At 42.3% G+C, this 72,089-nt stretch overlaps 1 protein-coding gene and 1 long non-coding RNA gene across 4 annotated transcripts; one reads left to right on the top strand and one right to left on the bottom strand.

The window, feature by feature from the left end:
* The first annotated feature begins 29,209 nt into the window (after positions 1-29,209).
* On the top strand, positions 29,210-37,309 carry pcdh18a (protocadherin 18a). Of its 2 annotated transcripts, none has more exons than XM_030741920.1 (4): positions 29,210-32,137; positions 32,849-32,904; positions 33,532-33,704; positions 35,647-37,309. In XM_030741920.1, exons 1-4 carry the CDS (start codon positions 29,663-29,665, stop codon positions 36,486-36,488), a joined length of 3,546 nt encoding a protein of 1,181 aa, XP_030597780.1. In that variant the 5' UTR covers positions 29,210-29,662; the 3' UTR covers positions 36,489-37,309. The 2 variants fall into 2 exon arrangements, with proteins under 2 accessions (XP_030597780.1, XP_030597774.1); XM_030741914.1 differs by having other exon boundaries at positions 32,816-32,904.
* A 3,256-nt stretch (positions 37,310-40,565) lies between these two features.
* Positions 40,566-46,402, bottom strand: LOC115796246 (uncharacterized). Of its 2 annotated transcripts, none has more exons than XR_004021293.1 (5): positions 46,230-46,402; positions 44,835-44,936; positions 43,678-43,830; positions 42,851-42,952; positions 40,566-42,430 (listed from the first exon to the last, which is right to left on the bottom strand). It is a non-coding gene; the product is annotated as an uncharacterized LOC115796246 (long non-coding RNA). The 2 variants fall into 2 exon arrangements; XR_004021296.1 differs by lacking the exon at positions 46,230-46,402 and adding an exon at positions 45,771-46,210.
* Positions 46,403-72,089: the final 25,687 nt, after the last annotated feature.

Genomic DNA, 72,089 nt, shown 5'->3' with positions numbered 1-72,089 from the left:
CGTAATACATATGCTAGAGATGATTATTTTAGACAAGACACAACAACAGACATTAACTACCAAAAGTTAGCAACTCTCTCATTAATCCAGAAATGTCATATTTTACATTAGAGAGCGATTTACCAGAAAGCCTACACTCTCAACTTTTCAGGAAGTGTAATTTTTGGAGTCCTGGCATCAGCTAGCTTCCATATATCAACAATAAATGAATGATAAATACACGCGATGTGTTGGAAAACACTGTTTGGTGGCTGAATGATACATGACAGAAGTTGGAAAACACTTTGATTCTCTCGGCATCGGCGATTAAAAAACAACGCGAAACTGTAAGAAAAAGACCCACAGAAGACCAGATTTATTTGTTATTTATTTTAGCGTTTTTTTGTTTTTGAAACTATTTTTATCAGGCGCTGTAGATTAACGGGAAAGTCACAACTTTGACATGATTTTGTGGAGTCGTTTTACCGAGAAATCAATCAGAAAAGGCTGTTAGACTGTCGGATCCGCCTCTGTGGCTGCAGTGCGCGCTCCCGACACAGGGGGAACACATTTTCACGGGGGAACAGAATTTCTTACAAGACCGGCAACAGCGATTGAGGGGACTCAGGAGAAAAAAAACGTAAAATATGGCCAATTAATTAATTAACACATCCGTTTTTACTCTTTATTCATTGCTAAGTGTTGATATAATTAAGATATGTGAAAATATAGTACAAATATGTTTTTATACACAAACTATTAGAAACGCACCTGGCTGCGGCCGTTATGGGGTACAGCACTTAAAACCCACGTACCTTTTTCTGTCTCGGTGACAGCACTTCTTATTTTTAGGCGTGGAGCTGACTTGCTGGGCCTGGGACCGCGGTCAAGTGAGCCCTCATTCTCGAAGACGCGGTGGCCTGGGGGGGTTAATGTCCCATGTACTGGCTTTTTTAGCATAAGTTCCGGGTTTGGAGGAGCTTTTTCTTTCGCAGCCTCCGGATTCGTCGCTGTAAATGTCTTCTGTACTGCAGGTTTGATAATGCGGATGTGTTCAAATGTGCAGTCCCAAACCTTGAAGTCCCGGCTTAAACACAAAATCAGGCACGTTTCACTTGGTCGCACCAAGATTGATGCCGCTCCGGTGACCTCGATGGATTTGGGAACTCCAATGCTTTAATAATGTCCTTTAACTTGGATTAATCAGAGTTACCAGCGGCACAACGGTTCCACAAAATACAGGAAACATGGGACATGATGGCGGCTTTTGTGTAGGATACACGGTAATATGTCATCTGCATGCAGCGCCATTTTTATGTTTTTGTAGTAGATGATTCTGCTCACAAAAGCAAAATCGCTTGTAAAAAAAAACATAAAATGAGACAAGGATGGATCCATGTGTTCTTATCCTTTAAAGCCACAAGCTTTTTATACATCAGGATTTAATCAATTTGCATTGTATTTTTCATATGTGTTGACCTTTTCTCAAGTGTGTGTGTGTGTTTTTAAAAATATATATTTATTTTTCATCCTCACTATCAAAACTGCCCATATAAAATAGATGGATTGAAACATGCTTCATGGAAGCCATAAGATATATTTCACTACTCACTAACACATCCGGTCTGTATATCTATCAAGAGAATTAAATCAGTAAATCTAAATGCACACTATAGGCTTTGTCTAAATTTATCACAAGGATGATAAACCACCTGTCATTAGGTGTGGCAACAGTTCACAGGATCCACAGCGGCAGGTCAGGACACTTCCCATTGGCCCACAGAGAAACTCACAACAACATCAGCCTGATCCCTGAGGGTCTGGCCACCATCTGTGCACATCACCCATCTTTGTCTCTGCTTACTGCTCCATTGTAGCCCCAGCTTCCACTTCCCCCGGTTAAAAAAAAAAAAAGTGAAAACTGGGTCTCCAAGTTGGCTCCCTGGAGCTGAGAGCTACACTGAGACCCACATTTATCATCTCCAAGGCAGTGGTCAGAGTGTGTTTGCACATATGTGTGTGTCTGTTTCAGTGTTCCCTGCAGTAGAATCAGCCCTTCATATTGGAGCACAACTTAGTAAAGGATAATCTAGTCCTGTCAGCCCTCCTCTCATGCAAGCACACATTCACACACACACACATGTGCACACACACACACGCACACACACCCACACACACACATAGGGGGTAAATCTTCATTACGATCTCAAGCTGGAGAGACACCTCATTCAATTCATCACAACAGTGCAGCTTGGGATAAGAATGGACACACACACACACACACACACACACACGCAAGCAAACAGTATGCCAATACGATGAACTGGGAGCTAGAACTTCATAGCCACAGAACTACATTTCAAATATTCCAGCCTCTGATCACTGTTATAGGTGACATTGGAAACAGGAAACAAATTACATTTTCCCTTCTTAAAAATTAATGTTCTGTGGAGCAATCCATCCACCCCAACCTCTTCCCTACACTGTCACAAATTTGGGTCATAACAATCTGCTTGGAGGTCAGTTTTATCAGACTGTTCCAATATCGTAACACTGAAGGACCCCCCCCAAAAGAGAGATTTAAAACAGTAATGCTCACAATTGATGAAAAAAAGACTAAAGTACGCTGACCATAAAAGCTGAGGTCTAGATGTTCCATGACCCTGTCTTAAACACACATCTTCATGTCTCCAGTTTGTAGCACAGGCTAATGGAGGCATCAGGAAGAAGGAACGTGAGAAGCTTGAGAAATACCAAGGGCTGAGAGAAGAGCTAGAGAGGATGTGGAAGATGATGGCAACTGTGGAAATCAAAACACTCGGGGCAGTGACCCCCCAAACTGGGAGAGTTGCTCCAGCAGAATCCAGGAATGTCATCCGAGATCTCTGTCCAGAAGTGCGCAGTCCTCGGAACAGCTATGGTACTGTGCAGGACCTTCAAGCTCCCAGGCCTCTGGTAGAGAACCTGAGCTTGGAGGACAAACAAAGACCACCCATAGGGCAAGTGGGGAATTGCTAAACCATAAGTTAAACAATAATCACAAAGCAAAATCTACACATATTGATCGAATCCATCCCAATTTATTTTGACAGGCTTTTATTTTGTAGGTTTACTGCAATGACAAAATTACACACCCTATTGTGTCACACTATTTCAACCCTTCAGTGAGAAGCCTTTGAGTAGATTTTCAATGGTAATCTGACCCAATTCTGACAGTCTAACACAAGACATACTGTCACAAAACAAGCCAACGCTATGTTTTGGCACTTGCATATTTCTCCAATTGTCTGAATCAGAGTGTGTTTTCTCTGTAGAGAAAAGGAAAGTAGAGCAAGAACAACATCTGGCCCTGGTGACAGAATCACTCTGAACATGACGCTTTTTCTTCATCTTCTTCCACATTCCATGACACGTTTCTGCTCCACAATTTTTTTTTTTTTGAATAATGATATCATTATTGCTCTGGCTGACATCTGCCAGACAAGCAAGTAATACACAGGTGGTAGGTGAAATGGGTTCCACGCCCCCACATACATCATCCTGATGAGGGTTCAGCAGAAGAAAGAGGGGAAAGGACTGATGTTATAATGAGAATGGGGGTAAATGAGTATTTTGCTTCATTTTTTTCTTCTCTTCTCCTCATCTCTTCTGTTCTCTCGTGTCCTCCTCCCTTCTTTTTCTTCTCCTCTCCTCTCTTCTCCTTTTCAGTCTCGGAGGTTTATTATGACCCCGGGCTGAACTCGTAAATTACCACCACGATATTCGACCCACCAGGAATTAATTTACAAAAGAAAAAGAGTGAGTAAAAAGCAAGAAAGTGAGAGAAGGAAAGATTTGGGAAAAACTTTCTCACACATTGGGCCTCACTGTATACACTTAGGAAGTATATGGAGCTTTAGTTTGGCATGGAAGAAAATCAAACAATTAACAAGCGGTGATGGAACAAAGAGGATAAACTTTCTCATTTTCCATTCAGTATTTTTCAGAGGTGAGTGCTGTTGTTTTGTCAGTGCATCCAAATTACACATGCACTAGTAAATACCATTATGCCAGTTTTTCATTTTGACTCATCAAACCTTTTTTTTTTTTTTTTTTAACAAGGGAAGGTGTCACTTCCTTTAAATTTGTGGAGATTTCATTTCTGAAACAAACCTATTAAAATTGAGAATGGCAGTGAAACAAGAATCAAATCAGGAATTCAAAAGGAGGAGAAACTAGAACAAGGCGAGAATGAAGGAGCTACAGAGATGCCTGCGTTAAACCTCCCTATCCTGAGTGCACATTTGTTCTTGGTGGTTTTTTAATTGTGTTGCCTTGACAACCAGAACAATGCTGAAAGGCTCTTTCACTCCGATGCTGGCTGAAAATGATTTTCTCCATCATGCATTTAGCAGGCAATTAGTGAGACAGACAAGGAATTTAGCTTAAACCCAGTGTATCATTCCTGCTTTCAGAAAATGGAGGGGGTAGATGTGGGTGGGAGGAGTGAAGAGTGGGGTGAAATTTTAATGCACAATATAAAGCGGAGCAGAGGAAAGGGAAATCGAAAGAGGAAGAGCAAGTAAAATAAAGCTGAAGGGCAGACTGAGATAGAGCAAGAGAGAAATAAAGAGGAGAAATGATTTGCAGTGACTGGAAAAAAACAAAAACAAAACAAAGAATGTTTTGGGCAATTTATTTTTACAGTATGTGTAAGATTGTGGATATGTGAATGTACACCACATGACTGTATTCATCACATTCAGTGAGACGGGTCTGTTTTTCTACCTCGGGGTTCAAAGTGGCCCTCTGTCTTTGTTACCGCACAATTCCCACAGAGGGATCATCACATCATATTTCTTTGTTAAGTCACTGAAAAACAACAGGGCTTGTCAGAAAATTAGGAGAGAAGAGTAAAACACGACACACTGACAAGCAGCAAAAAGGACACAGAGTTGTGAAAAGGAAGTGCTTGGAAGCATAGTGTGTACATGAGAGAGGCAGGCGAATGCTGGGATGTCTGTGGTTAGGTGTAATTTGACGCAATCTGAAGGACACTGAAGGACTTTTTTTTAATCACGAAAACGTGATCACGTCAAATTGTAACAATACAATACAAAAATGTAACAGTGTGTTGTGTATTAAACCCAGCATACTACGTTCACCAAGTGTACTTTGCTGTTTTGTTTCTTGAAACAAAGTACAACACAGCAAAGTGCATTTGGTGAACGTAGTATGCAGTGTTTAATACACAACATATTGCATTTTTACTAACTGCATTCATTTTGTTTTTATGAATCTCAGTGTTTAAAGCTCTAGTATCAATGTTAAAGTATTACTAGTCTTTACTGTGATAACATTCAGATATCATTTATATAGAAAGCATTGTTTTGCTTTCATTTAACCCATAAAATACTTTAGTTTACTTTAGATATATCTTGTTTTCCATAAAACACGTTGTAATGGTAACATCTGCTTTTCTCTTCTCCCTCAGCTTCTCCTTATGCCCTGTTGGCACCGACTAGAACTAAGCAGGGGCCTCATGGGATTTAGGAATTTACTACCCATGTCTGTGTTTAGTGTGGTGCATTTGCCTAGAATAAATACAGGCTCTGTCTCACTCATTTACTGACCAAATCCCTAGGATTATCTCGATTGTAATGGGTCTGCATGCTGAGTAGCTGGGTGACACTCTCAAAAATGGCCTGATTAATTGTTTTCACTGTAGCCGATAAATTCTTGTCCCAAAATGAGAAGGAGGAAAAGCCATGGAAAGATTGGATATACTTTAAAATACTTTGAAAAAGAAAAAAAACCAAAAAAAAAACCCACTTCATCCTTGGTGTGTAATTCTTGTTTGTTTTTCTTTGTTTTATTTGATTTATTTATTTTTAGTCATGGCAGTGTTCAGTTATTAATATTCAAGACCCCAGGTAAGATTGCTGCCATGTAAATAATGCTTTAATCTCCCTCTCCCTCGTGTTACATGTGTATTTTCTTGGTCTAGTTATGATAAAATTGCCCAATAGATGCTTTCAGCATGTCTGGTCTGCACACCTGCTAATCACTGCCCCAATTCAAGCCCAGCTGCACCTCAGTGGCTCATCAAGCACCCTGTTTACTGTTAATGCTACATTTACCTCAAAGACTCTGTCAGGCTGTCTTAGTTGCCTTAAAATGTCTAATTACCTTGCTTGGTTGCTTCCCTATTGCTGTTTCATGTTTACCTGCCAATTCCATTTGCTTCTCTCTCTTTAATTATGCTGCTTCTGTAATATTTCTGTATTTGTATACTGACTGGATGCTCACTTGGCCACCAAGTAAATTAAAACTTAAAATAAATAAATAAGCTTTGCATCAAGTAATTATCTCTATCACAAACCTGACAATGTGTAAATACAATACTATGCTAATGTACTGTGGTGTGATGTCGGGTGCAGTCAAGTTTCTAGTTATACATTTATTTAATAGAGAGAGGAAAATACATATGGATAATCCAAGAATAAACATTACTAGAAAACTTGTAGCCTGTAGCACAGTTGGCATTAAATGATGAAAATTGTTGATTTTAGTCACGTTTGTTACCGCAACTAAAAATGCACTTATCACCTTACCTTCTATTTGTATATATAACAATTTGCACACAAATCGATTGCTATTTGTGACAAAGTAGTTAAAAGTAATATTAATTATGTTGATTTATCTGCTTTAGAGTATTCAGCAGCTACACAGTAGCCAATGTTTGCATGTTGGACACAGCAAGGCTGGCCTGTCACTCCATCTTCAGCATCTATACTCACCCAAGATGGCTAACAGCCTCTTGGCTCTCGCTCAAAAATACATGAGACAGTTTAACATCAGAGAGGTTTTTCATTCACCGTGTGATTCAAATCAGTATCTGTCAAACATATTGGGGAAAACTTTAACACTGGTGGAAGTGATTTTAACTGAAAAATATAACAAATAAATGACATGAAAAATGTCTTGTATTGTTCAGATACCTGTATTGATGTATTACACTAGATTACATTGCATTATACAGTAGTTGTTCTGCAATCATCTGCTTTAATATAAAGGTACAAAGTGGCAAAGCAGATGTCATCTTCGACCCTAAAGTATGACTTAAAGTAGTGCATAAATCTTGCCTTTGTTTTTAAGGCTTGTATACACCATTTTACCCATAAAACAAAATGCACAATAAGACTACTTTTGGGGTACAGCGTGCTTTTTGTGTGTGTAGCTTCTGTCATACTGAAGGCTACATTTTGTAAACCTCACATTAGTTATTTGGGTTTGCTTTGTATAATCGGCGTACCTCGTTTGATTCCAGCACAATTACAGAAAATGTAATAAAAAATAGTGTCTACTCAAATTGAGATTAGTTTAAAGAGTCCATTTGTGTGTGTGTGTGTGTGTGTGTGTGTGTGTGTGTGTGTGTGTGTGTGTGTGTGTGTGTGTGTGTGAGTGTGAGAGAGAAAGACAGAGAGAGAAATCAAACTTTAGCCCTTACATTTACAAAGATCAAACAAGTCTTGACCTAATTTTGACTACTTTACCCCTAATAAGCTTCTTTACCCACAGGATCAAACCAGACATATGCTGTCTTTGCTCAGTAAAGCGAGCAACAATGTGTCATCATGGAGGGAAAAACAGTAATATGTTTGTTGCATGTAAAAATGAAAACTAGAACAGGTTTTTCTGCTCTGCTACACAGCAGAAGGCGTCATTGCTCCCTTGCTGTCAATACAAATGACCACTTCAGACATGCACATATGCTCATACACAAATACCAAATACCCACACAAACAACACAAACACACACTGAGCTAGACAATAAACCAACCAATTGTCCGTCTGTCTATTTTGTGATGTCAGGTTTCATCCACTGTAAAAGAGGCGATGGCTCAGACCAGTCTGCAGGACAAAAGGCAACAGAAGTCAGGGAGGTGGGTAGTTGGAGAGTTGTGTTCTGCTAATAATGGGGAGGAGGGTGTTGGCATTCAACCTCATGGACCAGGGCCATGGAAACAGATGTGAAGGAGGGAACAGGTTGGGTGGTGGTGGCGGCAGAGAGCTGGGACTCAGACTTATTTGGAGCCAGAGAAATGCTGTGAAGATAAGAATTAGAAGGCAATAGGACAGAAAATAGATGATAGTCAGGCAGAGATATGGAAAGGTAATGCAGGGCAGAGAAGGGGAAATGATAGTCACAGCTGCTGAGCAGACAGAAACGAGAGAAAGTAGCGAGAGCTACTGTAATTTTCCAGACAGAATCCAGCGTTGTAGAAATATAACGGGGGCTTAAAGTGAGACGGAGAGGAAACTGAGCCGAGTGAGAAAGAGGAAGCAAAACGGAGCCGGGGCTGTGAATGTGAAAGGGGTCTTTGTTTCCCATAGTGCTCTGTTATGACGCCAGAATCTAAACCATCCATTTTAAATGGCAAGGGCGGCTAGCTACGACACACACACACACACCTACACACAGAGATGACAAAGCACAATCACACCTCTTCCCATTCTCTCTGCTCTCCACTCACAGCTCATCTTGTACCACTTTTATACACACTCACCACACTACTGCCAATTTAGATATACACACATAATCAGAAGATAGTTCGCTTGGTGTGGTGTGTGCCTCTAGTCTTATCTATCTTATGCAATTCTGTGTAATAGTGTGACCATTATGAAGCAACCCTGGTGATGGCTGTACGGGGTTAGTGGGAGCAAAACTGGCAGCAATCCCTAATGCCTCCATCGCTTTGGCTTGGCCTATTTTTTCCCCCCTTTGTACTCCTTGCTGTCTCGCAATTCTTTAGGCAGTTGCTGTCATTAAAGTCAGAGGCACTTACATGTATATGTGCTATTATTGAAGTCAGAGGCACTTATCGGTGAAAGGAGTTTTAGTTCGTTGCTCTCATTTAAATAAGAGGCACTTTATAAGCAGCGCTTTTGTAGACACTTGCTTATCAGCACTTATCTGCATAGAATTAGAGTGAAGGAAATTGTTGGATCAGAACTGCATGGAATGTTGTTATCATTGAAAGTACACTTGTACAAGTTTATGGAACGCCAGGAAGGATGTAAAAAGCTTTTTTCTTTTTTCTTCAGCAGACACGGACAGACAGGAATACACATTCACACGAAAACTTCAGAAGCAATAAGAAGATAGTTCGTAACACTTCCTGACCTGCTACCTCACTGTGTGCTCCCTGCTTTGGCTGTCAGATGTGGTTAATGAGAATCTCTGAGCTCCCATAGACTGGTGTTCCTATAGAGAGCAGCCTGCTGGGATACACACACTCATACACACAGGCATACACTGGCACTTGCCTAGGACCCTGAGAGCCTTGTCATCACACAGAGAGGGACCTGCTGGCCTATTGTAGATCCCTGTGGCACAGGGATCACCTTTTATCCCCAGTAAACACACAGAACACAGTGGGTAACTTAAAGCCACAAACACACAAGCACACATGCGCTGTACACACGGTCCTAAGCTTTGTAAGCACACATTTTTGCCTATTTCTTATATGCTTTCTACTCAGCTCTCATTTTAATCACAGCTCCCCCCCCCCCCCCCCCCCCCCCCCCCCCCCCCACTCCCACCATCTACCCCCTGTCTCTTTCATTTTCTCTCTCTCTAATAATCCCCCTTACATCCATCTTGCTAATGCCCCCATGATCCAAACACCGACCCCCCTCCTTTCGTAGACGACTTCTCCACGGCTTCTGCTCTCCCATTCAATCTGGCTTGTCCCCATGTATTCATAGAGATCACTGATGGAGTGGAGAGTCTTTGTCAGTGGGTCAGCCTCCTATAACCCCCCCTCTGACCCCACAGTCTACATGTTCACACACACATTTGATGATTACACACACACACACTGGAGCCTTCTCACTTGCCATATGGCATGGGCAATGAAGGGCTAACAAAAGAGAGCTAAAGAGGTGTCAGAGAGGTTTTGTGTGTGTGTGTGTGTGTGTGCGCGCTGCATCAATAGAAGGCCAAGCAGCCAGTCATGAGGCAGGGACCAATAGATGAAATTGATTTCTGGTTTTTTGGATGTGGAGCGGAGAGGGAGGGGATTTTCCACCTTTTCTTCCACCGTCAAACTCATTGGCTCAATGAAGAGTAATGACAGCAGGCCCTGACTGGAACACAATGAGGGCACACTTGATGGAGTGTTGAGCAATGCAGATCTGTCTTCATCACCGGGGTGGATTTGTTTTAGCAATGTCAACCATAGCATCACCATCACTGGTGTGTCATCACAGTGCCATCATCATCAACATTCCAGTTTTCAGCAGTTTTAAGTTTTTATTCATGCAGTTTGTTTTAACAGTGTCTTGGAATTACCAGATTTTGTTGAAGTACTGACATTTTGCAGTTTGTTATAATTTCAGACATTTAAAAAAAAAAAGAGTTTTTGGCTTCATTTCTATGAATAATAATAACATTGCATGAACCAAATTATTTGATGAGATCTGTGAATAATAAATATTAATTAAAAATGCTAGAAATAATTATTATAGAAAAATAAATATGAGTAGACTTGCAGCTACAGTTTTGTACTGATTTTCAATTTTGTTTCTCAGTGAAGGATATTTTGGCTAAACCACTTTATGATTGTCCAATTGTTTTGTTTCAAATACCCCATCAAATGTTTTTGTGTTGCCATGGTCCCAGATTTAAGCTATTACTTTGGTAAGTAAAATGTCGTTATGAACAATAAAAATAATGGACCACAAATAAGACCGAGGCTGCAATTTGTTAGATTTGTCCTTAATGTCTGTGGACCTTAAAGTGGTTACTGTGATGTCATGAAGTGATTGAGGTCAGCCTAGGGTGCCGGTTCCATTTACTTAAGAGAATAATCCGTACACTTGGCATTACCAAATAACATTCACATTGGGCAATAAAAAATATTAAATGTATGCAGCAAAACTAGATATGGTTTAGTTTTTAATGTGTGCATTAGCTTTGTGCACAAAAATAATGCAAGAAACTAGTTCTATGGGTTCCTGTACCTTCTTCATGAAGGCAGGAGAAAAGGGTTGTGGTGGGATGGGATGGAGGGGGTGGCAATAGGATAAATGTAAAAATGTAAAAGGAAATGTAAAAGGGATGCAAACACCAAAAAGAAAGTAAAATCCAGTTAGATTCAATACTTAAATTTCAGGTACAGGTTGTCAGTAAGCGAGGAAGACAAAGTGGGGAGTATACATGGTATATCTACACTATATTGCCCAAAGGATTTAGTCACCCATCGAATTCATTGAATTCAGGTGTTCTAATCGCTTCCATGGCCACAGTTGTGTAAAACCAAGCACCTGGACATGCAGACTGCTTCTACAAATATTAGTGAAAGAATGGGTCGCTCTCAGGAGCTCAGTGAATTCCAGCGTGGTACCTTGATAGGATGCCACCTGTGCAAAGTGTCCAGCTGTGAAGTTTCCTCACTACTAAGTATTCCACAGTCAACCTTTAGTGATATTACAATGAAGTGGAAGTGACTGCAAATGACAGGAACTCAGCCACAAAGTGATAGGCCATGTAAAATAACAGAGTGGCTTAGCCGATGCTGATGAGCATGATGCGTAGAGGTCACCATCTTTCTGCAGTCAGTCACTACAGACCTCCAAACTTCACATGGCCTTCAGATTAACTCAAGAACAGTGCGTAGGGAGCTTCCTGGAATGGGTTTCCATGGCTGAACAGTTGCATCCAAGCCTTACATCACCAAGCACAATGCCAAGCATTGGATGCAGTGATGGGAAGCACGCCACCACTGGACTGTAGAGCAGTGGACATGTGTACCACTACCAGTCAGCCTTTACTCCACGGTCCAGTTCATCCCAAACCATCTCAGTTGGATTTAGATCAGGTTATTGTGGAGGCCAGGTCCTGAACCATCCACTCACCATTTCTGCATCTTACAAAGACGTGGTGTTTGGAACCAAAAGTCTCAAATTTGGACTCATCAGAACAAAGGACGGATTTCCACTGGTCTAATGTCCATTCCTTGTGTTCCTTGACCCAAACCATTCTCTTCCTCTTGTTGTTCTTCCTTAGAAGTGGCTTCATTGCAGCAATTCGACCATAAAGTCCAGATTCATGCAGTCTTCTCTGAACAGTTATGTTGACATTTGATGGTCTTTGTGACTGCACTTGAGGATACTTTCAAAGTTCTTGAAATTTTTCAGATTGACTGACCTTTATTTCTTAAAGTAATGATGGACTGTCGTTTTTCTTTACTTATTTGAGTAGTTCTTGCCATAATATGGATTAGAACATCAGTCAAATAGGGCTATTCACTGTATACCAACTCTACCTCTTCACATCACAACCGATGGTCTCAAACACATTAAAAGGGGAAAAAATGCAAGAAACTGACTCTTGACAGGCACAGCTGTTAACTGAAAACCATTCCAGGTGACTACCTCACAAATCTGACAGAGAAAATGCCAAAATGTGCAACGCTGTCATCTAAGCAAAAGGTGCCTACTTTGAAGAATCTAAAATATAAAACATATTCTGGCTTGTTTGGCACTTTTTTGTTTATTAAATAATTCCATATGTATTTCTTCATAGTTTGAATGACTTTAGTATTAATCTACAATTAGTCACGCTAATGTACAGACTTTCCAAAACATACTGACTCACTTTAAAGCCTCTCAGTTTTCATATCAGGAATGCTTTCCGATAAGTTTTCTTATGGAATCAACATTTTCTGAAAAAAATCAGTTTGTTGTGAAATGTCCAGCCTGAGGATTCCAGGTCAGGATTGTTGGTTGTAATAAGGCAAAGTACTTGCCAACTCAAAAGTATTTTTAGCTCTTTCCATCACCGCATTAATGACTGTTAAAGTAGTGATGGGCTGAAGCTCAACTCTACTGCAGTTTGTAGTAAATTAAAACTGTAAATTAAACTGTACAGCGGAAACATCTTTTCTGAGAGCTTAGTTTTTAGGGAAAGCTAGTTTTACTGTGGTTTAAAAGTCTGGCAGCAACTGCTCACTGTCATACTTTTTTTATTTTTCCCCTAAGAAAATCAGTGCTTGTATTTGTTGCTCAGAAGCAGACCTTCTTCCAAAAACACCTACAGGAAAAGAAAGTGTATGTGTATGTGTGTGTCCTCACACATTTGTGTGTCCACAGCAGGGTGAGCCTCATGCCCTATTTCAGTCAGGCCTGATATGATCAGACGTCAGATTGTGAGCTCCTCGTCTCTCTCTGGCTCTTGGCGTTTCTGCTTGAAGGTGAGAAAAGGTCTAAACGTTGACACAGTGCAACATCGCCTTTGATGCTCTGTTACCACAAAGACACAGATCCACTGAAACGAGCCTCAACAAATGCAGCAGTTGAAGCTCAGCCACTGGGTAATATGAAATTGAAAGACAATGCCGAATGCTGAAAGGTACCTAAATACAAAGAGCTGTGGTCATTTTGGCATGTTGTTTATTTCACAAGGTCAACAGCATTAGCTTTTGAAAATACCTGTTGAAAATATTTTTAATAATAAAAATTATCTAATATTTTATTAGTTGTACATGTAACACATTTGATGTGATTTGCAAAGATAACTGAAGTAGCTGATTTTAAGTCATTTGTAATAATAAAAGACACTATCTTATTTCCTCTTTTCTCTCACCTTTTCCCTTCAACAGAAGAGTCCAGGTCCACAAAAGAGCGAAGTAAAAGATCCTGATGTGTCTCCTTGTGTAAACAGATTATGCCGGTGTGGTAATTGTGCACTAAATGTAGTTAACTTATGTTCACAACACTGAACAAGACTTTATGAGAAGTTTCGAGAGGTCAGTAAAGCACCTGTTTCAACAACAGTGAAGTATTAAATGGTTATCATAAATGTTAGCCTGGCCATTTGTTAAGCTATCAAGATAATGACTAGTGACTAAGGCTAATAATAAAATGAATTTAAGAGAATAACGCAATTATTTGTGCACTGTGTGTTTTGTTTTCTTAAAGTTCCAGATTGATGCTAGGAAAACTCAACCAGCAACTAGATAGAAACAGCAGCAGCCTGCTTTACCCACTCTACTTGATCAACAATGAAATATGACGCCAAGTCACCGGGAGGACAGCACTATCTCAGACAACCTGAAAATATTCTTTTTTTGTTTGTTTATTTTTCTTTTTGCACTGCCCAGGAAAATCTTAAAACAGCTGTCACATCTATACCTTACAGTTATGTTTTTTTTGTTTTTCTTGAGTACCAAAGGCTACTTTGAGCTGCGCCTTATTTCCAAGAGGTTTCTACAGCTGGTAGCTCTCCATGTTTTGATTTGGCAGGTTTTTACCCGATGCCTGACACAACCCCTGAGGGATTTGTGCCTCAAACCCGGGACTCAGACAGCTTAAAAATAGGCAACTTCATTGTTGTACTGTTCAAATCTTTATTTTAATGAAGTAATGCCTCTTAATGTTTGTTGTCTTATTGATATTATTGAAAATGGTAGTGAGTATCAAATATTTTCCTGGGTATCTGTACTAAGTTTGAAATTCTTGTATTGTGACAACCCTGGTTCACAGCAGATATGGTTCTCTGATCGTGGTAATGGGGGAAGTATGATGAAAAGTCAGAAGTTTGAATAAATAAAGCCTTTCACCAATTACCACATTCTCACTCTTGGCAGTTGGAAAGAGAGTGTTCAGATGTATACACACACACACACACACAACATACAATTATGGAATAAGAAAATTCAGATAAAAATATGGTGACAGAATGGGAAATATTAGAAATGTAATTTTTGCAGGGCTTATATAAAATGTATTTTTATAGTGGCTTGTTTGATTAGCTGGTGGTTACGCAAGCAAAGGATTTGAAAAAGTATACGGATGAAATGTGAGGAATTTTTTTTTTTTTTTTTTCCAGCATCAGTGACACTTGGGGGGAGAAAAGAAGAAGGAAATCGGATTATTCAAGAGGAATGGCTGACTTCAGATCAGCTCCATCCCTGTAGAAACTCACTGCAGGGACTTCCCATTTCTTAAACACATTTCATCCCACACATAATACCACTCGACTCAAAACATTTATGTGAATCTTTTACAGTCCCTGATTAATTAATTAAGTCATTCAACTCCCACATACTTTACTTAATGCCAAAGTACTCAGGTGAAAGGAATGGAAGGTAAAAGCAGAATGAAAAAGATATATAATAGACTTTTCCAACAAAAGAGCACTTGTTTGGCGAAGGAGACTCACTTCATAATCACACATTCTGTCTCTTCTTTCCTTTGCTGATTCCTTGCCCCCTCTTACTCAATTTAAACAATAATTTCCTTCAAAGAAAAGCATATTTATTTTCAAAACTGTGCAACATCCATCAGAAGCTGTGGATAATTGTTAGCACTTTAAATACTGAAACAGAGTTGCTTACTGTTAAGTATTCTGCCACAGTGACTGTGACTTGTACACACACACACGCACATATATGTGCATGTACACACACAAGCCCACAAATCACAGGTCTCATTTAGTTCCCTTTCTGTGTTTTAATTAGAGCCGAAGCAGGCTAATCACCTCCTTAGTAGACAGCATCGCTAATGAGACAGAGGGAGGAGCTGAGAGGGAGGGAGGAGGGAGACAGATATAATTGTAGGGAGTGAAAAAGAAGTGTAGTGAAGGAGAAGTGGCAGGGAATAAAGAAATAAGACATGAGAGGTTGTTAGGAGTAAGTAGATTAAATTAAAAGAAGCACAAAGAGGAGGTAGAGAAAGATGGCTATATGATACAAAGCGAAAAGAAGAAAGAGTGAGGTGGGTGGAAGAAATAAATAGGGGCCAGGGAGAAAATTAAGCTTGAGTCGACAGCCAACACACACAGACTCAAAAAGAGAGAGATGGGGCTGAAGACACACACAGAGAGGAAGATGGACTTAAAGAAAGGGAACACAAGACAAGAAAAGTAAAGGAAGCTCAGACAGATATAGTGGGAGAGTGAGAGAGAAGCCTGAGAGAAATAATGAGAGTCCCTTACCTCCCACAAAGACAGCCATGTCTGCCCTAACCCCCTTCTTCCCCACCCCCCGCCCCCTTCCTCGCCGTTTCTCTGTGGCTCATCCTTTCATGCTGTCACCCTCTGAGTGTCTGAATAGCCTTTTATTATTCAACAGTCTGGACAGGTCATGGGGTCACCACACAGCCTACTGCCATACCACCAGCAAACATTCAAATACATACACACACACGCACACTTACACACACACACACACACACACACACACACACACACACTCTCAGTTGTGAAATCTTGATTCTCGTGCACCACAGAAGAAGGGGGGTGAGCTAGCTAAGGATGCAAATACGCACAAAACTGTGAAATGGCAACCAGAAAGCATTCATATTAGGCTAACTTTAACCACCCTGAGCTGACATGTGACAGTCCCTGATGCATTCATTATAACACTTGTCCACCCCTTGTTAACTTACTATATCTATCTGTCCAATGCATCTGTAGCACTGGGAGCCGGTACCCTGGCATTTTCTAGGCACGTGCTCATGTAGCTGCACTTACGCGTGTGTGTGTGAAGGTACACGACTGTTTGTGTGTGACAGGGGGAAAACAGAGATAACAGTAGCTTGGTGGTATCAGCTCTATCTTATCTCCTACACAGCCAGAAGCAGGTATACAAGCTAATTGGAAAGTGCCAGACACACAGTAGACTGGTGAAACATGCGCTCACCTTTCCAGCAAGCGAAGCAGACTAGAGAATTGGCAGCTGGAAAAAGAGGGAGAGTAAGAGAAACCGTTGATGGGAGAGACCGAAATGAAAATGCCGAAAATGAGACAAAAGGAAAAAGAAGTAGACGGAGCAGTGACAGAACAAGAGGAAGAGATAGAGATGGAGATAGAGACAGGAAAATTGTAGGGAAGACAGCAGAGCTCACAGATACAATATCAACAAGACAAATGGTAACGAAGGCACAGTACACTCTGTGGAGGTATTGTGCCTATTCTGTCTGTAAGTGTATTGTCAGCGCTGAGCTTTGGGAAAATAGGAAAACAAATAGCATTTCCTGTATTACTCGTCAGTATGTGGCGCTTTCCATTCCACTTAGTAATGAGCCACTCTGTCAAGTCCTCTCTGAAATGTCAGGCCCAACATTTTTACAGTGTTAAAACTTCCTTCTTTCCTTATTCTCTCTGTCTGTGATTTATTTGCATCTGATATCTGAGAATAGCCCATATTATGAGGGTCTGGGCAGGCTGGGGTTGGTTTTTAGTTTTGCCTTCTTTTGTGAGCAGGTGTACCTCTAGGTGGAGCTGAGGTGTCCGGGGGGGGGTTTGCCTCAAACAGCTATGACTGATCTTCTTCTTATTTAAGGAGCAGCCGGGGTTGTTGCCAGATCTTTATTTTAGCTTTATTGTTAATGTGTTTGGTCTCACAAGTTTCCTTAAAGTATTTCCACTTGTCTCCTAGTTAACCTCGCTTCCTTTGGACCCACAGAACCCTTGTTTGAACTCTCTGTAGAACTGCACCTGTAAGACTCAAGCTCTCTGGATATACTCAGCTGGTTCTTCTGGTTCACCTGCCTGCTCACCACCATCAGTCTTCCTCAGCCTGCGTCTCTCCACCACTGAAGAAGCCTTTCGGATGAGAGGTGAAACGTCTTCAAGAAACAAAAAGAAGTCCAGTCGCCTTCTTTTCAAGCTCCAGAGACTACTATGACCTGGATGACTGAGAATCTACACAGACAACCCCTTCCCTCAGTGTGTCAGGTAAGCTCCCCTCATTATTTAATTCCTCTTTAAATTAGTTACCTTTCTTGCTCTATTTCTAATAATGAGTTTCCTCATCCGACAGATCATCTCCACATTGTTGTTCCAGTTACGCCCTCACAAAGGTTTAGTCAGTTTGTGTGCATTGTAAATAAAGTCTTTTCACTGTTCATTCAGTTGTGAGAGTCTGCTTTTGGCTCCACTATTTTGGTTCATTCTCACCGAATGATCTGACCATTACAATGGACCCAGCAGACTCTGCTCTTGCCCGTCAGGGAGCCATCCTTGGCAAGCATGAGAAGACGTTGAGTGTTAGGTCAGCAATTCCAAGAGTCGAGCCCAGTGGCTGTGTGGGTAGATAATACTCTACATTTGCTTCACGACAAGTTGACTCTGCTCGCCTCCATGACCCATCTGCCTCTGGTCACTGCGCCTCCTCCACCTGTTTCCTCTGTGATTTCCCCAAACCACAGCTTCCTTTTTCACACCTGTGCGTGGAAAACTGCAGTTAATTGGACATCATTAGTACTTGATGGTGCCCTTTCTCTGGGAGTGTTTCAGGCACTTGTAAATGATTCTTAAATGACCATTTGAACGTTTTCATATTTGTCTACCTGGATGATGTTTTGATTTTTTTCCATGACCCATTGGGGGCATGTTAATCAGGTACAGCAGGTGCTTCAGCATCTACTGGAAAAATAAACCCTTTGTGAAACCGGAGAAATGTGAATTCCACACGGAGTTGGTGACATTCTTGGGATTCATATTAGAAAACGGACAGGGGAAGCCCAATCCTGATAAGATGAAAGCAGCTTTCAAATTGGCTTTGGATCAGTTGCGTCAGTGGTTGGAGGGGGCCAAACAACCCTTCATTGTATGGACTGACCACAAAAAAACTCTTATCTCCAGCAGGCTGAAAGACTCAACTCCAGGCAAGCTATATGGCAAATGTTCTTTAATCAATTAAACTTCTCCATTTTCTGCTGACCAGGTTCCCAGAATATTTAGCCAGATGCATTATCCTGACAGTTTTCTTCTGAACAGCAGCCAGAAGAACCAGAACCCGTTCTCTCTCCTTCCTGTCTCTTAGGAGCCTTGACCTCGAAGAATGAGGATCGTGTCCGCAAAGCCCAACAAAATGAACCTGACCCAGGAACCAGCCAACCCAACCAGCTGTTCCTTCATGCACCCTCAAGCCCTACACTGGGCCCACACTGCATGCTTCGCCTGTCACACATAGCCCTAGATTTCATCACAGGCCTCCCTCTATCACAAGGAAACACAACCAAATCAACCACTGTTGATAGATTCTCTAAGGCTGCCCATTTCATTCCCCAAACCAAACTCCCATCAGCCACAAAAATAGCCAAAATTTTAGTTAAAGACATTTTCCAGTCACACGGCATTCCTCTAGCTATAGTATCAGATAAGGATCCTCGGTTTACTTTACAAACTTTGAAGGCTTTCTGTGATGCTCTAGGAGCCAATGTGAGTCCATTGTTTGGTTACCAACTTGAATCTATTGGTCAGACGGACAGAGTAAATCAGGAGCCAAAATCTAACATAGGCTGAATATCCCCACAACACTCTCACCTAATTCAATTCAATTCAATGTTATTTATATTGCTCCAAATCACAACAAACAGTTGCCTCAAGGTGCTTTATATTGAAAGGTAAAGACTCTACAATAATTACAGAGAAAACCCAACAGTCAAAACGACCCCCTATGAGCAGCACTTAGTGTCAGTGGGAAGGAAAAACTCCCTTTTAACAGGAAGAAACCTCCAGCAGAACCAGGTTCAGGGAGGGGGGGTCATCTGCTGTGACCGGTTTGGGCTGAGGGGAGAGAGACAGGACAAAAAGCATGCTGTTGAAGAGAGCCAGAAATTAAAAATAACTAATGATTAAATGCAGAGTGGGATATAAACAGAGTAAAAAGGGGTGAATGAAAAGAAACAGTGCATCATAGGAACCCCCCAGCAGCCTAACCTGTTGCAGCATAACTAAGGGATGTTTCAGGGTCACCTGATCCAGCCCTAACTATAAGCTTGATCAAAAAGGAAATTTTAAGCCTAATCTTAAAAATAGAGAGGGTGTCTGTCTCCTGAATCCAGATTGGGAGCTGGTTCCACAGAAGAGGGTCCTGAAAGCTGAAGGCTCTGCCGCCCATGGAGGTTGCTGTGCCATCGGTGCAACACCACCTGTCCCTCTGTTGGTGGATGTGGAGAGAAACCAAGGCATCCCTCCTCTGCACAGTAGAACAAAATCACTGTTTCATCAACCAGAGGAGGTCCCCAGCCCCCTGTTATTTCACTCCTCCTTATATTAGCAATGTGGACAACGTGATGGGGAAAAAATGGTAGGTTTTCGTCTCGTCCTTTATGATAGTGTCCTCTTTGGCCCATGCACCTCTGATGTGTTCATTTGTCACCATTTTTATTCATTGAGCCTGCATTGGAACTTTTTAACTTTAGCCAAACTCAGAAGCTTATTTTGCTATTTTTTTCTAAATATTTTATGGCTGTATTTAGGTTTTTTATATGCGTATTGAAATTGCAAATAAAAAGTGTTGAATGTAAACAAATCTAGAACAGAAAGACCTTGTGTGGCAGCAGAGGAAAGTAAACATTTTGAATATTAGTTTCAAAGCAGCAGTCAATCAAGTGGTAAATTAACTATATACTTTACCTTCATGCATGTCTCAAGAGCTTTTGTTAAAGTTAAAAGTAGCTTTTAACAGTATTTATCTAACAATTAAGTCTTCCCTTAAAGGGATTAAATGACTGCACCACAAAGCCGATGAATTCCCTCATTGTAGGGGTCAAGTGCGCCAGTTTTAATTTGTTAGGTATCTGTGTGTTCCAACATTATCAGTAGGCATTAGAACAACATAGACAGTATATGACGGGGAAGCTATATTTCATATTGAACTACTGCCTGTCCAAATGTCTGTGCACATCGCTGCCACGCATTATTCTACAAGATTTTAGTGGTTTTTAGCAGGATTGCATTTCTATTTCTATTTCACACTTTCACTCATGTGACTCATTATGGCGTATCTCTTCAGAATACATCATCAAAGACAGAGGAGGCCTTGCACAAGACTGGAAGCAGGTGAGAAGTTGCGATAATGGTTATTGATTACAGAACTAGCACACTGTGTCCTGTCTTGCTTTTTTTTTATTACAGATGAAAAGCCATCATCCCTACGAGGCTGCTTAGTGTGCTCACTGAAGAGGAATGTGTGGGAGAAAGATGTTAAATGCTGGATATGTATTGCTATATATAAAAGTAATCAAGCGTGAACAAAAGCTGGTGTTGGTGATGATGTGGTGCATGTGAGAATTAATTTGGCTAATTATGATGGATGCTTGTTTGGCTGGTGTGGGGGGAAAAATTAGAGAGCATGCTAATCAACAAAATGTGTTTATCAATTTTTCTGGATTCATACATTAAGAATGATTGTGTAACCTTTGTGTCAGCATGTGTTTGTTTTTTTCCCTGCACTCTTGGAAATCTTTTGCTCCTTTCCTACTTTTGATGAGACCCCTGGGAGTGACGGTTTGCACCCCCACCCCCCCCTTGTGTTGGAGTTTGTCGAAACTAAAACCATAAGAGAGTCTCCTTGCCATTTGCTGTTTATTTGGCGCAGGAAAAAGCTCTGATGTGAATTAATTGCTTGTTAGCTGAGAGGAGCCAATAATAACAGCCTAGGAGTGATGCAGACTTGACAAGACTTGTTTAATGATTAGCGATGGTGATGAACACTTCATTACTATTCATGTACTGTGCAGATTTTTTTAAGCAGAATACAAATGAATTTTAATGACTCAAATTACATTTTTCTTAAGCATTTTTTTAAAGTCTGTGAATAAATTAATGCTTACTTGACAGTTCACTAAGTACACCCCTAATCATTTTGCATACAAAATTATATATTTTTTGACACTTATTTCAGCTTCCTCCAATTTCCTTCTTTTTACAAAACCATTATGGCATCAAATAGATTGAAAATAATTGGTGTCCAGGTTAATAAGCAGGGATGATCTAAAGGAGACATTTGTAAATGAGAGATAATCCCTCGGCAGAGTCTTCCATATCTCCGTCCAAGTGAGTGACAGTAGTCAAAGTGAGATGCGGATACACATCAAGTGAGGCAGTGAAAGTGATGAAGTTATATTAAAAGCTGAAGCCTTTAGTTGTCAAGAAATTAAAGAGTTAAAAATGTGTAAAATTGGCTACAATGCTTGACGTCATTTCTTCATCCATCATCGATCAGTTTTGTCATATTTTGTCCACTTTCCATTTCTTGTCTGCATTTCCAGCCATCCGTTATGAGTGTTCCTCTCCTTCCCTCTCCCTCTGCGATTCGCTGCCCGCTGAGCTGATTGAACATGTGCTATTCTCTGTTTGGATTGTGCCCCAAATCCCCTGCAAAAACTTGAAACACCGCGTTAAGTATTCTCCAGTAGAGTCCAACAGCTTGTGAAATATGTGGTCAATTTGTTCATGTTTGTAACAACACTGCATCCAGAAGAAATGACTGTCTAAATCCACTTCATCTTCCTGCTTTGTATAACCTTTTCCAAGGTCTTTTTTTTTTCCTCCAAACCAAATCAACAGGAGCTCAGGTGCAGCTAGGCCAGTGTATATCTAATAGATACCTGCCTAAGCACACACACACACACACACACACATGCACAGAGTAAAGCATTCCATCTCTCTCAAGGTTGTCACAAATCAATCCAGAGTTGTGTTTTCATTAAGCAAAGGTGAGAAGTGGAGTGTGCAAATGAGAGAGGAAAGAGGTTTTAATCATGAACATCTGAGGGGCCAGAGGGTACGCTGGAGAAGTCTCCATTTCTTTTTTTGTCTTTGCTGTACTCCCACGCCTCTCCCTCCCACATGTGTCTTTATTTCATTTCTCCTGATGCTTTGAATTCTTCCTTTGTCCCCCCACATCTAGTTCCCTGTCTCTTCTAACAGCCTTACTCCCCCTCTACCTTTTAACTCCATCCTCTCTTTTGAGCAAGAACTTTCCACACTTATATTCTCGTTAACCCTTCTTTGCTCCTCCCTGTGTCTTCCTCTTTTCATCCAGGCTTTTATTGAGCCCCAGCATATTTAAGCTTTTGCATGCACCTTTCCATGCGCCCATAGCTCCATCATCACTCTCCTACTCCTTTCCCTTGCTCCTCAACCTCTTTCCACTCCACTTTATCATGGCCCCCCATTCGTTCTCCCATTCCACAGCTGTCAGCTCTCAGAACCACAAGAACCGTAAATCTGGTCCAACCCCAGGAAGTGGGTCACCAGGGAACACTTAAACATGTAACACTCCAGAGAGGGCCTAACCCTGCTAGAGAATCGCCTCATGCATGCAGGGGTACACAAACACACACCCGTGAACACTTGCGCACATACACAGACAGGTTTATGGATGTCGGGGCTGAAACAAAGCAACCTAAGTATAGGTCTGTGTTATTACAACTAATGTTCTTCTATTCAGTCCAAGTTGTTAGGATTTATGTGCAGGAGAAACAAGAGAGGCTTTGTGTCACATAAACCACACAGTGTTGCAGCACTTTTACTGGGTCTGGTTTCCTCCTGCATGAACCCACACCCATCAGTCTGGTGTGTGCCAGCAAGTCTCCCGAGCTAGTTATGTTGTGTTTAATCGTGTGTGTGTGTGTGTGTGTGTGTGTGTGTGTGTGTGTGTGTGTGTGTGTGTGTGTGTGTGTGTGTGTGTGTGTGTGTGTGTGTGTGCGTGTGCGTGTGCGTGTGTGCTCCAGAGATCTCTGGTTTGAGTTAGTCTGTGTGCTCTGCAGTGGATGTCGCTATTTATTCTACTTCTTTAACGCACTGTGACTTACAAAATAACATTTCCCTATTCAAACATGATGAGAAATCCCACAAAAGTCTTTGATTTTTTTTTGTTGTTGGTTTGCAGCAACACACAGATGACCTTGACCTCATTACAAGTTCTAAATCAAAACCATACAGCAACTTTCTCTATGCGTCAATCAAAGATTTGCTCTCCATCTCAAGTAGCACTAATGCAAAATGTTCTGATACTGTTCACACATGTTCACTGACATGTTCTAAAAGCAGCTTGTCACTGTCTTTTCAAAATGAATACATCAAGGATGATGGCCGCCTTCAAGTGAAAAAAAAAAGCTTGGCCTGTCCTCATTACCAGCCTGACGCACATGCTCTGTCAAAGAAATCGCACCAAATGGGACCAATTCCATTTGGATGAGGCACATCTCGGAGAGAGTTCCTTTTCTAAAACACTAATCTCTGGACCACAAATTAGCTGTCAGTCATCAGCTGTACACAGCCATCGTATCGGGGAAAAGGCAGTCCCCAACAAATCAACAACATGTCAATCACCCATACACACAAACACATGCTCACAGCTATCAACACAAGAAGGTACACACTCGCAGGCAGAGACGTGCATGAACACACACACACACACACACACACACACACACACACACACACACACACACACACACGCACACACACGCACACGCACACACACACACACGCACACACAAGGACCAGTGAATATGTCTTTAGACTAATAGCCCCTAACTCTGTTTTGTCCATTAATTCAAGGTGACTCCGGCAAAGCATTAGAGAAAGGATATGGAACTTAATGCTCTGAAGTGCTCTTCTAATTAATATAAATTTTCAATTGATATTGCCTCAATGAATTGCAGTATAATTTTATAAATTTAGCATGTATTAATTCTTATCACCAAGAAGAAACTATTTAAGAGTCAGGAAAATGTGTCTAAGTATCCAATTGAAATGTGTGTTAGCTAATATGAGATTGTTTCTTTAATAGGTTTTGGAGCTTAATGACTTTGAATCAATATTAATAGTAAATTTTCTACTTCCAGCTAAAAATAAAGACTAGAAGCAGAAGGAAACAACTAGCCTGCCATCTCCTTCAGTCTAAACCTGTTTTCCTTCAAAATCTAGTTCAAGAAATGTAAGAACGGTAATCTGTGGCTTACCAGCAGTTCCTGCCCCAGACATGTCAAATTGTTGTTGTAACTTTGTTTATTGACATGCACGTCTGCAATAATTCTATATAATAAAATTTTACTCTGAAAGTTAGTGCATTATTTGAGACATGGAAGCGTGTTCACACTGAAAAGCAGAAATCAGGGAGAAACCCGATCAGCCTGGTGATCAGATAGCTCTTTGCCTTTAATGTTTGCAGTTAATGTCCGCTGCAGATTAAGGGGATTTTACTTTGACCTACTGTTGTTGCCTCAGGTGTTTTAGGAGTTTTTTTTTTTCTGCATCTGACTTTGTGGTGCCACAGTATATCTAGGTCTCAGCATTATTCTGCCTAGGACAGTATTTTAATAACCATTACAAAGTACTGACAAAAATGGTCTTTAAATTGTAATAAACCAGAATTATCATTTAACGTATGGCCGACACGTTGTCCGAATAAAGGCAATAATAAGTAGCTACTCATCGTACAGACAAGTGGCACTTTAAATTCCTTCAACTTTGACAAAGCAATTCAGTAAGGGTGAGTCTTACTTATAGAATATAAGGACAGATAAGGAATGTGTTTCAAATCCTGAGTGTTGTGGTGCTGATTGCTTGTGAAGCCTTTGTGTTTCTCTGTGCCATGTCTTGGTTGGCCAAAGCACCTTGCTGTCAGTGCCATTCAGTCAAATAAAGTGTGTGAGTGTGTGCACTCATGGATGCATGCCTGTGTGTGTGTGTGTGTGTGTGTGTGTGTGTGTGTGTGTGTGTGTGTGTGTGTGTGTGTGTGTGTGTGTGTGTGTGTGTGTGTGTGTGTGTGTGTGCGTGCGTGTGTGTGTATACACAGAAAGTCAGCTAGGTATGAATCAGAGAGAGAGAATGAGGCCAAGGAAAAGATGACTGGATGATTAGACACCCAAACTGCTCCTTCATGTCAAGCAAACAAATGAAATAGTCACCATCCCCAAACTACAATAGAATAGCAAAGAATTTGCTTATTTGATGTGACAATGCATAAAAAAGCAGGTCTACATGGGGAATAACTGCCAACACCCAAAGCACTAAGAGTTCACAAACTTACAGTCACCATGGACTTCAAGAGTAGAATGGAACAGAATGGAATAGCAAATGCATTGGTCATCCATACAGTATAACCATGCCAGAGTTAAAATGACACTTTGTACTGGTCTTGCAGAGGAAAGGTATGAATATTTTATACACCTCTCCTACCACATAGTCAGTAAAGTCTGTAAAAAAGTAATAACAGCCTGTTCTCTTCATTGGGTGCAGGGCTGAGGGACTGGCAGAGCAGTGCAGTAATGCGTCCACTTTAAAGGTGAGCAGCCTCATTCTTTCTTTGCCTCATAGTTCTGCCTGGGTTATAAATTTGTCGCCCAACTGTTGACATCGCTCGCAACATGCTGGGCTCAGACTGTGATCACCACATGCACTGTGAGCAGGAACAAGGCAGTGCACTCTTTCTTGTCTACTCACTACTTACACACACATACACACACCAGTGGTGGTCATAAAGTAATAAAACTCTGTGGAACCCTAATGAAAGCAAAGGAGTGGGGGAGAGGGGAGAAGAGACTCGGATGAATAACAATCATTGCCCTGATGGGGGTGGTTGTGTATGTATGTGTGTGTTTGTGTGAGTGCTTGTGTGTGTGTGTGTGTGTGCAGGGGGAGGTATCAACTTCTCCCTCCCTGAGCAGTGAAAGAAAACTCCCAACCTTTTTGTGGTCCTACTCCTCCCCTCTGGAATGGAATCCACCAAATCGCTGCTAACTGAATAAGCGACAATGAACGGGCAGACGAGGCGACAGATGCTCGCGTGCCTTTACAACCAAACCACCAGAATCACTGCTCACTTGCGCGCGCGCACACACAACCACATGCATTCCTCTTGACTCCAATATGAAGCGATCGGGGTCCAGAGGCAGATTTCTAAAGCCGCTCCACCTGCTGCGCCTGTTGATTTTGAGGGAGGGGGGATGTGGCAGTAGATTGTCGTGAATGTTGCCGGGCAGACGTTTAATTCACACTATTACTTTATGGCTACAAGGCCCGAACACACGAAGGCAATTGTTAGGCAAGCATAATGAAGAGAGCTGCACACGGGCACTGGGGCTGTTTGTTTGTGCTGATGGCATGCATGTTTGGAGACTGGTCTGGGCTTTAGAACAACCCATGGATCAATAAAATTATCTTTGGGAATGGAAGCAGAAGAAGTTAAACAAAACCAAAATCCACGAGACACGGCATCTTTGCACCTGCTGCAGAGGATGAATATTTGCAGCTCAATTGGTGTCCCTTAAGCACTAAAGATCATGTTTGCTCGGCTCTTCGGGTTATGCAGCGTGGCTAAGTGTATTAAGCCTCCATCTGTTTTTTACTTAGATTATACCCCCTCTATACATTAATTGTTTTATTCTGCGCGGTGTTTAAGACCCCCGCGCGCCAGCACCCCCTCGTTCACTTTCTCTTTCTTTTGCTCCCTTCTTCCATAAACTCCAGAGCTGACTTTGTTCTCCAAATGTGATTAGCTTCTCCGGGACGCTGGGAGTAATTGCATTACTGCATTGTGCGCATTTGGAGCTATGGAAATGTTGTGCGCCCGTATCAAACCTGTTTAAATACTCTGTGCACTATAGTGAAAGATGTGCAAAAGATGAGTGAATGCAAACATTTTGCAGACATGGCTCAGGCGCTGAATAGACACTGGCAGTGGGAATAAAGGTTTTCCGCCAATTTAAGGCTCAAAGGAGGACCTTCTGGCTGGTGTTTATGCAATTTTGGATTTTTTGTTAAACTTTTTTTTTTCAGGATAATTCGCAAAAAGCTTTAGAAGCCGTGCAGATGCGTTACGTTAAAGACTAGCCTACACTGAATAACCTAGGTCAATTGTACTGTTATTTCTAATGCAGCAGTAGGTATAGCAGCTCTTTGTAAATTAGTGATTTGTTTTTAAGATAATTAGTGATTTGTTTTTAAGATACTGTATCTATATATTTCTTAAGGTTACCTTTAGGTGAACACTTTCAGTGGTTTTGAAAGTGCTGATTGAGAAACTGCCAAAGAATGGGATAAGTGACGGCGCAGTTCTGAGTCTGGCCTGTTTTAGGTGAAGGTTGTGTTCTTTCTGCTCCAGATGGAAACCTGCATTAGTGTCTCATCTTCAGTGTGTTCTATAATATTTCGGGTGAATATGTATGAGGAGTTTTTGTGACTGGAGCTCTGCTGAGCGTCTTCTTTGACACAGGAACAAGCACACGCACAAGCACAGGCACGCGCGCAAAAACGTGTGACTGGCTCTAGGAAAGCTGCTTGGTACTCTACAATCCCCCATGACAACTCATTTCCTCACAGTTGTGTGGGGTTCGTGGCTCCGCTGGAGTCTTGTTTGGTCGGCTGTAATCGCTGGGTCCCGGTGCCAAACAAACCGCGCCAGATGGTCTCCAGAATGCACATCCCAGTTGTGCACATTGTAAACCTTAGATCTCCCTCTCCCTCACTCTTCACGAGTTTCTTCATTTCTCTGTTTATGTTTGACTCTCTGGCCTGTATGCACATTCGTGCCAATTAAACTTTTCTTTCTGGTGAACTAAAAATACATGCCCAAACTAGTGAGTTGTGGTGCTCCGTTGCTTATCAAAAACCCATCCCGCGGGGAGGTGATGTTAAACAGATTTGTGCACGGGGACAGAGCTGTTCCTCGGCGTGACCAACTCTTTAAAGGCATTCATTAGAGTCCGGCTTCCTTTCAACGCGATTTGCCACACAGCTTACCCGGCTTATACCCTCACCCATAGACAGCTACAGATGAGTCACACGTGAAAAAAAAATATATTTCATATGTGTGTACATATATTACATACATACATATATACATATGTCACTTGAAAGAGCAGAAAAAGACTTGGTACTGTACAAGCTGGTGGCACGTATGCGCACTAATGCCGAGACACCCAGTGCCTCAATCATTCAGCAGGAGTGTGTGGTGACAGCTGGTTATAGTTCGATTGGGTTATATGTTTTATATGAAAAGTGTGTCCATCAAGACTTCAAGTATAGGGGCTTACAAAGCTAAGGATCAAGGTGATTGTATATCTTTCTTGTTTCATGATAATTTAGACTCTTTGTGTTGCCGTGCAGTCTGTAGAGAACAGACCCGAAGCGAGAAAGTCGTAAACCTTCCTGCGGTTTTATAGCAACGGGGGAAGCAGTTTCAGTATGTTCTCTTTTTTTAAGTTTATTTTCTACTCTGTCCATTGTAGATGCGTAGTCGTTACTCTGAAAAGTGGTGAGAGTGAACCCCCACAGGGCGGGGTTTTTACTCCCCCCTACACCCCAACACACACACACACACGCAGACTTTATCCTTTTCCTCCCTCTTGCGCCTCCCCTTTCCTCTCTTTTCGGAGTTTGAGTGGCCACCAGCAAGCTTTTGATTTAAGGATCGTTTGTCTTTCCCGGGATGTGAAAAAGGGGGTCGTGGCTGATCTACAACTAGTTGGTTTGAGGCGGTTATTTTGGGCAAGTCTGTATGCAGAGGCACCTCAAACAGAGAGAGGGAGCGAAAGAGAGCGCACGGCGCACAGACCAGAGGTAGGGAGGAGAGAGAGAGAGAGCAAGGCGCACAGATTTCAGTGGAACTCCGCTGGTTCCCCTGCACACTGGATGCGCGCAACAGATCTGTATGACAACAGAGGACAGACAGGAACACATTCGGGTGGTTTTATGGAAACTGGTGCAACTTAAGCAGGGTTGTATTTAACAGTCGAGTGTTTTTCTTCTCGCTCCGTGGAGAAAGCAATGCAGCTGCTGAATCAGCGAGCTCAGCACTTAGTAAGTTAAAACTGGAACCGACCTCCACTGCATTTTGCAGTTATTTTTCGGACTTGTTTCGGAGTTCAGCAGAATCCAAACGGAAACAAAATGAAGGGACTCTTTCTAACAAGAATGTGGGAAGTTCTGGCTGTTTTGGCACTGGCGACGCAGCATATCACCGGTAAGACACTAAAATATCAGATTTATGAGGAGCAGAAGGCTGGTACTGTTATTGCCCGTTTGAAAGAAGACGTCGCGGATGTTCTGGCTAAACTTCCAAGCTCAGTGCCACTCCGTTTTAGAGCTATGCAACGAGGAAGCTCGTCTTTCTTCACTGTGCGCGAGCAGGACGGAGAAATCAGCATCAAGACCAAAATTGATCGCGAGAAACTCTGCGAAAAGAATCTCAACTGTTCCATTCAGTTCGATGTGCTAACGCTCCCCACTGAGCACCTCCAGCTTTTTCTCATCGAGGTGGAAGTGTTAGACATTAACGACAACGCACCCCAGTTCGCTCGCGCCGTCATCCCGATCGAAATCTCCGAGAGCGCGGCAGTGGGAGCGCGCATTCCCCTGGACAGCGCCACGGACCCCGATGTTGGGGAGAACTCACTGTACACGTATGCCTTAGAACCAAACAACTTCTTCAAGCTTGACATCCAGTCTAGGACTGATGGGGTGAAATATGCTGAGCTGGTGGTGCTCAGGGAGCTAGATCGGGAGGAGCGCTCTGGTTACGAACTTCAATACACGGCCTCTGACAGGGGCGTTCCCCCGAGAACGGGTTCGACCCTCCTCAAAATCAGTGTTGCTGACTCAAATGATAACAGCCCAGTTTTTGAAAAGTCGTCATATGTCATCAATCTGCCAGAAAATTCACCTGTTGGCACTCTGCTCATTGATTTAAACGCTACGGACGCGGATGAGGGCACAAACGCCAAAATAGTGTACTCATTTAGCAGTCATGTGTCTCCCAAAATAATGGAGACATTCAAAATTAACCCCGACAGCGGTCACCTGACTCTCATCAGGCGTGTGGATCATGAGACTGTTAACTCTTATGACATTGATGTGCAAGCACAAGACATGGGTCCAAACTCCATGCCCGCTCACTGCAAGATCCTGGTCAAAGTGGTAGACGTGAACGACAACAAACCTGACATCAGCATCACGCTCATGGCTTCTCAGGGGAATGGGGATGCTGCTTATGTATCAGAAGCTTCTCCTTTGGACACATTCGTTGCCTTGGTCAGGGTAGAGGACTTGGACTCTGGACTGAACGGCGAGGTAGAGTGTAAGCTTCATGGCCAAGGCTATTTCAAACTGCAGAAAACATATGAGAACAACTACATGATTTTGACAAACGTGTCTCTAGACAGAGAGAAGAGGTCAGAGTTCAGCCTGACTGTGGTGGCAGAGGATCGAGGGACTCCAAGTCTTTCTACTGTCAAACATTTCACTGTGCATGTAACTGATGAAAATGACAACCCACCACGTTTTGAAAAGGGGCAGTATGAGATCTTTAAATCAGAGAACAATGCCCCTGGAGCATATCTGACCTCTATTATGGCCACTGACCCTGACCTGGATTCCAATGGACAAGTGAGCTACTCCATCTTGGAGAACTCTGTTCATGGAAGCTCTATCTCCACCTATGTAACCATTGACCCCTCTAATGGTGCTATCTATGCACTGCGTACATTTGATCGAGAAGATGTGAGCCGTATATCCTTTGTTGTGCAAGCCAAAGATGCAGGAAAACCAGCACTGTTCAGCAATGCCACAGTTATTCTGAACATTCTGGATGAAAATGACAACCCTCCAGTCATTGTGGTCCCCCAGCTGTCAAACTTCACTGCAGATGTACCTGCCTCAAAGTTCACAGAAACTGGACACTTAGTAACTGTGGTTAGGGCGACTGACAGAGACACAGGAGTTAACGCTGAGCTCATCTGCTCTATAGTCAGTGGTAATGAGGAAGGATTCTTCCTTATTGACCCAAGAACATGTGAGATCCATGCCAATGCTAGTCTGGAGAACTTCCCCCATGAGCATGCTGAGCTGACAGTCGTGGTCAGAGATCAGGGAAGCGATAGCCTCAGTGCTAAGGCTGTTCTGAAAATCACTCTGTATGAGAACATAGAGAACCATGTGCAGGTGATGGACAAAGGAGAGTCCTCGCTCGATGTATCTCTGATCATCATCATCTCCTTGGGGGCCATCTGTGCTGTGCTCATGGTTATCATGGTGGTGTTTGCTGCTCGTTGTAACCGGGAGAAAAAGGACACTAGGCACTCCTATAACTGTAGGGTAGCAGAATCCACCCACCAGCACCATCCGAAGAAGCCCTCACGCCAAATCCATAAAGGTGATATCACCTTGGTTCCCACAGTGAATGGCACTCTCCCAATCAGAGCTCACCACCGCTCGCCTTCGGCCACGCCTCCCATGGAACGAGCCCAGATAGGGAGCAGACAGAACCACCACAGTCGCCAATCCTTGAACAGCCTGGTGACCATCTCATCCAATCATATTCCAGAGAGCTTTGCCCTGGAACTGGCACACGCAACTCCGCCAGTTGAGGTGAGTGCACACACCCACACACACACACACACACATGCGCGCGCGCGCACACACACACACACACACACACACAGAAACAAATTACTTTCAGATATTTCAAATGTGATCCCTCAGCCCCTCTCCAAATTTTCTTTCTCAGTTTGTCTCTCTCTCTCTCAGAAGCACAAACACTCACGCACATCTACACATACACACACCAGCTTTCTCCTCACACAGCTGTTCCTGTTTGAACAAATTAACTCATCATTTCCATGTGTGACAGTGACTTAATCAACACTGCCCTGTAGTTCAAACTGATTCTCATTAAAAACTGTTGATGATTATAGACGTGTCTTTGTCTTTACCTTGTTTACACCCGTCACCATTACCTCCATCATAACCATGACTCACCCCCCCAATCATATGTCCACATATTCATCCAGACTCACCCTCAACCCCCCTATTTTTTGTTTTAACATCATCCATTTTGTCTCATCCATTTTCAGCAGCCTCTCCATCATCCATTTTGTGTTTACTCATCCATTTTTTTGTCTTCTGTGTTGTCTGTCTCTCTTTTCCCCTTCCTCAATTCTCCATCTGTTATTCATCTCCCCCTTTCTGTTTTTTTTTTTTTTTTTGCTTGTCTTTTTTTTTTGTTTGTTTGTTTTATTTTGTTTGTTTTGTCATTTTTGGATGTAGCAAGTCTCACAGCTTCTGTCCATGCTCCATCAGGGCCAGTACCAGCCCAGACCCAGTTTCCGTGGCAACAAATACTCCCGCAGCTACAGGTAATTTACCCCCCCCCCCAAGCCACCCCTTCCCAAAAAAGATTATCTTTTGTTTACTTTTTAAGCCTCTTGTTTTTCATTGTGTCTGACATTTTCAACAACCTGTTCTGCAGTTTTCCCTGTCAGTTGATCAGTTACATGTAGATCATGGTTAGATGGTGTGCAAATGTATTTTTTCATATTCCAGTTATCATACCAATGTCTTCTGTTCTAAGTGTGCAACCCTTATGTCTGAACATCACAACAATTTTCTTGGTGCTCTAAAAAAAGGCTCAAACTATAAAGTCTACATTCATCACTGCTTTCATCATAATATCTGACTATGATCTTTGGGGGATAGATTCATTGATGCCCCTAGTGGCTGCTCTGATTGATTTATTGATGGAATATACCTGCATGTAGAATTAATGGGTCAAGGCTTGTCACAAGTTTTGATAGATTCCAGAAGCAGCCCTAAGTTGGATGTAATTTGTTTGTCATTAATCTTCTCTAAGGACAGATTGATTCATTCAGCCTGCAAAATATAATGTGCCAGCTGTGTTTGTACAAAGTGTAATCTCACTGATTTTCACACTGTACTTAGACGTGTTCATAATCCTTTTTTTTTTTTTTAATGGCTTCCCATAGGTATGCATTACAAGACATGGACAAGTTCAGCCTGAAGGACAGTGGCCGTGGGGACAGCGAGGCGGGGGACAGTGATTGTGACATGGGGCGGGAATCCCCCGTGGACAGATTGCTGCTGGGGGAGGGCTTTTCTGACCTGATGCACCTCGAAATGCACCATCGACTCCACCCAGGTGAGATTTTAGTGATGCAACCCACCTCTTCTGACAAATTGTTTCAGCCTACGTGGCTGCACAGAGCAACACCTTTTTCCTGTTTTGCGTCACCTTCAAAACAGCATGACTAGGCACCAGTCAGCTGACTTACATACCCAACACCTTCTATTGCAGCACCTCACACTCAAATATCACTTCACCTTCCAGAGAATAATTGCACCTCAGTTTTATCTTAATTTGCAAAAGTGGTAAGTTTGAGGTTTCTTATTAATTTCATGTAGTCTTGCTACACTTCCTACAGTTAATTGAAATGAATGATTTTTTTCACTCATGATTTTAGAAATAAAAGGTATTTTTCACTGTTCAAATTGAAAATGAGCCACAATCGAAACAAGCTGTCCTCCTGCAGACCGCACCCAGGCACCCAATGTACTGCCTGGCTGACAAATTTCAGCACCATGGACAGCACCAGGCCTAAGCCCATTATTTGTCTGTACACCTGCCTTTACAGCCACTCCATTCACCCTGTTTCCAACACAATCCCTATTGTACTCTGCCCCATTCTTCCACACAGCCCTCATTTCCACGCTCGTTATCACACTGAGAGAGGTTACAGTGTGTCTGGCTGTTACTGTGTGTGTGGTTGTGTGTGTGCGTTATCTGCCCCTAAGATAGAGTCGTGTCTGTAAAATCCTCCCTGGAGCGGAGATGAGTCGCCTGTCACTCATCGGTATGCGTCTCAGAGTGCTGCCCCCCCCCCCCCCCCCCCCCCCCCCCCTTTTCTTTTTTTTCTCTTTTTTTCCCCCTGGTGAGTGACAGTGGTGTGCTTTCATGTCTGAACTGAGGAGAATTCATAGTAATTGCTTTTAGAATTATGTTATTCTCTCTCTTACTGACTCCATCCTTCTTTTGCGTTCTCCTTCATGAGATCTCAAGCATCTCTCCCTCTCTCTCTCTCTCTCTGTTAATGTATTACAATCTTTACTGAGATGGATAATGTGAGTGGTGGTGGACATGGACAGTCATTCTGCATCTTGTTTTTCTTTTTTTTTTCTCCCTTTGAGAAGGACTTGGAGGTGTTGGAACCCTTCTCCCTCCCTTTCTCTTTTGCTATCTTTTATGCTAATATAAAAGAAATAGGAGGGGGAGGAGATAATGGGCTGAGAGGGAGGATTACCACTGTTTCTCTTCAGTAGATTTAATTTGTTTAGATTTTTCTATTTAGATGGGCAAATGTGGCTTTTCATGTTGGATAGGATAAAAGAACAAAACAAGCAAATCCCTGCCTCAGTCTTGCAGTTGGGAGATGTGGACATCTTGGAAGTGCAGCCAAATATTGCATTATTAGCTTGCCTGTGATGCCATTTGGGTGGGATCCGGCAGTTATTTATTTGTTTATTTGTTTATTAAAATCCCGTCATAGTCTTCACACCTGGTACTACCTGGTCCTCTAAGCAGGAATATGAAGAGACTGGGAGAAAAAAAAATAAAAACTAAAAACAATCCCCACAAAATAGAGCTGTGATGTTGACTTTAATGAAAGACTGAAGCGGCGCAGCATGAAATATTAATTAGGTATTGTACATGGATCATTCTAACAGAATAAGACACAGCTTGTCAGACTCAACAGCATCTCTGCCCCTTAAAAAAATCAGCACCCTGTCCTCCTACTGAACTGTGTATCACTTCAAATGTAACACTTTCACCCTCCTTTACTTCAGTCTCATGTTCCATGCCTTGTGTTATTCAGATGTGTTGACATTTTCTGTATCACTGCAATAAACATTTTTTAACAAAAACCCAGTTCTGTCTACGGCGTTTTAAACACATGACTTTACTGAGTTGTTTTGCATACATTTTGTTGTTACTCTGCCTGATGCATGAATTCATGTCACACAGGTTTTTGTAGTTGAACAATTTCTTGACTCTGTGTCCTCTTTGGTTTTGTTTTCTGCTTTAGCTATGAGACTGTGCACAGATGAATGTCGTGTCCTGGGACACTCTGACCAGTGCTGGATGCCTCCGCTCTCCTCCCCTGCTTCCTCTGCTGACTACCGCAACAACATGTACATCCCTGGGGAGGAGTCCTCCCAGCAGCCTCAGCTCGATGATGACCAGTCCTCCGTTGACTCGGAGTGCCGCAAGAGCTTCTCCACTTTTGGCAAGGAGTCTGGGAATGAAGAAGAAGAGGCTGGAGGTGTTGTCTCTGGAGCAGGAGGTGATGTGTGTGCAGCTGGAGGAGGGGCTGGCTCCCTCCTCACAGAGATGAACTCTGTGTTCCAGCGGCTTCTACCCCCTAATATGGACTCCTATGCGGAATGCACTGAAACAAGCCCGACCTCATCTTCATCAACCACTGAGAGAGGAAGTGGACGGGGTGGCAACATTGCTGGTAACCACAGTAACAACGCTGTTCCCCAGGACAACCGAAGAGGGTTGTTACCAGGTGGTAAAGGTCCCACTTATCCCCCAGGGGTCGCTGCATGGGCAGCAAATACTCACTTTCTAAACCCAGGAAGTGGATCTGTGGGGACCAACCATGTTTCCTCCTCCTCTTCTTCTTCCTCATGCTCACCCTTGACCTCGACTTCCACCTCCACCAATGGACAGCCTCCACACTTAAAATGGCTGCCAGCGATGGAGGAAATTCCTGAGAATTATGAGGAAGATGATTTTGATGGTGTCTTCCATCAGGGTCACCAGAGTGGCAAGCGTGGTGAGAACCGCCATGAGGCCGGCATGGACGCTAGCGAGCTGGTCCAAGAGATCAACAAACTGCTGCAGGATGTCAGGCAAAACTAGAGAGAAAAAGAACGAAGGCATAGCATTGTTTCACTGTGTGATATGGAAAAATATTTCACCACATTATGGTAAATGCTTGTTCCTTGTGCCAACATTAAAAAAGAAAAAAAAATAAACTTTATGATAACAATTTCTTGTTCGCTGTAATGCTCATCTTGTTGATTTTAACAAATTTCCTCTTTGCCTCTCAGTGGTGAGAGAAAGGTAAAAAACAAAAACAGCACTGAAAGTTGTGATCTCGGTGACTTAAAGGCATCAAAGCGAGCGAAGGAAGAACAGATTGCTCAAAGTTGCTCGAATGAGTGATTTCAAAAGGAAATTCACCGACAAAAACTGTACCCTTTCTTCATTTGTAATGTTTACAGCAGCGTGAACAGACTCCACAGGGAGAAACCAACAGTTGTGTGATCTAATTTCTGCTCTTACAGTGTACAATATTGTACAGTGTCTGTGGAAAAAGGCAAATTCACTTGAATATTGTGCTATGTCTCCTGTTTTGTTATTATGGAATGTAACTGTACAATTTGATCTTTGTATTTTAAAAATACACTCTTTTTTACATCTATATATTTATATGTGTCCATGTATGTTTGTACAGAAAAAGAAAAGAAAATGTCTATTTTTTATATTTGTCACTGCATGTCTTGATATCACTCAATGTGTCTCTTTTCCTCTGCTGTTTATTTTCTAAACAACTGTATTTAATTTTGTTATTGAATGTGTGTGTGCATACTGAAAATAATCACATTCCAATGCAGTTCCATGTTGGAAGTGAGTTTTGTAAGGTAACATTGTGACCAGTGGCCGATAAATAAAGTGGAGGGATTCATAAAAGTGTTGTGTTTGAAAATAATTATTGGTGCCTGACATTTTCAGTAACAACTTTTATTTAATTTTTTTTTTTCATTTCATTTCTCATCTGAATTCTTCACTGAATACTTCCATTTGCCCCTCTGTCTCTTACCTCCCCCTAATGCTCAGCATTGGAATTGCAGCACCCTGTGCACACAGAGCGAAAATCTGATGTGTGCTTTCTAGGCAGATCTTCCCCAGGCCCCATTATACCACAATTCACATGCATGACTCTACTCATAAACATGCCATTAGCAGTGAATTTATTCCCAGATGATCTCTTTAGATTTAATTGCATTTAGGCATTAATTTACTTTCCGATTAGGGGTTCTCTTTCTTACCATCTCTCATCTGTGAAAGCATTGGGTTTATAGTAAATATGCTTAGCAAATGAACAGAATCTGATAATAGCTGCACATAACAAGAAATTAAAACCATGATATTGTACAACTCTGCCATATGGACTCATAACACAATTAGGAGAAAGTATGAAGTGAGCGTTTGCCCTCCCTTCACTCCCTCTGTTTATGATTGGGAGAGCTTATCTTTGGTTGATACACTCATGAGCAAGAATACACATATCACACACACACACACACACACACACACACACACACACACACACACACACACACACACACACACACACACACACACAGCCAAGAGAAAATAAGTTTAATTTAAAGTGTAAAAATCAAACAACCTAGGCTAAATGAAGCAATTAACCTCATGAAACAGAGTTTTAACAAGGTAAAGGTTAGAATTTGCATACACACACACACACACACACACACACACACACACACACACAGCCACAAGGCAGACACAAGTAACATCTACACACCTGCAAAACAAGACTACAATCACAGACACACATAAAAACAGTCGACCGGCTGATGCATGTACACATGAAGACACCTAATAATGAAGTCATTTGTCTTCATCACTAAAAGACTCCAAGCCTCAGTAACAACACACACTGGCTGTGTGAGAGGGAACTAAATCAGAATCAGAATCAGAATCAGAATCAGAATCAGAAGGTTTTATTGCCATATGGGTGAACAGGTTCACAGCATTAGGAAATTGCTAAAGCATGCTTGTGCTAAAGCATGCTTGTGCTAAAATAAGCTTAGCTCACTTTAAGCTAATCCAGATTCATGTAGAACTGTGTAAAGAACTAATGGTTTTCTGATAGGTAGGCCTATTCACCATATAACCTACTGGACATTTGCCATTCCCATATTTGTATGATGAGCTATGATGATGAACCCTACAAGGCTAAAGCTAAAACATCCAACTAGCTTAATTTTACATAAAAAGTTTTGCTGCAAGACAGCAAAATTCTACCAAAGAACTCTAATTATAGCCAATTATAGCTTGTTATGCTAGCATGCTACCCGCTTGTTTCTGGGCTTTATGCTGTGCAAGGCTAGCTGGCGCTGGATGTAGCCTTAGGATAAAACCATAGATGAGGTATCAACCTTCTCTCAGGTAGTCTTTTGTAACAGGTACCTGAGTAACACAAGAAAAATCAAAATTTTATATTGGCTATTTCATGACACAGAAATGGGATTTCACTAAGTTGTGTATGTCATTTCAAACTTAGTCTGAGATTGGCAATACATGATGAATGATCGTCAGCAATGAGAAATTTCTTTGGCAAAGGGTAATGGTGTGTGTAATGAAAGAAAAAAAAAACAGGGTGAAAGATCCAGTCATACTCATTTATTACCACTCACATAATTAATTTTACACAAAAACAACTGTGGCACTGATACTGAGTTGAAATATGAACTCTAACTTGTTATTGTTGTAGTAAATCCACCCATTAAATTGTTTTGTCAGTACCACTCGCCTTTCACTTACTTTCATTCTGAAACCCACTCTCTTCCATCTTCTCCATCCTGCATATACCTCCATATCTCGCTCTCATCTTTGGCTATTTCTGTCTGTTCATCTGTCTGTTGTAGACTCACATGCACACACACCCATAAATATTCCCCTTCACACATAAGCAGCCACACACACATCCAAATCCCAGCAGTAATTCTCAGCTCATATCACAGCCCCCCAGGTCCCCACAGACATTAGAATTTTTAATGCTCTTCTCTGCTTCATCTCATCCTGTCACTGACTGATTCCTCCCTAATCACTGTTTTTGCTGATTGTTTTCTTCACATCACCTTGACACAAGTATTACTTCAAATCACTTACAATCCTGCTTATACCTTATTTTAGACAAGCCATGAAATTCTTGAGGAAACCACAACCCCCACAACCTTTTGCTGGTAAATTTATCGATTGCTGTTACAACAGGAAATTAAGAAGGTGAGAGCTTGTTTAATGCAAGCTGACATGAAATCAGTTCTTATCTAAAGTCAGAAACTCCACAGTGACCCTCCATGCACATATGCTGCACTAGTGTCAGGGAAACAGGAAATTGGCAAGCCTGTAATATAAACACTGTAAACAAGTCACAGTGATAAAACTGCCATCAAGGAATTATTTATATGTTTCACTTCACATAGTGTAGGCTACAACACATAACTGCAAGTTAGTAAGTGTAATATATAACATGGCCACCTGAACCAAGTATCTTAATAAGAAATTCCTTAAATAATACGAGAGTCCTGAGAGACAAAGCTCAGGGCAAGAGAAGGTTTTCTTTATGAAGCTGAAAGCTTGGACTCAGTGCCAACTTTTCAACTGCAAACTGTAAAGGACTTTTTTTTTAATCAATAGGCAAAAAAAGAGTTGATTTGGAATACTTGTTTAAAACCCAGTGAGACCTGCTGCATTAACAGTACACTCATTGGCCAGATAAGCATTGTTGACATTTTTTTTCCCCTTGGCTACTTATATTATTTTGAGCTTTTTTTGTTTTTGTTTTTGTTTTAATCTTAAATTCACTTTGTCACTTTGTTATCTGCTACACTGTAAAAAAAGATATACCATATTTACTCAATAAAATTGAGGCAACAGATTGCACGCAATATTATTAATTAAATATAATCTTGTTTGTAATTGAGTAAATTTTAATTAAATGAGACCCTTTGGAGTTAACCATTTAATATGAGTAGATTTAATTAAAATACATAAAGGAATTAATTAAAACCTAAACAAAAATATTGAGTAGATATCAAAAAGAGAAATGTCTAAATTAGTAAAAAGTACTAATAAAACATAATTAAATTCTACATACAAGTACCATGTAATTGAGTAATAATGATATATCTTAATCAATGAATTTACTTGAATTTACTTAGTGGATTTAATTAAATCTAAATATAATTCTTACTTAGATATATTGTGTTTATCTCATGACCCACATTTTAAGGTGAGATTACAATGGGTACCACGAAGTACAGAGTAAATAAAACTCAATTAACAGAACATACATTAAATTCTTGCCAAAAGTAACACTTTTAATTATAAAAATTATAGCATTTCATTGCAAACTTTTACAAATGCTGACCTTGAACACTATTTTTGTGAAAACAAAAATGAGTACAGTTGCCAGAGGACCTGTCGAGAAGAACTAAAAAACGTTAGGGCATGGCTACACTGTCCTACTGACATAAATTTACAAATAAATTAAATGCTTGTGACAAATAAGAGAGGAGACCATTTATGGTCATTGTATAAACTGAAATAATTGTCTTATCTTAAAGAAAAATCCTATGCTTGCTTCCTCACCTTAGTGAGCCGCTAAATTATATCAGTTATGATCTTAAAGAGAAGCACAAATCCTTGAAAAGTACATGTGCCACAACAGAAAACATGTAAAAGAACAATTTGTAAACATTTTTACCTTGAACCAACCACAACAGAATTTTTTAAGGGGTATTCAGAACGATGTCCTAAGCAGAACCTGCAAACGTAAGGACCTGTAAAGCTTTCAATAAGTCCACCAAGAGAGTGCGCACCAAGATTGTCTGCTGCCATACAACATACTGTCCCTTTAAAATTCTTTCCATCACTGGCAACAAAAACTCTAGACATACAAAACTCTTCTTTTTAAGACACAAATCTTTTGAGAGGCTCTAACACAATATCATAGCCAAATCTTTTAGCACCAACAGCCTTGCAGAGACTAGACCAGTTTATTGCACAAAGTATAGAGCGCAATCCAGGTGGTATATTTGCTAATACCCAATAAACAGCTGTGATATTGTTTTTTTACACAATGTTCCTAATGGAATCCTCAAAATAATCAATGTGGAGAATGAATGCTATTCTTGGTTCCTCTACAACGAAAAAAAATAGTTTTGTCTGAAATATTCCCCATCTTGAAATGATTCATTCTGAATGGATAAGCTTAACCTCAAGTGAAATATCCTTATTGGTCAATATATGCTGCAAGGTAGAAGGGGCACGGCATGTATTGGGAGCTGAGATTCTCCTGCAAATCAAGAGCATACTCCACTGGCTAAAATTACAAATAAATTAAATGCTTGTGACAAATAAGAGAGGAGACCATTTATGGTCATTGTATAAACTGAAAGAATTGTCTTGTCGAAAAGAAAAATCCTATGCTTGCTTCCTCAGCACAGCGAGCCATTAAATTATATCAGTTATGATCTCAAAGAAAAAGCACAAATCTATGAAAAGTGCACTTGCCCCAACAGAAAACATGTAAAAGAACAATTTGTACATAAACATTTTACCGTGAACTGACCACAACAGAAATTTCACTGACATTTGGCACCTTCAAACATTCAATTCTCAAGCTTTGTTAAAGCTGAACCTTGTGGGTCACACAAAAGTGTGCGACCATAGTCTCAGTTCAAGCCAGAAGTTTGCTCTTGAGGGACTGGACTTTCTTTGACAGCTTTGATGCATCCAGTTCCAAGAAAAGTTTTTGGAATACCTCAAAGGTGTACTTCAACTGCTTGGGATAGTCGAGATTCAGTGCATAGGTCAAGCCCAAGAGGAGACAGCAAGTCCTGGCAATATCTCCAAGTCCTCTGATGACTTCCATGCCCTCAATGACAACTCCAATTTCCTTTGGGCTGTCGCTTGTGGAGGCTATGTCCTTTGTGAGTTATTGCCACTACAAGCTGTTCAAGTTCCTCCAAGTTCTCGATGTCCTGCAACATGAAAATGTAATCAGTGCCATAGCATAAAACTTTATTTTTAAAGTAGCATATCACTTAAAAAAAAAACTGCACAACACATCACAAAGATTTTTAATAAAGAGCTCTATGTCACCCATGTCAATGTAAGGGTGAATGACAAATTAAAGCAAAATTTTAAGTTCATGTTTATTTAGGGCCCTTATTCACTGTTCACTGATCACTCATGAAAACCAGAAGGAGTTCATCCACCAGCAGCCAACAACTTCAGTGCTCCTTAGAATTGATTCAACAGACTGAAGCTGTTCTGGTAGGGCAAAAATTAAAGAGTACGAAAACAGTTTTGGTTACACATCACATACCAATGTACTTGACAGCCTCTAATCAAGGAATTACAATCCTTGAATTAGGTTAATGCGAATTAAGTTCACCTACACTGAACTCTTTGATGAGATGTTCCCCATGCTCTCCAAGGTATTCTATAAGGCACCGAAGGACAACCTCTCTGGCCGTCTCAACCCTAGGGCACGTGGAGTTCTGGAGAGGAATGCAACAACTGATAAGCCAATCATAAAAACAAAACAAAAAAATCACTGTAGATGTTCTATTAATTCGTAAATGTCAACACATAACACTTAGGGGACAATTCTGGTTTTGTACAACCTAGATCCTATTTTTGTGATTTTGGTCATCATGTTTTTAAATTCTGATAGTATTTTACTTGCCTGCTTCACTATAGAGTTAAATATACATTTAGTGAATCCTTGAGTTCATGGCAGTATTTTTGTGTATGTGTGTGTTTTCTGTTCTTATAAATGGAGTCAGTGCAGTGTCATAATTCTGTTAGTTCTGATATTACACTGCTAAAAAACAAACTTCATTCCACAGCACCTTAGTTTGAAGAGTTTGTGTGGTCCTTTTAGCTTTGTAATGCCTGGTCTGTGAAAGGTACTACATAAAAAAACTTTACAATAATATCGAACACATGGTGATAAAATGATAACTGCTATCTTGAAATGGAGCCTAAAGTCAAATATATACTGACAGCACCTAAAATCCCAATCACTGTATAGAGCGGTTAACTCCATAACCACAAAACTCACAAATAGATAAATAAAGAATTATAATCATCATGATAAAATATTATCTAGACATGTACTTTCAAAATTTTATTAGATTTTGCCACCTTGAGTGTAAAGAAAAAAATGTTGCCTGGAAATCTTACGGAACAAAGCGACTTTTAATTTTGAAAAGTATTGTACCTCCAGTGGCTCCATTATGATCTACAGTCTTTGTCCAAGTGCTCCACCTTTAGCATGAAACAGCTTCAGTAGCTTGGGAGTGTGAAGGTCCAACCCAGACATAAATTTGGGTTCCAGTTGTACAGTGGTTATTCTCTGAAATTCAGCACTGATCTGAAACAAAAAGGCAACACGACAGACAGTGGTATTACATCACTTCTCAACCTCGAAATCGTCAATGTAGAGAATTAATGCTATTCTTGGTTCCTCTACAGCAAAAAATGGGTTTTGTTTGAAATATTCCCCATCTTGAAATGATTCATAATGAGTGGATGAGCTTGGTCTTTTTTTTAAAACTTCATGTGAAATATCCTTATTAGTCAATATATGCTGCAAGGTCTCAGGAAGGGGCACGTATTGGAAGCTGAGATTCTCCTGCAAATCAAGAACGTACTCCACTGGTTCGATAAATTCAAACTGTTCCTTGAAATATTTTCTTCTTTTATAAACAGAACCAAAGGGCCCATCTACTCCCAATGCTTTGCTTGTAGGATGTGACTTACAGAGCTCTTCTGCCAATTCAGTGACAATGTCTTCTTCCACGGCACAATTGTTCTTTTTCAAACTTGTTTCAACTAGCTGATAAATTACTGGAGCAGATGCTGTGTATATAAAATGAAGCTCCTCCACCAAATCATCAATACATTTACCAGAAACGTTGTGCACACTTTCCAACTTCAAGAGAAGTAAGCCAATTCTTTGTTGTATTTCATTCGATATATCCACTGGAGGATTTATACAGGTATCCTCATAATCACTGTCACCTACATGATCAGTGGTAAAGTCTGGTGTTCACCAATGACATCTGGCTTTAAGTCTTCAATTGAATGAGATCTGTGCTTTCTGCTTTTGTGCGAAAAAAATGTGACATATATATTTGTCTTAAATGTGCATCCAGCAAAAACACACTCTACGGTTTCATGACGCCTCAGATGATTGCCAAGGTGTAGGAAATATTCTTTTTTAGTGGGATGTTTAGATGAGCAGATTAAACATGAGAAACAGAGGACTACTTCTGGCCTTCTAGCTTCATCTTCTGGATGGTATCTTGAAAGATGCGTGCGTAGGGCACTCAAAGTTTTAAAGGAGCACGGACAATCATGAACAAGACAAGGTACCGAATTTCCAGTTTCAAATGTCCTGTGCTGTAGCCTGTAATGGGTCAGAAGATCACCCCTTGTCGTTGCTCTGAATCCGCAGGTTTTACACTGCCATCTCATCTGGGGACATGTAAGAGAAACACAGTAATGTTAATGACAAAATGTGCCTTTCTGCTTAATTGCATCCCTGTATCAATCACATGCATAGGCTGTATTGTAGGGCTGGTTGGTATATCAATATTTGCATCTGTTTGTTATATGTGCACTGACGACATCCAGCCTAGCAAGACGTTAAATTTTTACACAATTATAGCCTACATTCTAGATTTGAGAGTTTCTCCCAAAACAAAACTTGTTAATTTGACTTCATTATTTAAGCCATTTTAAATATTTCATACTATTAATGAATTGTAAAGCCTAATTGTTGTACACTTGAACACGTGATTACTATAATATAATAAGTGACTGGCTACATTTTTACTGAGTTTTATGCAAAGGTAGAACAAATTAATTTTAATAGGGAGGTTTTTATAGCAGGCATCACATCAAGCTGCATCACTTCACATCAGGCTTGCGCATTAACCTACTTTTATCTTTTATATTATTTCACCACCACCACCCCTGCCTGGCTGAAGTTCGCGAAACTTTTAAACTATCAAACCTGGCTGTGCTGGACACAAAACGAATAAAGATATGGTACCGCATTACTCAAATGTTTTCAGAAGAATTGTATTGTACTGTTTCGCGTTTAAATGAGAAAATTGACGCAACCGTCGTGTTAGCTCGCCTCCCTGATACGACTTCTCGCGGCTGGCGGGAGATTAATAAACAGTAACCCTTAATAAAACTGAAGCTCTAAAACGTAACTGTTGATACACTGACTTAATGCGTTTTCAAGGTAACTTAACATTTATGACAAAACAGCGAAAGAACAGAGAGAAGTGATAACGTTACCTGCGTGGTAAACGGTCCAACACAAAGAGGAAGTAAAGCTAACGGAAGTGCAGCAAGTAGAGTTTGGAACATAGATGCTCACTATACTTAGCCCTGATAATTTCCCGTTATGGAAAGGTGTCTAATCGTAACACAAACCCCAACATGCTTATCGGCAGGATTTAATAAGTACATACCGAGGACATATCACTAACATAAACGGAACATGGGCAACACAATAGCGGAAATACTAACCAATATCTTTAAAAATAAAAGCTTGTGCTTTTGTCAGCAATACGAACGGTTCGAAACGCTACCACAGTACTAGCCTATATTAACATGGCTTAGCTAACAGAAGCCAGCTTTCTGCTGCTGAGTCTCTCTCTCTCTGTGACTGCTCATGTTGTATTATAATGCAGCATACACCATACCTATGCATTGTCCTCACCAGCCCAGTACAAACAAAATAAGTTTCCTTACCGTAGTCAACCAGATAGATGAGTAAAGAGGTAGAGGGTAACTCCCCGTCTGCATGTTTTGTGGCTATGTCTGCCAAATTCAAAAAGCGCGGTTAACAGGAAGTGCTTTTCAATTAAAAATTGACCAATTCCATTAAGTTGGATTTATTCAATTTTCTCTCTGTTTAGAATTACACAAACAGAAAGCTTATATTTGATTAACCCAGAATACGTCAGTTTTATTCAAGACATTTTTATTTTAATTTTACTTAAATAATTACAACAAAATCAAAAACACATTAATATTGAATATATTTTACTAAATTCATCAATTAAAACCTACATGACCACAGAATCATTTATTACAGTGTAGGGCATATTTTGAGCTCTATAAACTGGATGCCAACTCCCCCTGATGTAGCAACAATCCTCAAAAAACAAAAACATTTTCAAAAACCTGCTTTATATTTTTACCCTATGATCATCTGTTTTAAATAGGTGTTTTAAGTGCATATAGACAAATACACAGCTGACACAAGTTAATATATATTATTTAAATATAAATAGCCCAAGGTAATATTTTCTATAAAATTAAAGTATATGTAAAACTACTTGATCAGACCATATTTTTGTAGCAATCATCAGTTTTACAACCTGCATGAAATGATGATTGTGTGCACTGAATGAATCGCAGTCCTAAATGAGTTTTGTCTGTGAAGAAGCAATTATAAAGCATTCGTCCAGCAGATGGCACTGTGGGACCGATCTTCTCACAAAAAGGGACATTATCATAGCATCACGAAAGACCTCAAGATTCTGCCACACATTCAACAAGGCCTGCTGGAGAGCTGTAGAGAGAGGAAAAGTGCTAAGGCTGAGTCATTTTGTCACTCTAATTGCATATTGGTTTATGCATCTACAGTTTCTGTCCCCTTTTATCTTATGCAGGCTCGAGTGAGAGAATGAATTTTTATTTATTTTATTTTTTTTTTTTAGGAAGAGAGAATGATGCACTGGCTCCTATCATTGTGGAAATATATGTGTGTGTAAATGAGTGCCTGTTTAAGTGAGTGGGCGTGTTAGTGGGGTTCTTTGCATGTCTGTGTGTTTTGGGGGTGGGGGTGTTTACTGCACTCTCAGTCTCTAATAGATATTCCCATCCAGGCTGCCATTTAGAACTGGAGAGCAGCCAGCTGTATGTGCTCCCTTACTGAAGCTCTCTCTCTCTCTCTCTCTCGCTTTTGCTGCACAATTGGATTAGTGTAGAGTGATAGACACTAAAGACAGAATCTCACTGCTGCAGTCAGTAGCATATATATATATATATATATATATATATATATACACACGGACACATTGTTGTCATTCTACTCTGAGCCTAAGCAAGCTACTTTGATATCCAGATGGCTTAATTACTACATGCTAATAACAACCACACCAGTTTATGTGTGCATTTGCGAAGAAACTAAAACAACTGTAAAGGTGGATGCAAATGGACCCTACAGAAAGATGAATTGTTTCTATGGTGTGCTATTTGTATTATAAGCTGAATAGGTAATTATGAAACTACCTGCAACATTTTCTTTCCAAACTGCTGCCATGGTCAGCGGTTTCCTAGACTCTTGGCCTCATCTTGAGAAAATATATGATAACAATAAAACATACATTCTCCAAATTTTCCACCTCTTTAAAATAAGTATCACTATTCCTTGCTGGTAGCATAGCTCTCGGGATGCTGGTCTGTTGGCCAGTGTGTCAGTTAACCACTTTGAGCCTGGCTGAAATATTTGATTTGCTACTGAATTTTGTCCAAGGAAATTACATTCATAATTCCAGAGAATAAATTCTATGACTTAGGTGAGCCCCTCATGATACCATCATGAGGTTTACATTTTTGGTAATTAGTGAAAAGTCTCATCCATCCATCCATGCATGGATTTTCTTCCACTTATTATGTACAGCTTTTTTTTATGTTTCTGGGACAAATCCTGTAAGTTCTGTTGTCACTTTGTGTTTCAATAATAAAATACAGGATCCCTAGAAATGACATGTTCAGCATTTAACGCACCAATTTCAAAATTGTTATTGCAACAAACAAACTCAGGGCTGCAAGATGGTGTGGTGGTTAACACTCTTGCCTCACAGCAAGAAAGTCCTGGGTTCTAAACCACTATCTGGCCAAGGCCTTTCTATGTGGAGTTTGCATTTTCTCCCCGTGTCTGCGTAGGTTTCCTCCCACAGTCCAAAGACATGCACTTAGTGGGGTTAGGTTAATTGGTGATTCTAAATTGCTCATAGGTGAGAATGTGATTGCAAATTACAATGAATGTGAGTGTGAATGATTGTCAGCTCTACCACAGACTGGAAACCTGTCCAGGATATACCCTGTCTTTCACCCTGTGGTTGCTGGGATAGGCTCCAGCCTCCTTGTGACCCTGAATTGGATAAGTGGAAGAAGATGGATGAAAAAAAAAAGTCCTCACTCATCCTGCAGGTGGTCTTTATTTGTCCTTCATGATTGGCTCCTTTTCTAGAGGCCTGGGAGCTTGAGGGTCCTGTGTAGTATCTTAGCAGTTGCTAGGATTCTAATGGACAAAGATCTTGGATGTTATTCCTAGAATCCACTGGAGCCACTGTCCTAGTTTGGGGTTCACTGCCCTGAGGGTTCCAGTAACCACAGAGACCACTGTTGCCTTCACGTTCCACATCCTCTCTAGCTCTTCTCTCTGCCCTTGGTATTACATGAGCTTCTTGTGTTTCTTCTTCCTGATCTTGCTATCACTTGGTATTGCTAAATCTATCAATTTCTTCCTCTGCTTGTTCTCCACTACTATGTCCAGTTGGTTAGCCATCACCAGTTTGTCTGTATCTGGAAGATTGGTCATTCTTAACCACCCTTGGGGGCGTATCCCATTTTGACCTTGGGACTTCCAGGCCATTCTCAGCAGAGCTGTGCCTGAATACTATGCCAGCCACTTGGTTACGGTGCTCTGTGTGTGCCCTGCCTGCTAACATCTTGCACCCTGCTGTTATGAGCTGGATTGTCTCAGGGGCATCTCTGCACAGGCTAGTGTTGTACAACTTAGTTTCTTGTTCTTCCCATTCAGCTGACTCCACAGGACTTGCCTTACCCTCTGCTGGTATTTGGCAGTTACAGCTTACCCACTGGCCTCTTTATAGTTCCCATTTGCCTGTTGGATTCTGAGGTACTTGTAACTATCCTCAATGTAGTGCAATCCACTCAGTTCTGACTACATTTCCTCTCTTTGTTACCATCCACTACACTTCTCTAGTCTGCATGACATTCTGATGTCGTTGCCTGGCAGGGGCTTCCATGTTGTGCTGAGGCAAATTATTGGCTAGTAGTTGGATGGGACTGATCCCTTCTGGGGATCCTTGGGGATCAGGACTGTCTGGCCTTTGGCTTCTATTCTGGGTGCATCTCATCAATTGGCAGTCAGTTCAGTTTGTGCTCCCAGGTGCTCATGGAATACAGTTAGCTTCTTTGGCCAGTAGGTGTGAATCATGTCAGGGCCTGGCGCTGTCCAGCTCTTCATATTTTAGACTCTTTCCTGGATGTCTGGCATTGTGATGTTACTGGTCCCTGTTCAGGGAGGTTGCTGTTTTCTGGTCTTAGATCCACTAGCCAGTGAGCATTGTTGGTATGTGTTGCATCCTTCTCACATATGCGCTTCCAGTATTGTTCATTCTCAAGCCTTGGAGGGGGTACTGTTCTCACATTGTTCCCCTGCCACCGAGAGTGCACCTTGGATAGTTCAGTGGAGAACATCTGGTTTATTCTCCTGGTTTCTATATTTCTATATCTCTTCAAACCGATAGACATGTCTGAGTGTTTGCTTGACAGTTTTTAAGACCACAGGGATAGACAGCTTGTTGTACTTCTTAGGCACCCCTCTCTGCAGCTCTGATATTTATCTAACTTCCCTCAGTGCTGGCTTGATCTTGGCCTCTAGTCTCCTTATCTATTGTGGGCACTGCTCTTTGTAGCTGTTCATCTTTGAGCCAAGCCTCTCAAGGATCACTGTTGCTGTGATATAGTACTGTCCATAGTGCTGCATTCGTATCTTCTTGTTCTGTGGGACATTCGCTAACTGACTGAGTTCAGCTGTAGAGGTGGCCACTGAGGGGCATCGATTAGAATGCACAGTCCAGAGCTTTTTCACTGAAGATTTATTGTGGGATTGATGGAATGATACAACAGGATATTTGCTATGAGTGTGTGGGTATGTGTGTGGTTCTGAAAGAAACAGAAATATAAACATAACTAGCCATGGACTGATAAGTTCTCATCACCACAATACATAAGCTCACACATGCAGCTTAGCTTGTAACATAATTCAGCCTAGTCATGGTTAGCATGGTGTAGCTTAAATGAATTAACAGCTTTAGCCTCCATACATGTAATTAGAACAGCTGGAACAAGGCCATCTCTATACATTCCAACAAACAAAGACACAGGAATAATAATAATAGTACTGACAAATATACAAATATTCACATGACTTGTGATCGCTATCTGGACAGCTAGGTCCGCCATTACACAAACTACGTTGCACTCGCGGTAAAAATGCAGCCGCGATAAGGCGATTATTAACTAATTACAAATGCGAACACTTACTACAGCTACACAGAGTACTTGGACGAATACTCACTTGTTATTGAACGCACACAGGGATTAATGTCAAGCCAGAAACTACCTACAATCACACAGGTCTGGCAATAGCGATCACAATACTAGCACTCTCCAGCCACTCTTCTTCTCCTCCCGACAATGCTACAGCTCACACAATGCTGCGCAGCGCAGCGCTCCCTCATCAGCTGGGTTCCGGTGCAATTGAAGGCTGATCTAGGGTCAGCCCTTTGTTACAGCCGCCCCAAATTTGTACTATCAAATTTGTCACTTGACAAAGGGCTGATCGGGTCCATGTCTGGGATGTCTGGGAGGGCGATGAGGCGCACCACAGGCCTCGTATAGGTCTTGTCCTTGACCTGGACCACAGCTGTCCTGACTCTTCCATCTGTCCCTGGAATGACCTCTGTGACCCGGCCAAGTGGCCACAGGGCCCGAGGGAGCTGGGGATCCACTACCATCACGATGGTTCCTAGTTTCAGTTGGGAGGTATCTTTGTGCCACTTGGAGCGTGGCTGAAGAGTAGAAAGGTAGTGGCGGATGAAATGGGTCCAGAACTGGTCTGCCAACACCTGGGTGTGTCTCCAGCGGCGGCGGCTAAGCATTTCTGTGTCAGTGTAGACTGCCTGTGGCAGTGATGGGTCCGGCCGCCCCATGAGGAGGAGATTGGGGGTCACAGGATCCACATCAGCCACATCTGTGGAGACATAGCCGAGAGGTTTGGAGTTTAAAATCCCCTCAATCTCAATTAGCACTGTCCGGAGGACTTCCTCTGGGATAGGCTGAGGCCGGATGGTGGCGTACAAGGCAGCCTTCACCGACCTTACTTCTCTTTCCCATATGCCCCCGAAGTGTGGTGCATTTGGTGGGTTGAACTGGAACTGGATCTGGTATTTGGCCAGATGATCCTGGAGGGTGGGGTGCATTGCCTTGAAAGCATCTTTCAGCTCTCGTTCCCCTCCGCGAAAATTTGTCCCCTGGTCCGACAAGAGCTCAGCCGGTTTTCCTCTTCGGGCAATGAATCTGCGAAGAGCCATAAGGAAGGAGTCGGTGTCGAGTCCAGACAGGACATCTAAGTGCACGGCTCGTGTTGTTAGGCACTTAAACAGAATGCCCCATCTTTTCTCATGACGACGGCCCACCTGCACTGTCAAGGGCCCAAAACAGTCCACACCTGTGGAGAAGAAGGGGGGTTTCATTAGCCGCAGTCTCGCCGGTGGCAGGTCGGCCATTCTTGGTACAGATGGATTAGCTCTCCACCTCTGACAGTCAGGGCAGGAACGCTGATGCCGCTTGACTGCTTCGCGACCCTGCAGAATTCAATATTTGCGACGTAGCTCTGCAAACAACCGTTCTGCTCCAGGATGGTGCAGGCTCCTGTCGGTATCATGGATGAGGAGCTGGGACACTCTGTGCCGGCGGTCTAGGACCACTGGGTGGATGGCATCTAGGTCCAGCTGGTCACTGCGGCGAAGACGCCCTCCAACACGAATCAGCTGCACTGTCTCATCATACTCTGGGGCAAGACAGCGGAGCCTACTGGTGGCTGGCACTGGCTTGCCAGCCCTCAGTAGGTCCAGTTCCTCAGGGAAACTGTCCTGCTGGGCCCTTCTAAGCACCTCTCTCTCAGCTTCTCTGTAGTCTTCGGCAGACAGACATGCCTGGTCTGCAGCTGCCCCATGCAGGGCTCGAGCTACAGCCTCAGTCAATTCCCCAAAGGAGGAGCACTGATCAGTATCAGGCCCCAGTGAGGTTGTTACTGATGTAGTGAGGCAGCAGACAGTTGGCCTTCGCAGCTCCGCCACATCCTCGGCCTCTCCTACTACAGCCGCAGGCTGTGCCGGCCAAAGGTTTGTTACCTGTTGCAGGAAGGCTGGCCCATGCCTCCACCTGCTGTCACTGGCCAGCTCTAGCAGTGTCTTCCCCCGAGTGATGTCGTCAGCTGGGTTGTTGGCTGAGTCCACATACCTCCAGGCCTGGGCATCAGTAAGCTCCTGGATTTCGGCAACCCGGGTGCCGATAAATACCTTGTATCGACAGGAGTCAGACTTGAGCCATGTGAGGACTGTAGTGGAGTCAGTCCATAGAATGATGTTGCGGATGGGCCCAGTCAGCTCTCTCTGCAGCAGTGAGGCTAACTGAGCAGCAGTTAGTGCGGCACACAGTTCAAGTCTCGGCATTGACAGCTGTTTCTTTGGCGCAACTCTAGACCTCGCTGACAGGAAAGCCACTTCCACATAGCCATCTAGGCTCTCTGCTCGCAAATAAGCTACTGAGCCATAGGCTTTCTCTGAAGCATCTGCGAAGATGTGCAGGTCTCGATGACAGCGGGGGCTGTCCATTCCTGGGCTGACGTAACAGCGGGGCAGTGAAATCTGGGAGAGATCCTGCAATTCCTCCTCCCATGCCAACCAGGGTTGCAGCACATCATCAGGTAGGGAGGGGTCATCCCAGTCTCTGTGTTTGTCCCACAACCGCTGTACTAAGACTTTGGCCCATGTCGTGAAAGGGACAATAAAGCCCAGAGGGTCATACAGACGGGCAAGGACTCTATAGATGTTCCGCAGAGTAGGTGTGGGGTGATCCAGTATCCGGTACTTGTACCCCATGGTGTCCGAGCTACAGAGCCAGCGAAGCCCCAGGGCCAGTTCTTGAGGGTCGGTGTCGGACTCCGTGAGCCACAGCTCATTGCTCTCCGATCTGGCTTCCTTTGGGAGGTGACTGATGACCGCAGGCATGTTGCTGGCCCACTGGCGCAGCACAAATCCACCCATCGCTAGCAATGCCTTGAGCTTGTCAACCAGGTGTTGGGCTTCTTCAACAGAGCAGAAGCTCTGCAGGCAGTTGTCTACATAGAATGACCGCTCTATGGATACGCGGACATCCTCGCCTGGCTGGCTGTGGTCGAACACGTGCTTCTGCAGTGCAAATGTGGCACAACAGGGGCTGCAGGTTGTGCCAAATGGAAGGACTTGCCATACATAGATGCTGGGTGGTTCCTCTGTCTTCAGGTTTCGCCACAGGAAGCGGAGCAATGGCTTGTCCTCAGGGAGTAACCTCACCTGATGAAACATACCTTGGATATCACTGCTGACTGCGACTGTGTGTTCCCTGAAGCGCAGGAGGACTCCTAATAAGCTTGCACTTAGCGGGGGGCCTGGCAACAGCAGCTCATTAAGATTGTCTCCCTTGTACACATAGGAGCAGTTAAACACGATCCGGTTCTTCCCGTTATGGGTTACCATGTGGTGTGGGATGAACCAGGATTCAGCTGCCCCTTCCAGCTCCTCTTCTGGCACCTTCACGGCATAACCGGCTTTCTCCAGCTTATCTATCTCTGCACAATATGCCACGGCTTTGTCAGGGTCTCTCCGCAGGCGTCTCTCTGTGCTGCGGAGACTGGCTAGTACTGCCTCCTTAGGTGCTTTAAGTTGTGGCATGTCCTTCACTCTGAGAAGGGGAGTGGCATAGCGCTGGATACCGTCGACATTGACGCGAACAGTCTTTGTCTCTAGCAGGTGGACAACATCCTGGTCCTGCCTGGAACGTGTGACTAGCCGCTCATTCTTGTAGGGAAGGACATCTAATTGCCACAGTCTCTCCACACTGTGAAGGAGCTCAGCCGTTGGGGAGAGAGTGGAGAGATGCAGACACTGCTGTGTGATGGACTGCTGCTTGATGTGCTTGGTTGGCCCCTGCAGGGTCCAGCCAAGCCGTGTCTTCACTGCAGCTGGAGCTCCTGGAGGACCCAGGCGCACCTGCTCCACAGGTGTGATGAGATGAGTGTAGTCAGATCCGATTAGCAGTAGAGGGCGCACCCTGTTCAATGCTTGGAGGGGAAGGCCTCGTAAGTGTTTATGCCTTCTCTGAAGGGCTTTCACAGGGTGGGTGTGCTCCGCCAGTCCCAGTTGGTCCGCTGTGAATGCTCTGTTTATCTTGAAGGACCTTTTTGGCTGATCAGCGGGTGAGAGGGAGAATGACACTGCGGCGCCGTGTATCACTTGAAGGTCCTGCCGCACGGTCCGAAGAGCCAGGTCTTCGGCTTCACCTCTCAGTTTGAGCCTTTGTGTTGCCTCCGGGAGGATTATGGTCCGCTCGGATCCATCGTCAAGGATGGCATAGGTCTCAATGGCCAGGGGACCGTTGCGTAGCAGCACCTTGCTGACCTTCAGCAGTACTTGGCTGCATCCTGATCGCCGATCAAGGTATAGGATTTCATTGGTTGTGCTAACAAGGCACGCAGTGTTCTCCGTTTGAGGCTTGGCATTCACCTCATGCAATGCTTGCAGGTGTCTCCCTTTGCATTTCTCACACAGCATCTTCAGACGGCACTGAGCAGCTTGGTGCAGGCGACCGCATCGCCAGCATCTCCTGTTCGTCTTGATCCACGCTGTTCTCTGGTCCACTGTGAGCTGTGAAAAGTTAGCACATTGGTCAAGAAAGTGCTGATTATTGTTGCAATAGGGGCAGTACGCCGTTCTATTGGCTCGCTGGGCTCCAGCAGGTAGCTTTGCTGCCGTGGGGGTACTCTCGGGCTGATCAGCAGCAAGCAGAACACTGATGCTTTTTCCCCCTTTGCTATCACGACGTCGCTCGGGCTTGGACCCCGCGCTGTTCTTGTCCTCGCGATGCAGGGACTCATACACTGTCTCCTGGATCTTCAGCTCGTAGTTGAGCCAGTCAGAGAAGTGCAGGAGGCTGGGGATGGTGATGCGCATGGGATACAAGAACCTCTTGAATTCTGCCCGCATGTCTGGAGACAGCTTGGAGAGGAGTCGGGTGACGTGGGATCCGCAGCGGAGCTCTGTCTGTCCACTGTCCCCCAGCTGATCCAGCATGCCCACTAATGCTCTGACTTTCAGTGCAAACCGCTTGAAGCCACTGACATCACCCCGTGCCACACTTGGGGCTTCCATCAGGTCTGCAATCCTTTTGAGAGCAAGTTGGTGTGGCTGCCCGTAATGCTCAATAAGGCTTGCCATTGTCTCTGTGTAAGGATAGGAGGAGCTTGTGTACGAATCTGCGATGAGAAGGGCCTCCTCATACTTCAAGTGGTCGACAAGAATCTGGTACTTGAAGCGCTCTGTGGCGTCCTCTGGCAACAGATTCTCCAAGGCAACCTTGAGCCTGGCAAATTCCCTCGGGTCCCCTTTAGTAAATAGAGGGATAGTGGGTTTTGGACCACGGTAGACTAACTCACGCTGATGGATGCCGAAGTCTGACTCCCTCTCTGCTAGTACGTGAGGCTGGCAGTAGTCGGGGGTTCGTGGCTTTGGTACGGGGTGTGGCTCTGGGTGTGGCCCCTGTTGCTTTGTCTTTAGGTCCCTCAGCAGCTCTGTGAGTTCTGTAATCACATCTGGCCCCAGAGGTGGCAGTGGGTCATCTGTTACTGGAGGTGGTGGCTTTGGCCAGATGCCGTCACCTCCCGGAGGTGGCATATCTCCAGCTGTTGCTGGTGGAGGTGGAGGCAGTGGTGGGATCTGGTCCATGCCATCATGCTGCTGCAATGGGTGTAGCAGGTAAGCTGCCTGCTCTATTTGCTGAGAATGGGTAAGCGAGACCATGTGTGGTTGTGGGACCGGTGATGCTCTCTCTTCAAGTCGCTGCTGCAGTTGCAGCATCTGCCTTTGCATTCTCTGATTCTGCTCCATCAGTTGGTGAAGAGCATTAAGGACTTCTGGTGTAGCTCCTGAATCCTGCTTTGGCCGTGATGTACTAGGCGTGCTCTGAAAAAGGGGGTCTGCCTCATCCGACACATGCCAATGGTTTGTGCCTGCTCCAAGCTGAGCATCCGAATCAGCATACTCGACTGGTAAAGAGGCGAGAGGCGTCATCCTGGCGGGTCTCTCCGGTGTTCCTTTCAGGCTACGACAGGGTGGCTGACGCGGGGACAGGTAAGCTGCATCCGGGGGGCTGAAGGCCACTTGTTGTTCTGGGAGGGAGACTACATATTCTTCCATCCAGGCTGGTTGCCGCGTCATGCGTCGTGGGCGGGCACCCGCTGCATAATAATGTGTTTGCTGGTCTTGGGACATCTCTGACAATCCTCAGTAACCACAATAAAAGGATCTCGCTGGGGCCTCCAAATGTTCTGTGGGACATTCGCTAACTGACTGAGTTCAGCTGTAGAGGTGGCCACTGAGGGGCATCGATTAGAATGCACAGTCCAGAGCTTTTTCACTGAAGATTTATTGTGGGATTGATGGAATGATACAACAGGATATTTGCTATGAGTGTGTGGGTATGTGTGTGGTTCTGAAAGAAACAGAAATATAAACATAACTAGCCATGGACTGATAAGTTCTCATCACCACAATACATAAGCTCACACATGCAGCTTAGCTTGTAACATAATTCAGCCTAGTCATGGTTAGCATGGTGTAGCTTAAATGAATTAACAGCTTTAGCCTCCATACATGTAATTAGAACAGCTGGAACAAGGCCATCTCTATACATTCCAACAAACAAAGACACAGGAATAATAATAATAGTACTGACAAATATACAAATATTCACATGACTTGTGATCGCTATCTGGACAGCTAGGTCCGCCATTACACAAACTACGTTGCACTCGCGGTAAAAATGCAGCCGCGATAAGGCGATTATTAACTAATTACAAATGCGAACACTTACTACAGCTACACAGAGTACTTGGACGAATACTCACTTGTTATTGAACGCACACAGGGATTAATGTCAAGCCAGAAACTACCTACAATCACACAGGTCTGGCAATAGCGATCACAATACTAGCACTCTCCAGCCACTCTTCTTCTCCTCCCGACAATGCTACAGCTCACACAATGCTGCGCAGCGCAGTGCTCCCTCATCAGCTGGGTTCCGGTGCAATTGAAGGCTGATCTAGGGTCAGCCCTTTGTTACACTTCTAGTAGACTTTCAGAGGGTATTTCAAGTTTTCCTGGTAATCAGTCAGGATTCACGGTTCAGGTTTCCAGCTTAGCCACGATCTTCTCTTTCCACTCAACTAGAATTCACTGTACCAGTTGTTCTTGGGGCTTGGTACCCAGTCTCAGAGTGTGGGGATCAGGATATCTCCCCACTGACCTGCCGTCCTGGCTCCCCTTTGTTGTAGCATTTGTCATCAGTCATAAGTCTCTAGCTGTGATAGTATAAATTACTGGCAAGTTTCACACCAAATAAAAATATTATCATTTAGAGCAGAAGATACCAAATGGTCAAAATAATAAAAAGATTGAGTTTTCAGACCTTAAATAATGCAGATAAAACCAGCTCATATTTATTTTTAAACAACACAATACTAATATTTTAACTTAGGCAGAGTTTTCAGTCAGAGCTATCATGCATCTGGGCATGCTCTCCATCAATCTTTCACATTACTGTTGCTTGACTTTATGCCACTCCTGGTGCAAAAATTCACCAGCTCAGCAATGTTTGATGGCTTGTGGCCATCTATCTGTCTCTTGCTCACATTCCAGAGGTTTCTCAGTGGGGTTCAGGTCTGGAGATTGGGCTGGCCATGACAGTCTTGATCTGGGGGTCGTGCATCCACCTTTTGATTGACCCAGCTGTGTGGCAAGGAGCTTTGTCCTCCTGGAAACAACAATTATCAGAGTTGGGGGATATTGTCAGAGCACAAGAAAGCAAGTTTTCTTCCAGGATAACCTCGTGCATGCCTTGATTCATGTGCTCTGCCCAAGATGAGTCTGCTTGAGTCCAACCTTCTTGAAGCACCCCCAGATCATTATTGATGCTCCACCAAATTTCACAGTGGGAATTTCTAGCTCTGCTACTTGATTTTGTTCTTACAAGTCTTAGAAATTTTAAGAATGGAAGTAATCTGATGCTCATTATATACCTCTGTCAGTAAAGCCAGAACTGAACCCTCCTTTTCCTCACTCAAAACTTTTCTTTTCAACTCTTTTGGCATGGTCATTTTTTGATTCCAGTTACTTTTGAGATACTGCTATAATATATATATATATATATATATATATATATATATATATATATATATATATATACACATACACTACTCAAAAAAATAAAGGGAACACTCAAATAACACATCCTGGATCTAAATAAATGAAATATTCTCATTGAATACTTTGTTCTGTACAAAGTTGAATATGCTGACAACAAAATCACACAAAAATCATCTATGGAAATCAAATTTATTAACCAATGGAGGCCTGGATTTGGAGTCACACACAAAATTAAAGTGGAAAAACACACTACAGGCTGATCCAACTTTGATGTAATGTCCTTAAAACAAGTCAAAATGAGGCTCAGTATTGTGTGTGGCCTCCAGTTGCCTGTATGACCTCCCTACAATGCCTTGGCATGCTCCTGATGAGGTGGCTGATGGTCTCCTGAGGGATCTCCTCCCAGACCTGGACTAAAGCATCCGCCAACTCCTGGACAGTCTGTGGTGCAACGTGACGTTGGTGGATGGAGCGAGACATGATGTCCCAGATGTTCTCAATCGGATTCAGGTCCCAGGAACGGGCAGGGCAGTCCATAGCTTCAATGCCTTCATCTTGCAGGAACTGCAGACACACTCCAGCCACATGAGATCCTTTATTGAGTGTGTCTTGCTAATTGCCAATAACTTCCACCTGTTGTCTATTCCATTTGCACAACAGCATGTGAAATTGATTGCCAATCAGTGTTGCTTCGTAAATGGACAGTTTGATTTCACAAAAGTTTGATTTACTCTGAGTTATCTTGTGTTGTTTAAGTGTTCCCTTTATTTTTTTGAGCAGTGTATATATATATATATATATATATATATATATATATAACATTTGTGAAAGAATGGGTCACTCTCAGGAGCATTACTCTCAGTGAATTCCAGTATTGTACCATGATAGAATACCACCTGTGCAACAAGTCAAGTCATCAAATTTTGTCCCATAACAAAGTCATTGGGGACGGCAGCAACTCAGCCACTAGAGCAGTGATGATGTTTTTTCTGGAGTGACGAATCACGCTTCTCCATCTGGCAATCCAATGGACAAGCCTGGATTTGGCAGTTGCCAGGAGAAAGCAAGGCCCATGTGGGTGAGCCAGGGCTTCTCATCCACCATCAGTGTCTGACCTCACAAATGCACTTCTGGAAGAATGGTCAGAATTGTCATAAACAAACTATTAAACCTTGTGCAAAGACTTCCTAGAAAAGTTGAAGATGTTATACCAGCAAAGGGTGGGCAGACATCACATTAAACCTTATATATACACACACACACACACACACACACACACACACACACACACACACACAAGAGAGAGAGAGAGAGCATCCAAACAAAGAAATGGGGATACAGAGAGGAAGGTAGTCCGACTTCAGTGTTATTTCCCTGATGACCTGTCTCCCCCATGTGACCTACTTCCACTATGGGTTACGTCAGATCCCATCCACTCAGTAATTCATCTCTCTTGTGTGTGTGTGTGTGTGTGTGTGTGTGTGTGTGTGTGTGTGTGTGTGTGTGTGTGTGTGTGTGTGTGTCTTCAAAAGAGTAAAGTGATACCAGAGGCCAGTTATCCAGAGATCACAGCAACCCTGGGTCTGCTTGTGCTCCTTCATTCTTATGAAGAAATCTGGTCTTGGTCTCTGTGTGCACATGCGTGTGTTCCAAATAACAAAGATTTAAAACAAAATTCTCAGTACGCTGCTCTTCTTGTGTCTAGTGGAGAATCCTTCATGTTCTACTACAGCTACAACATGATGTCACTTATTCCACAAGTAAACAACTAAAGCTATTTTGGACATGATTTTGAGTTCTAAAGAGATAACAGCTATTGAGTCTGAAGTTTTTGCCAGATGCAGCTCATGTCAAACATGCTATCTTGTGACTGTTTAATTATTTAAACCTGTAAAACAATTCAGTGGCCTATTATGAATATGAACAGTTATATTGTGTATGAAATAACAAAGCAGTGACAAACACCAACAGTTTAAATGAGGGAAACAAATCCTAATGTTTGCAGATAAAAACAGATGTACATTGGATCACTTTCCTGTTAATAAGCCATCATTTTACATGCTCATCAAAGGTTAAAAATACACAACCACAAACTTGTATATACCTGTAAGCCAGTACTTTTTCTGTGTACAATATCATGTAGAAATGTAAAATCAGCACTCAGACATCTGTCAGCTCTACTTTGCAAACATAAAAAATACAGTTCTACTAGAAAATCACAAAGAATACACATTAGGTGGTATTTGAAAATTGACATGTACCTCTAACCATCACAGCAAAAACAAAACAGTGATCCAAAGTGAGCAAGAAAATATGGAAAGTGGACCTATGTTCACCACATTGTTAAAAACATAATTCCAAATGAAAGGATAATGTTTTTCTGTGCACTAGATTTGTAAACATGGTCATTATGCTCATCATCAATGTTGTGTCTACAATTTGCACCTAAATGTGACAATTTCTATAATGCAGCTTTATTTTTGCAGGCATATGTTTGAATTTTGTGACTAAATTAGAGGAAAAAAAGCCTTTTATACTGTTTCATGAAGGGGTAATTGAAGTGCTACAATAATACTGTAGGGTTGAGCTGGAGCCTATCCCATGTGCAATAGGGCAAAAGGCAGAATGCATCCTGGACAGACTGCCTGCCTATCACAGGGCTAACACAGAGAGACAGCCAACCATTCACACTCGCACCTACAGCCAATTTAGAATCACCAATTAACCTACCATGAGTGTCTTTGTGGGAGAAAGCCAGAGTGCCCAAAGAAAAATGCAGAAACAGGGAGAACATGCAAAGGGCCCAGCCAGCAAATTTGAACCCAAGACCTTCCTGCTGTGAGGTGATGGTGCTAAGCGCCACACCACCATATTCATTTTCAGAATATTTAATGCAGAGGTTACTTTACTGATGGGAGCAGCTGAAGGGTGAAGCTGATGACTTACTCCCACCGAGTTTTGGAAAATTCTCATTTCTCTCCCTACAGTCCTTCCATCTCCTTTTCCTTTTCCCTCTTTGTCAGGTCCTTTCTGTCACAGATATTTCCTAAAAGTACATGTCAGAAATGGAGGGAGAAGATGAAGAGGTGGTAATGGTGGCAGGTGTTATGTTTGAAGGTGTGTGTGTGTGTGTGTGTGTGTGTGTGCCTGTCAAAGGTACAGGTGCTCTTGCAGTGTCAGAGAAAACGGCAGGCTCAATCTGGGGTCGGCTGATTGGCCAATTAGGGACTGTTTCCATGTGACATGCGGCAGTCAATTTACTCTCCTTTTTTCACTGTCTGTCCCTCTCTCTTTCACTCTCATCCCTAAGTGGCTCCGTCTTTACCACTATCCTATCTGTCTCTTCCAGTATCTCATCCACTTTTTCTTCCTACCATTCAATTTGTTCCCTCTTCCTCACTTACCTGTAGTCTACTTTGCTTCCCTCCCAAACATGCGCTTCTCAGTCTCATGTCCCTCATACAACTCCCTGTCGCTCTTTTGTCATTTTCAGTATACCCTTTTCTACCCTTCCATTGTACTTCTTCACCACACACATCACTATATACACTCCTCTAATCAAGATATGCCATTTTTTACTAATAGAAGAAACCAGCCATTATCTAAACTCTCCAAAGACCATGCTGGTCCCAAACACACATGTGGCTCTGACAATTAAAAATCAATATTCACTGAGAATGTCAAAAAGTTAACAACTCAATAGATTTTCCATGTAGGTATTAACAGCTTGGAAAGTTGTATTTATTAAATATCCCTTTGAAGTTAACTGTTCTGAAACCCACTAAAAATCATGCTGTGTGTCCCTACTGATGTTTTAAAATTGGAGGAGAGGGATGTGTTGAGATTTTCTGGACTTGGAATAAAAACATATTCAGCAGAGGGTAAGGGAAAAAAAGGGAAAAAAGCACTAGCTGTACAAAACTGGGTGGATCGCATAATTATGAAACAATCAGGAAAACATTATTTGAAGAATAACTGTTTTCATATTTAAAAATATATCTATAAAAACAGTATATATTACATTACACAACAGTGAGGAACATATTTCATTAAAGTAGAGATCTTTCTGAAAGTGCTGCAACTAAGTTTAAGGATGCAATTCCTCCACTGTCATCATCTTCAGTGCCATCTGCCAACACAGTGCAGTGCAGCTACCTAAACTCTCCTCCCACAGAGGTCAATTGTCTCATTAATAGTGTAACATCCTCACTGTGTATGATGCTGGATATTGTGGCTTCTCTGAAAAAGAAAGCCTCAAATCAGAAGTGCTTGACTCCCTGGTATAATTCACCTTAAAGCCGATAACCCGTAAGCTTTAGAGGAAATGGCATCTCACTAATTTAGAAGATCTTCATTTGATCTGGAAAATGAGTTTGCTGCACTATAAAAAATAAAGCCCTCGATAAAGCTAGGATATCTTAACAGTCACCACTGATTGAAGGAAATAAGGACAATCCCAGGTTTCTTTTCAGCACTGTAGCCAGGCTGACAAAGAATCAGAGGCCTCTTGAGCTGAGTATTCCTTTAACCTTAAATAATAATGACTTCATTAATTTCTTCACAAATAAAATTTTAACTATTAGAGAAAAAGAAATATTCATGACCATCTCACGGATGCAGCATTACACACAGATACTTTCAATGCTACTGATATTTGTTTAGACTCTCTCTTTGATCTTTCTGAGTTAACTTCAATAGTTACTTCCTCCAAACCATAAACATGTCTATTAGACCCCATTCCTACAAGACTGCTCAACGTCCTACCATTAATTTGATCTTAAATATGACCTATGTATCTCTATTAATGGACTACATACCACAGGCCTTTAAGGTGGCAGTAATTAAGTCAGTAAAGCCAGGAGTTGAGGACGCCATTATCTACCTGCTAAACCGAGTCTACGCTCACCTGGATAAGCCGGCCAGCACTGTGAGGGTCATGTTCTTTGACTTCTCAAGTGCATTCAACACCATTCAGCCTGCTCTTCTGGGTGATAGGTTGACAGCGATGCAGGTAGATGTCCCCCTTGTGTCCTGGATTGTTGACTACCTGACTGGAAGACCACAGTATGTATGCCTGCAGCACTGTGTGTCTGACAGAGTAGTTAGCAACACTGGAGCCCCACAAGGGACTGTCCTCTCTCCCTTCCTCTTCACCCTCTACACCACAGACTTCAGCTACTGCTCAGAGACCTGCCATCTTCAAAAGTTTTCTGATGACTCTGCAGTAGTTGGATGTATCAGCAGGGTTGATGAGGATGAGTACAGGAGGACAGTGATGGACTTTGTCACATGGTGCAAGCGGAACCATCTAGAGCTCAACGTGACAAAGACAAAGGAACTGGTGGTGGACTTGAGGAAAGACAAGGCACCGGTGGCCCCTATGTCCATCGGAGGGGTCAGTGTGGACACTGTTGAGGACTACAAATATCTGGGAGTACACATTGACAACAAACTGGACTGGGCTAAGAACACTGATGCCCTATACAGGAAGGGCCAAAGTCGCCTCTATTTTCTGAGACGCCTGAGGTCCTTCAACATCTGCCGGACTATGCTCAGGACCTTCTATGAGTCTGTGGTGGCGAGTGCCATCCTCTATGCTGTTGCATGCTGGGGCAGCAGACTGAGGGCGGCAGACGCCAACAGACTCAATAAACTGATCCACAAAGCCAGTGATGTGGTGGGAGTGGAGCTGGATTCGCTTATGGCAGTGTCGGAGAGGAGGATGCTGTCTAAGCTGCAGGCCATTATGAACAATGGCTCCCACCCACTCTACAACACAGTGATGGGACACAGGAGCACATTCAGTGCAAGACTCATCCCACCAAAATGCACCACAGAGCGCCACAGGAGGTCATTTCTACCTGTGGCCATCAGACTCTATAACTCCTCCCTTAATAGGTGACATTGTGGTTCATCAGTGTCATTCACTTATCAGTATTCAATTGTACATAAAATTGTTTAAATTTCCATATACAGTACATTGTACATACACTATATACATTGTGTACAATGTACATACACTTATACATTGTACAAAAAAGGACTGTGCATATATATATAATGACACCTATTTAAAAATTTTTGCACTCACAATTTTCATATGTGTATAGATTTAGATGTGTATATAGTCAAAATATCTCTTTAGTCTTTATACTTTTATGCCTTTAGTGTATGTTATTGTGTTTTAGGTTTACTCGTTTAAATAAAACGGTTGCAGCTGTAACAATAGTAATTTCCCTTTGGGATCAATAAAGTATTCTGATTCTGATTCTGATTAACATACATACATAATTAACATCCATCCATCCATCCAATTGTGGGGGCAGCACACGAAGAACTGTGTGAATTATTGGATGTGGATGAAAGACAGGTAGATCAAGAGGTTTATGATAAGATATATCAGAGTTTAAACTGTTCATACAAGGCGTGAATGAATGGATCGCAAATGTCCATAAAGATCCTCAAGAAGGTATTGATGGAAAGCCATGTGATAATGAATCTGAGGCCTGTTCAGTTGTATGCCATAGTGTATCTAAGGCCAGTTCAGCTGTAAGTCATGTCTCAAGTACTACTTCTGCGAAGTTGAGAATTAAAGCAGAACGTGAAGCGTTGTTGGCAAGAGCAGCAGCAATGAAAAAGAAAGCAGCATTGGAGCAGGAGGAAATTCGTTTAAAATTACAAAAGGAGCAGTTGGATATTGAAACGGAGCTTGCCGCTTCAGATGCCAAATTAAAGGTGTATGAGGAATACGAGGACGTTCGTTCAGTAGATGAACTTTCCGAGCCACTTCCAGGACTCAGGAATTTATCTGTGACTGACAAACCAGATAATCTTTACAGCAATGACAATTACGCGCCTCATCACCTCTGGTATCCAGTTCAAACCCAGCTGCAAATGTTTCAGAAGAAAGAAAGCCTTGGCCAGGATTGGATTCTAGCAGCACTGCGCCCCGTCCTGATGATCGCGACCATGCTGATATCTCTTCAGACAGCTTGTATGAAGTGCTACGGCGCCAAAATGAAGTCACAGAGATTCTCATTAAACAACAGAGTTTCTCTCAACTGCCTCCTAGAGATATACCAATGTTTAGAGGAGATCATCTGACTTACAAATCCTTCATAAGAGCTTTTGAGCATGCCATCAACAGTAAAACAGACAGCCCTCAAGATCGGTTGTACTATCTCGAACAGTTCACAAGTGGAGAACCACTTGATCTTGTTCGTAGCTGTGAGCACATGAGACCTGACAAAGCTTACAAAGAAGCCAGGGAATTACCTGATCGCCACTATGGAGATGAGTTTACCATCGCCACAGCTTACATCAAGAAGGCAACGGAATGGCCTCAAATAAAACCTGAAGACAGAAAGGGATTAAACGCCTTTGCTTTGTTCTTGATCGGATGTCATAACACACTGAATGATGTAGACTACATGGACGAAATGAACAATCCAACAAACATGAAGTGCATTTTGTCTAAGCTTCCATTTAAACTGAAGGAAAGATGGAGAAGCTATGCTTATGATATCCAAGAAAAAACAAGAAAAAGAGCTAGATTCACAGATTTAGTGGAGTTTGTTTACTGTCAAGCAAAGGTAGCAAATGACCCACTGTTTGGAGATATTCTGGATTCCACTGCAGGGAATCAGAAAGGCTTGAAAAGAAAACCTAACATTGTCAAAGGTGGATCTAAAGGAAGCAGTTTTGCTGTGGACATCTCTACTGAGAATAATGTCAGTAAACGCCAACTTGAGAAAACAACAGCTTCAGTCAAGACTGCAAGCGTTTTCCAAAATCCATGTCTTTACTGTTAAAGGAACCATGCACTCATTGTGTGCAGCAAGATCAAAGAGCAGCCTTTGAAAGACAGAATACAGTTCCTGAAAATGGTTGGTCTTTGCTTTGCATGTCTAACAGCAGGTCATCGCGCCAAGGACTGTAGAAAAAGAACCTCATGCCCAGAGTGCTCCCTCAAGCACCCAGCAATCCTGCACGTGGTAAAGGATGTTAAAGAAAAGAGATTGGGATGAAGAAATCCATGGAAGGCCACGCAAGACATGGCTGGATTGGTTAGCACACCTCCACAAGCTTTCAGATCTAAAGGTTAGCAGATGTTTTAAACCTGCCACCTTTGGTCTAGCAAAGAATGCTCAAATCCACCACTTCTCAGATGCCAGTCAGGATGGTTACGGCGTTGTGTCATATCTTTTGTTGACAAATGGACAAGGTGAGAAGCATGTATCATTCTTAATGGGAAAGTCCAGAGTCGCTCCACTCAAACAGATCACGATTCCCAGAATGGAATTGACGGCAGCTAACAACTAGCATATCACATTAGTCTGGAGAGAATGTTTGCTTCTTCTACAAACCAACTGAATGAATTTGATTCTGTCTGGTTCCCACTGATCAGCTCCATTACTTAGTGGAGGGTGGTTGGCTGTTAGCTTGTCTACCAGTGTGTCATGTAGGTGGCTGGGGGTGGATTTCAGGGGCTGCTTGTGTCCAGTGGCTTCCTGGGACTGGAGACCTGTGGCTGCCTTCTTGTGGTGTCTCTATACTTGCCCTGGTTGTTGGCAGTGGGGGACTTGGGTGAGTGCTGCCTTGCGGTCTTGGGGTGTGGGGCCTGGGTTGCTTGGGGTGGCAGGTGCTCCTCTGTGGGACTCGGGGTGCGAGGTCTGGAGCCCTGGACCCTGGGATCACCCGTTTCCTGGATGGGTCCCTCCCTGCACCGGGGTGGTCTGTGCCATTCTGGGCGCACCACCAAGTGGGGAGGGTTGGCCTGCCCCATGTTGGGATGTCCGGTCTGTGCTTCAGGAATTCTGGAGTGCCTGCAGGATGGAGGGGGTGGGGCATTCAGGTTAGGCAGCATCAATCATACCAATATGGGGTAGTTAGGATGAGACGGGGGCATCATATTTCCGAATAAGGACAGTTTGTGAATGGGTGTTTGGTGTTGAGTAGACTACCCTCTGCGGTGGGGATGATGGTGCTGACCTCGGGCGCGGCAGTTCTGTGGGGTATTGTCACTGTAGGCCCTTGGTCCATTTCTCCATGCCCTGTGTTGAGGTGTAGGAAACTGGGGTCTACTGAGTCAGTTGAAAGCTGTCTCTCTTCTTCCGGGGGTTGTCCTCTTCCTTCCTGGTCCTATGTATTCCGGCCTGGGGTTCTTGCCCCTCAACTGGGGGAGCTCCATCTGGGGCCTCCCTCTCAATTCTGCTGGGGTGGGCATGCGGTTGTCATTGGAATGTGTGGTCATGGGTCTTTGCTCTTGGGGGGCTGCAGGTGACCCGGGTCCCCAGGGTCTTTCTCTATCTGCCCCTAGCTTCTGGGGAGCGTTGCCTTGAGGTGACTGATTTGGCACTATATATTAATAAATGTAACTAAATTGAAATGAAATGAAAACATCTTACTATTAATGAGTTGGACACTGTTATGACTTCATAACTGCCTTATTTTTTCATGGCATAAATTCAACAATCCTCAGAAATTTTGGGCCATATTGATGCGATAGCATCACATCCGTGGTGCAAATCTCCTGTTCCACCGCATCCCAAAAGGTGCTCTATTTAATTAAAATCTAGTGACTGTGGAGGCCATTTGAGTACAGTGAAATCATTATGTTCATGAAACCAGTTTGAGATGATCTGAGCTTTTTGACATGGCGTGTTATCCTGATGAAAGCAACCATCAGAAGATGGTTACACTGTCCTATTGTGATGGACACAGTCAGCAATATTACTCAGGTGGGCTGTGGTGTTTAAATGATACTCAATTGGCAGTAGGGGCCCAAAATGTCCCAAAAAATATTCCTCCACACCATTACATCACCAGGAGCCTGAATCGTTGATACAAGGCAGGACAGAGTGATGCTTTCATGATATTTATGTCAATTTATGACACTACCACTCAAATGTCAGAGACGAAATCGAGCCTCAAAAACAGGCAGTGTTTTTCCAGTGTTCTACTGTCCAGTTCTTCCAAGTCTGTGTGAACTGTACTCACTGGACATTTTCTCCTTTTTTGGACCGTTTTCTGTAAACTCTAAAGATTGTTGTCTGAGAAAATCCTAGTAGATTCTGAAATCTACAGCTGAAATCTACAGCCCAACTGGCACCAACAACCATGCCACGTTCAAGGGCTCTTAAATCACCTTGATGCTCAGTATGAATTTCAGCGGGTTGTCTTGACCATGTCTTTATGCATAAATGCTTTGAGCTGTTGCCATGTGATCAGCTGATTGATATTTGTGTTAATGAGCAGCTGAACAGATGTACTTATATCATAAACCACGTAACTAGATGAGTCAAGCACTTAAGTACTTACATCAGTGATGTTGAATAGACATTTTAACTCAAAAACCTATTCAGATTTGGATGTTTCAGAGAGACAGTCACAGGGTATTATTGTACCCCACTCTCATTCTTTTCTGCGTCTCCACAGCACAGGAGGAGAAAGAGACACTGTGCTGTAGTGAGAAGAGACACTGACTGAAATTACTCCAAGCAGCGTGCATGAAAAAAAAAATCCTAATATAACAGATTGGTGGATATTTCTTGCTTTCCTCTCATTGGTCTGAATAACTTGCTGTTGCACTGTGTTGCTGCTGTGCTTGCTGCCTGTACTTTGTGCACTGTCAATGTCCTTTTTGATGCACTACCGCCAATTTAGGTGGGAATCACCACCTTCTTCACCAGTGTACTGGTCAGCCCCCACCTTATCCCATTATTTCCCATTATTCCCCAGGTTTAAAGCAATAAACGCATTAATTCATGATTAAATGTATATTATTCATCTTTAATTCATTACATTTCTAATGTTTTCATGCTTTTCTATTTTGGTAATTCCAAAGTGGACACACCACACTAATCAAACCCAATGTAAGTGGTCAGTTGGAAAATTATTATTGCTCATTTTACTTAACATTTAATTCATGTTTTAATACACATATAATTAACTAATTTCAAATTACATTGACTGACTATAATTAAACACTGGAAAACATGTGAAAAAGATACAAACCATGAAGGCATAGCCTTCTGTAATAATGACAACTGCCTTTGGGTTATAGAGCACTGTACTACCAGGATTTGAGTGCAAAAGTAACACATAGAAAAAGAGAGAGAGAGAGAAAGGGGTTTTGTTCATTGCAACCACAGGTCTCAAAGGTCTTGATCCTTAAGTCAGTTCAAATACCCACAGCTGAGGTGAACTACCTACAGCTAAGGTGAAGCAATTCCATCCAGTTGTGGGCAGGAAACTGTCTGACAGATTAAAACAGGGAGGATGGCTTTTCTAATCAGTCTTCACATTCAACTGCAGTACTGTCTGGTTGCCAGTTTAACAGCTGCTTTGCAGAACAAGCACACACTGAACTTTAATGGGATGATTTTTTTTTTAAACTACAGCAATTACATAAAATCCTGTTTTGTTTAGTAAACAGCAAGAGAAAATAGAGAAAAAAATCGAGTTTTCTTCTGTTTCTTAAAATAAGATCCTGTCATGCTATTCATTATGACCTCTAGTGCAAGTTCAGTAGCAATAGATTCAGTACAGAAAATATAGCAGCAAAGCAAAGGCTTAATTCAAAGTCACATGACTCCTGATATTATACCTTCAATGCTTTCAACAGTTTCCCATAATACAGCTATAATGCAGGACTAATTTAAACCACAACCTCATCTTCATCCATAAAAGCCAAACATCTTTGTTTTCCCCTTTTAAGTAGCTTTAAAAGGTTACAGTGCACATCATCCATCATTTTATGAATCCAAACCCAGCTCAGGTCCTCAGCTGTGCATTTCAATTCTATGCAGCTAAGCAAAAATTAAATAAAACAATCCCTGCCAAAAATGTTTGCCATCCCCATATCTAACTAAACATATAGCTGATCGGGACTCTTAGTCTTGGTTTTGGCGACATTTTGGCAGGCTGCTGTTTGTCTGCCGCAAACTGTTTTGCTTTCCAGTATCTTCATTTTTGACCATCTGTATTGGTAGCGCCTCCTAGCATGGACAAGTTGGGCTACCAAGGGCTGGTCCATGTGCAGACTGGAGAGAGGAGAAAAGTGATATGCTACTCTGTCAGCAATTCATATTTTTACAGGCACACTTACAGGCAGATATGCAAACTTAATGTGCACTTACATGACATGCAAAGACTCAAAGAGACACAATTATGGGACATGTGCATACTTGTGTATGCATACTTGCTAAAAGCATACACACATATACACACACACACACACACACACACACACACACACACACACACACACACACACACACACACACACACACACACACACAGAGTCTTTGTTGCCACTCCAGCTCTTGTCTTCTCTTCTGGTGCCCCTTGTTGAGGGCTTTGATATTGTTTCCAAGCCTGGTTTCCTCTGACCTGCTTTGATGCTGGTGTCTAGTTGTCTTGTCATCTCCCCTCTCTTCTCTTCCATCTCTCTTTCTCTCCTCCCTTTTGGTGTGTCGAGACAACAGGGGTGCTGGGAGCTACTCGCCACTCAGCGTTCTTTATCTCTTTCTTCCTCTTCCACTGTCTTATTTTCTCCTTCTCTCTCTGTCCATTTTTCTTCCAACTTACTTCTCTGTCTTATCGGTACTGATGCACATCTCTTTCATGTGTTGCTTTCAGTTTTTTTCTTAGACATTGGCCTTTGTTACTTTATATACTTTTCCACATTCTTCTATTGCAAACTTTATGTGTGTTGAATCTAAAACTAAGTTATGTGCTTATCTGTCTAAGGGATGGGGTTGGTGTTACTTGTTTCTTTTTGTTGTAAACAAATTTTACAGAAAATACCAAAACCAACAATATGTTTTGCCATACTTTAAGGTATTCCTATACTGAACATTAATTTTAATTAGCTCACAAAACCATAGTGAACTAAAATATTGTTTTAAATGCAGCTTTAACAGTTAAACACTTATATAATACATTGGTCATCGAGAAAATCAAATAATTAAAATGAGTAATAAATTCTTGAAACATGTTTGCTTGTTCAAGCATCTAAAACGTGATTGTTATCTGCATTATATGATCCTAGGTTGAATCTTGTTTAGTTTTGGTCAAACAAAATAACTGATTTGTGGATGTCATCTCTGGCTAAAAGAATGGGAGAAGGATGTGTTTTGTTTTAGTGTTGGGCAGACGTTGTGATTGTGACTTCCTTCAACACCGCTATCAGCTTTCTCTTCAGTTTTACCAGGCGGATATTTTTTTTAACATTGTTTTTCCTGTTTGACGTTTCATATTT

Source organism: Archocentrus centrarchus, chromosome 1 (genome assembly GCF_007364275.1).
Source record: "Archocentrus centrarchus isolate MPI-CPG fArcCen1 chromosome 1, fArcCen1, whole genome shotgun sequence".
Lineage (NCBI taxonomy): Eukaryota > Metazoa > Chordata > Actinopteri > Cichliformes > Cichlidae > Archocentrus > Archocentrus centrarchus.
The sequence above is the reverse complement of the archived record's forward strand: the minus strand, read 5'-3'. Positions and strand labels throughout refer to the sequence as shown.

Coding starts and splice junctions, on each gene's coding strand:
- pcdh18a (XM_030741914.1), top strand. CDS start 29,663: ATGAAGGGACTCTTTCTAACAAGAATGTGGGAAGTTCTGGCTGTTTTG. Junction 32,138..32,815: donor ACGCAACTCCGCCAGTTGAG/GTGAGTGCACAC, acceptor TTTTGGATGTAG/CAAGTCTCACAGCTTCTGTC. Junction 32,905..33,531: donor AAATACTCCCGCAGCTACAG/GTAATTTACCCC, acceptor GGCTTCCCATAG/GTATGCATTACAAGACATGG.